Raw genomic sequence first — 70,913 nt, 5'->3', positions numbered from 1 at the left:
GCCAAGAACAACTCCAGATGTTGGGTTTCTGCTCAGTGTTGGCTGAGAATGGTTCTCACACTTCCTTTTTACCCTTCTCTCCTTTTCCTTGGCCTGGGCTTGGCCGTAGTGGCACCAACCTACAGCCCCAGCCAGGCTGGGCACCAAGCCCTCCTCAGGCCCAGCACAGGACCCATGGCCACTCAGTCCTTCTAACAATGTGGTCCAACACCAGAGCCAGGGGCTCCCAAAATTTCCCAAAGGGGCCTTTCAGGGCACTTACTGACTCGTCCAGGCTCCGGCTGCCCCAGCTCCAGGCTCCTGGCCAGCCTTCTCCCGAGGGTTTTCATTAGCCATGAAAGGGCCTTTCAGTGCTGCAGTCCAGCGCAGGGCCTTCTCTCTCCCTTCCTCCCTGCTGTTCTCGCCCCCCAGCCCAGCTGTCACACAGCACTCGGCTCCCGAGCAGGGCCTGCTGGGTGGGAAGGGGGCTCATAATTACACTCATGATACATAGGACATGTATGTTATGCTTCATATTTTTGCTTCTTCCAATGTAATTCATCATTTGTCAGTTTTTCCCTTCTAGTTTGTGAAGTTTTATAAGACCATTTAGGCTCAACTACTTTATTCACAGTTCTTCCTTTCAAACATTATATAAGACACATTCACAATATAGAGGCACAACAGGCACTTCTACTAAAAGAGGAGCTATGTCTATGACCCCGCCTCTACCTTCCCACCCGCACCCCAAAAGTTGTTGGAGTACAGATTATAATAGCGGTTCTTATTCCCCTAGCAAATTTTCAGTTGAAATGTTCCCAAGTCTTCACAGCGAGTGCTTGGAGCATGCTCATACGGTGCTGGGTGTCTAACTGGAGAGGGCCAACGACTGCCCTTGGCAAAGCTCCTCCATGGATAGGTGGATGCCGCACAGGCCCAGACCTGTCCAGGCACCATGGGCTCATTTCAGAAGCCAGTTCCACTCCCTGGCAGGCTCATAGACATGCCTTACCCATTTGTTCATATAATTCTCCGAGCAGTTGTACCACCCAGGCCTCGTTTCAGGCCCCAAACATCCTAGCAGGACCCACAGACAGGCAAGGATTCCATCTTTTCACTTTGAGTGCTTGAAAGAAGAACCAGGAGCAGAAGGAAGCCCCTTCACCGAGCCACAATGGTAGCCTGCAATGTGCGAGTGTGGGAGGGCGGAGACAGCTGATCACGGGACCCTGGCCTCTGGGGGTTTCCAGAGCTGAGGATTTTGAGGTTTGACAAATTCTGAAACTTTCTTCTATCTCTTGGGGAAGGGCTGTACCCACAGCACAATGCCTCCACTTGTGTTAAAATGAAATGTGTTCATCAATAATGCACTAATTTTGTTGAGAGGGTTGAACTCATTCTTACTGCAATAAAATTTGAAAGAGAAAATGATTTAGTACTTAACCATAACAAATACATTATGAAGGATGTTTAGCATTCTCAGGACATTTTGTCAAAAAGCCCCTGTGCTCACCACCTACCCTAAGAAGTCGTACAGTGAGAGGTCCTCGTCCCGACACTGTCAGTGTGACCTCTGGGGGTGAAGTTCCACGGTGGGGTCTTCCTGTTCTCAGTCTGCAGTCTGGGATCTGGGTGGATGCGTTCCTTCCCTTGCTGGATGGGAATCTACAAGGTGCTGTGCAGCCTGGGAGCGTGGCAGCTTTGCTTGATGGAGAAGTCAGTGGCATCTTGTTTAAGGCTCGTCAAGAGGAGTAAGTGGAATCCACCTCTCCACCTCCACAGGTCCATGTGCTGCTGGCACAAGCTTCTCTGGTCTCAACAGATACTCAAAACAATCACTTCACATTTTTCTTTTATTTGAAAGGCAGACATATCTTCCAACTGCTGGTTCCCTCCTCAAATGCCTGTAACATTCAGGGAAGGCCAGGCACCTGGAACTTAGTCCAGGTCTCCTACATGGGTGGCAGCAATCCAAGTACTTGAGCCATCATCTACCACCTTCCAGGGCACATTAGCAGGAAGCTGGAATCAGGAGCAGAATCAAGGACTGAGATACAGGATATGGGAATCTCAAGTGGTGATTTAACCACTGTGCCACACACTGTCCCTATATTTTATTTGAAACAGAGAAAGATTTTTCATCCACTGGTTTACTCCCCAAATGGCCCCAACAGCCGGGGAAGGCTGAAGACAGGAGCCTGGAACTCCATCCGGGTCTCCCACAGGGGTGGAAGGGCCCAAGTACTTAGACTATCCTCTGTGGCTTTCCCAGATGCAATAGTTAAGGATCTAGATTGGAGGCAGAGCAGTCGGGACTCAAATGGGTGCTCAGACACAGCACATCGGTGTCAGTGTTGTAGCTGGTGGCTTAACCCAGCGTGCCATAACGCTGGTTCCCACCTTGGTTTTTTAAAGCCTCATAGGAATGAGGCAGGCTACAGATGAAAGGGCACATCCTCCCCAGGCAGGGAGACAAGGACCCTGGAGAGAGAAGACCTGGGAGAGGAGGGGACACGGCAGCGACTGAGGCCTGTGCACCCCCCTGCACACCCTAGGGAGGCTGCCTGTGGGTCAAGGCAGCAGGCGGTGTGGAGCAGCTGCACCACTGCCTGCTCCCTTGGATCAAGGATGAGTGAGGATGAGCTTCCTCACAGCTCCCTGGTATCTTGTAAACTCCATGACCCCCATCCGGCCCCCAGAGACGGGCCAGCTCAGTCATAGCTACACCAGGCTGCCCATCAGTCGGCAGGTGTGTGTTGAATCCATTTGGCTTTGGCTCTTTAACAAAAAAGGAAATTGATAGCTGTCAGAGTGGCTGTGGATCACCCAGCGATCTCCGGTCAAGTGCCCTGGAGCTAAGTGCCACAGGGAAAGCCTGGGCAGGACCAGAGAACAAAGCCCTTTGTGGGAGGCAAAGAGACTCAAAAATGAAAACAGGGAGACACGTAGGACAAAGGCAAAATGGCAAGGGTTCCCTTAACTACTGGGAAGTCAGCCAGTTCCTTGTGGGGCCTGTGGGATTCAGAGAAAGTGGAGCAAGTACTCAGGGCTGCGGGCCAAGGCCTTCCCCAGCACTTGGTGGTCAAGCACAGAGCATCTACTGTGCTCCCCTCAGAGCCGGAGCCACAGCACTACCAGCAGGAGACCCACACCTCCAGCTGGGGTGTGCAATGCAGAACTTGGCCATGCAGAGAGGAACTTGGCCCCAACTCGTCTGCCAACCACCTAGTTCACCTAACGGAATATCCTCTTGTGTTTGCTATACTTGAGAGAAGACCAACCTGGTCTAGCTGGGTGGCTGCTCCTGGATTTTAAGGCACCATTTGCTACATACACATAGGCTCTTCTCTTAGAATCGACCATGTTTTACTACTGTTGGCTGGGGCTGATTGGACCAGGGGGAGTCACCTTCCCCTTCCTGGGAATATGGAATTGGGAGTGAGACTGCAGCTGCTCTACAACAGGGGAGTGAAACCAGTCAAGGAAACTTGGGAGCCAGGGAAAGGAGGCGGCAGCAAGTGTGGGCCACCCAGTGGACCAGAGAGGCAGAGAAACCAGGCTGCAGAGAGAGCTGCAATGGAGCGGAAACAGAGGCAAGGAAGCATGCACACAACCTTCCAGTTCCTGGTCCTAGTCCTCTGAGACTTCCTGGCACACCTGTTATCCCTCAAAGTTCCCTTTTTCCCCTCACACTAGCTCTCAGGGTTCTGAGACTGACCAGGAGTGTTAATTAAACCACCAGGAGTAACAAATGGCACCCCAACAGAGCAGATGACTCACCATGCCTTTTCTTCATTGTGGTAAAGTAAGAGGATACTCTAAAAGGTTATTAGAAAACCAAGTTGAAAGACTCAGTTTGACACAAAAACATTTTGGAAACCATGCGTAGTTTTGGTACAAAAACTTCTTGGAGGGATTGGGGGGCAGCGCTGTGGTGCAGCGGGTTAACACCCTGGCATGAAGCGTTGGCATCCCATATGGGCGCTGGTTCTAGTCCTGACTGCTCCTCTTCAATCCAGCTCTCAGCTATGGCCTGGGAAAGCAGTGGAGAATGGCCCAAGTCCTTGGGCCCCTGCACCCGCATGGAAGACCCGGAAGAAGCTCCTGGCTTCGGATCAGCACAGCTCCATCCGTTGTGGCCATCTGGGGAGTGAACCAGTGGATGGAAGACCTCTCTCTGCCTTTCTTCTCTCTGTGTAACTCTTTCAAATAAAATAAATCTTTAAAGATAATTTAGAAGTCCACAGATTCTTTGCATTTGCCAGGAACTTTTTGAAGACACCTTGCATACATAACACATTTTAACCAGGCCTTCGTGTACGGTTCTGTGGCACTGTGGACACTGACATCATTGGGAATTATCACCACCATCCACCTCCAGAGCTTCTCATAGTTACTGTAACAGGAGCCATTCACAATGCCCTCAGGGTTTCCAAGAGTGAGCTGGGATGGAGATACACACCAGCACTGGGTGATGCCTCCAGGGTTTAGGTATAGTCCAAATTTGAGTGGACTATTGGGTGATCAGCTTCATTATATTACAGTTCAGGGAAAAGTTCAGGTTAAAACAATGTTCATTATAAAATGCTGGCTGCTGTTTGATGAACTTCATTGACAACTACTTTAATATTCCTTTTTGCTAAACGCCAAATAGCTGTACACCTGGCTCTGTACCCACGATTCCCATTTTACAGTTAAGACGAAGAGCTTCCCATCTTCTCCAAGGGCCGTACCCGCCCCCCACTGCCCACCCCGAATCCTAGTGTGAAGATCACAGTCAGGGTCAGGCTCCAGCCCTGTGTTCCCCTCCCCTCACGACAAGAGTCTGTTTCACACTCGCACCACCTGTTCATCCTGCGGCAGCACAGCTCTGCTGCACATCCCATTAGCCCAGAACTTGAGATGGAGCAGCCGCCATCGGCACACTGCCAATCACAAGGCAGAGGAAAGAGCACGAGGATGCGTGGGCCAACTTTTCATGACACCCGTCTCTTCCCTTAACAGTTCATGGACCACAGCCAGTCACATGGCCACAAGTCACTGCAACAAAAGGCACACAGTTGGGGGACGTTCCCACAGGAGATACAAAAATGTTTAGCAGCGAGAAATCAAACCTGGGTCTCCAGTCCGATGGCCTTCATGCTTTAACTGCAGATTTGGGACTTGCTGCGATCCCTAATCCAATGAGGTAACCTCTTAAAATCCATCTTTCCTGCTCTCTGTATACATACATCCTGTTGGTTCTGCTCACTTGGAGAACGCCAACACTCCATGTTATACATTTCTCTTCATTGTGCTCTTTCTGCACAGTCAGACATGAAAACCAACCACCATAAATAAAGCATCTAAACCAAGACTAAGCGTCCCTAGTATTCAGCAGGCTTAATGATTGCCACCTATACCTCAACTGCACCAAGTTTAGGACATCCTCATTTTTGTCATCACTAGGATGAGCATTTGTTCCCCTGTATATTCTGGAAAATTGCCGCAAATTAAATAATTGCCCCCCAAACTGCCCCACTGATCCAGGAGACGGAAGTGCAGCAGAGAGCAGTGGGTCGGCCTCTGCCATGGGTAGCTGGAAGGGCTCGTGCTTGTTAGCAGGGAACACTCAGTTTCTGAGAGCCAGTGTAGGATGTAAGAAAGTTGAGACTGTTTAAGGCCCGGCTACTACTGTGCAGCAGTGAGGAAAGAGCAGCTCATCAGGAACTCAAAAGCCAAGTCCAACAAGGGACAGCGAAGCAGACAAGGACAGACCTGCCGCTGCAGGGAGGACAGCTCATGTCTGCTTGCAGGATTGCAGATGGCCCTTACAACATGGGGGACGGAAATCTGGGCGGGGCAGGGCGGGCTTAGGAAATCAAAGAAGTTGTATATTTTCCCTCCACTGAGTTTTGAACTATCAGAGACACATACACAATAGTTGGTCAGGTGGAATTAATTCAAACACATTTATTGCCTATAGAACACGTAGGGTAAGGTCTATAGGCAAGTGGGCCCAGCAAGGCGTCGCTTCTCAATTCTACTTTGGGCTGTACAGCAGAGACCCCGTGGTGACAGGAACACAGCCCAGCCCGAGGAGAGGAAGGGGTGGGGCCAGTAGGCCCAGATGGTTCTCTAGACTCACCTGCCAAACACCACTTCTGAGAGGAGGACTGAGAGGAAGGCCAGGAGACGGCCTCTCTCCAGGTTTGTGTTTCCACAGCAAGCAAGAGTCCCCAAAGCAGTGTCCAGCTATCTGTTCCATCCGTGCACCGAGTTTCTGTACCATGTGTGTGGCCAGCCAGACCACACAATAGGGTAATTGGCAAACAAACCACATGGGGTGGCCGCCACCTGCTGACATGGGTGGGCCCAAGGAGCCACCCAGGAACTGCTGCCAGCAGCTATATTCCACCCCAAGATGGAGCAAAACGACCCAAGCCCCAGCAAGCATCACTCTGCTTTCTCTGAGTTGATCGCTCCAAGCACCTCCTGAGAACATGGAGATCACATAATGTTTATCCTTTTGTGTCTGCTTTATTGCACTGTGGGATCATTTTTGTAAAATGCAGTATGCCACATGCACTGTGGTCAAGTTGTAGCAAAGCTCATTCTGTTTCCCATCTAAAGTTATAGCTATAGTACTGCCCATCATTGGTTCTGCGATGGGTTAAACAAGAAAATGATGCTTCAAAAAAACTAACAAATAAAAAGGGCCCAAATTTGAATACTTCTTCCATTATCAAATTCTCAAGAGGAAATTTAAATCCTAAAAATTCATTTAATTCAATCCAATGAACTCAAAGTTCAAAACTTCAGTTAACATCTAAAGGAATTAAAGTCCAAAAATCAAATTTTTTATAAAAACCATATCTTGTTCTGTGTAAACAGAAGTGTAAAGAGATCATTGCTCAATTTTAAGGATCCTGAGTCACCCATAGAGGCCCTCATGCACCTGGATTTACCTGTTTCCCAGTAACTCCAGGCTCAGACCTCTCACAAGCACGAGGAGCATGGTTCTTTCCCTCACCCCCAAAGTCAATAGGGCACAGATGAGAACAGCATTACCTGTTAACACTGTGGGCTTTGAAAAATGTTTCCAGGAAAAACGGTCTCCCCAGAAGCCCATGCTTGGTGCCGTCTACACTCAGAGGCTTTCTCAAAGTCTAGAGAAATGCAAGGTGTCCTTAGGGAAGTAGGATAGACAACAGGGTGGTCCTCTTGGATCAGCCCTGCCAGGACAGCACTCTGCACTGGGTGTCAGGAGCCTGCTAGCCTTGAATTTAAACTCAACGGGAGACCTCTCCTACTGAAAGGCCAGTTGTGGCACATGTAAGAAATTGCTACTCAGAGTGCTTACTGAGGAGCAGAATCTTGAAGAGGATTTCTTTTTGATTTGGTTGTGGCTTATCTAGAATGGGTTTCCAATCTGCTTATATCTAAAGGTAAGAGTGACCCTGGTTCCAGAGGGTTCTGATACTCCATGGCCCACTGTGGCAAGAAAAGTCATGTAAAATTATTGCCTTTCTACAGCCATAATCAAGTGTCTCTAGAAGGCTAGGTTCTGGGTGTCCTAAGCATTTGATGCTGAGTGTTTTAATGAAAACAAGGGGCACATGCTTCTCATCAGGCTAGGGAACAGAGAAAGGAAACAATGAGCTTGGGACTTCAAATTGCCAGCTCAAGTCCACATTAAAGACCCAGAAGCTCCAATGACGACACTGGAAGAAGCCCTAATTTCCATAGGGAAATAAAACCCAAAGTCCAATCCTTTTGGTTGAGGGCAGCTGAGTGACTATGCAAAACATTAGCAGCCACATAGGACCTCTTTTGTTAAAGGAAAGCTACTGATTGGGAAGCAGTTGGGTCCTCGGAATTGGGGTGGGGACATAAGACCAGATTGCAAGGAGGCTGAGGACCTTACACCTCAAGTTCTTTCAAAGCTTCTCTGCCCATAGAAGCAACCCTTCCATCACCCCAGGAGTATATCCCCCTTGTCTGAAGATCCTGTAACGCTCATCTCAAGGATCACTGCACCTTCCCCTTCCGAGATCTCTTACTACACTCAAGTCCCCAAAAGCCCCAGGGGGGAGAAACAAATTGATTCATGAGAAGGTGTGATACACACTAAGAAAAATATGAGATTTTGCCCATTGTTATCAACAGAAACCTGGGATACAGGTGGGGAAGGACCTTTAGGGTATGGGACCTGGTTCAGCTTACTGATGTGGAGTCAATATACGGATTCCAGAAGCAGTGCTCACGAGGAACCGGGAACAGCTTTAACAAATTCACTTGGTTGGTTGACCAAAACCTGGATCAAAATGTGGCCTATATTCAGTGACACAGAAATGCCAGAACTTTGGTGGTATATGGTCGAGCAAGAATAGGTGAACTTTTAAGACCAGATGGTAGGCCGGTGCCGCGGCTCAATAGGCTAATCCTCTGCCTTGCGGCGCCGGCACACCGGGTTCTAGTCCGGGTCGGGGCACCGGATTCTGTCCCGGTTGCCCCTCTTCCAGGCCAGCTCTCTGCTGTGGCCCGGGAGTGCAGTGGAGGATGGCCCAAGTCCTTGGGCCCTACACCCCCACGGGAGACCAGGAGAAGCACCTGGCTCCTAGCTTCGGATCAGCATAGTGCACCGGCCGCAGTGTGCCCGCTGCAGCGGCCATTGGAGGGTGAACCAATGGCAAAGGAAGACCTTTCTCTCTGTCTCTCTCACTGTCCACTCTGCCTGTCAAAAAAAAAAGAAAAAAAAAAAAGACCAGATGGTAAATAATTGAGCCTTTAACCAAGAGGCATAATTGAGGATGTCACACAGGTACCTATATAACAAGGGGAAATTCTTGTCTCACTCCTCCCTCAGCCTGCCAAAGGGGCCCCTCCCGGATGGCAAGCAGCTTTGGGAGGAAGAAATGCTGGCCCACCTCCAGGTGTAGCCAGGGTTCTCCAGAGAGAATCAATAGGATAAAGATAGATATAGGAGGGGACTTACTAGGGGAATCACTTCATGTGATTATGGCAGCTGAGAAGTTCCACCACAGGCCAGCTGCAAGCTGGAAGCCCTGGGATGCCAGTCCCATGGGCTGGTCCAAGTCTGTGAATTTAAGAACCAGGATATAGCTTTCAGCCTGAGGCTGAAGGCCTGAGAAACTGGGGGTCTGCTGATGCAAGTCCTACAGGCCAAAGGCCAGAGTCGAGTTCTGATGCCCAGGACAGGAGAGAGGAAATCAATGTTTTGTTCTGTTCAGGCCCCACTCAGTCCAGATTCAGATACTCATCTCCTCTGGACCCTCCCAGACACACCCAGATAATCCTTCACCAGTTTCCCAGTAACCCTTAAACCAGTCAAGCTGATACCCAAGACCAACCATCGCTAAGCCTGGCAGCAGGAAAGCTATGGGGGCAGTTGCCTTCTCAATGTTACTCACACCCAGATTCCTACCTCTCAGAGAGCCTGGCATTGTCACCTAGGGAACCTCCTTTTGTCACCAACTGCCAGACCAAGACCCTACCTGTCAGTGCCCAGCAACAGCCACCAGTTGAGTCCCCAGTATGTAGGTGGTGGTCGGCAAGGTGTGGCTGCTGGCCAGGGAGGCACACTCCGAGCGCCGGGAACATAGGCAAAGGAAGTGCAATGGCAGCCGGCTCCAGCAGTCTGTTCTGGACATGGTAGGGCAGGAGCCAGCCCACAGGCTGTAGTCTGCAGGTGTTCAGAAGCTCCCAGATAAGGACTCCACACAAGGAGGGGTGGTGAAGAGCTCGGGTGGGGAGTCAGGTGGGCGAGGTGTGAATTCCCACTCCACCACCTCCTAGTACAAGCTGTGCAATTTGATCAGGTTAATTTGTCTCTCCAAGGCTCGGGTTTCTCCCTTGTAAAACGATCTTCAGGTGCCTGATAGTGTTAAGCAAAGTAAATCGTATAAAACTTGGTGCCTTGGGCATCATAGGGCCCCAGGGAAAGGTGGAAATTATTAGCTTGATATATGGGTCACACTGGAAATTGGTTAAGGATTTGCTTATCTGGGGACTCCACAAATGTCACTATGAACTAATGTGTGCTAAGACAACTGAATTAAGGTTAAAATGGACCTTTATCCAAACCCTCTTAATTATTATGGATAATGGGTTAATGGTAGATAAAAGTTTAAAAGAGATTTGCTAAGAGTTCCTCAGAGGAGCTAAGAACCAAAATAGACACAGAATGTTGAAACTTACTAACAGCATCTTGGCATTTTGCTATTAAAAAATCTAAGACCCAGTGCACATAGTGCTCCACCTGGAATCACATCCTACCACTGAAGAAGTCTGATGTTATATATAACTATACTTGAAAGGACCAAAATACAAGGACTTCTCTCTACTCCCGCACCAAGTCCCCAGTGCCGCCGGGCAGCCACCGCTTGCTCGAGTCAAGCAGCCACAGGAGTGTTTATGTGGAAGACACACACAGTGCTGAGATTAAGGAAGGACTCGGCTGAGCACGAGACTAGACAGAACAGATACAGGAACCAGGAACCCAAGCCTACACCGCCATGCCCCATTTGCTGCTCACTGGGCAAGAGAATGCAACGTGACCCAGATGAAAGCACCTCAGGAAGTTCACAGAACTACAAATACAAGTTCATGTTGGTAGGAAAAGGTTTTTTCCCATATGTGGAAAATGCATATGAGAAAGTCATGCATGGATTTCAAGGCTTTTTTTGCACCAATTTAAAACTACTTTTAATTCCATTTTTTCATGAGCCTTTAAGTACACTCATAATCTGGAAAATTGACCTTTACTCCTTTTGAAGCTATCAAGCTTAAAAAGAAGCAGTTGGGAGTTTGGTCTAGTGATTAAAACATTCATTCATCAGAGTGCCTGGGTGTGGGTCCCGGCTCTGGCTGCCGATTCCAGCTTTCGGCTAACGCACAGCCATGGAAGAAGCCGGCAGGTTGGGTCGCTGTTACCCACGTGGGAGCCCTGGATTGAGTTCCTGGCTCCCAGCGTTGGCCAGGCCTCCTGGCTTTAGCTGGGCTCAGCCCTGGTTGTGTGGGTATCAGGGGAATGAACCAGCAGATGAGAGCACCCTCATGCTCTGTCTCAAATAACGGAATCCGTAAGTCAACTCTGGAAATGTGCTTCCTGTTTTCTTTCCACCTTAAGCATACTGTAAGGGGCCTAGTCAACCCCTCCTGATGCAGGTGTTACCATCACCTTGAACATCCAGGCCATAAATACAGCAAGTGAGATACTAAGGAGACTTCCCTTCAATTAAATGGTTCCAAAAGCATGAGTTCAGACATCCTTGTCCTCTATCCATGCTTTCCAATCTATTGTTTTCTTGTTGGTGCCCACTAACTAGTTTCTGCTTCCTGTAAGCAACCTGGCCAATACCACCGGCTTTTATGCCATTCCCATGTCCATAGTTCAGTGACATCCTGCTCGGGGGTTGTTTTGCTTTTTGTTGCAAACAGCTTCCTTTCCATTGGGTCCAAAGCTTGGAAGAGGGCTCCGGGTGGTTAAAATCTGCCTACTGGCTGGGCGACAGGCTCAGGCGGAGACCCTGAGCCCCTAGGGATGCAGAGGCTCACGGGCTCCTAGAGGGCCCTCAGGGGGTCGCCTGCCTTCTAGGACAGGACTCCTCAGGAAGTCAGACGAGTGTCTGCGCGGGCAGAATCCAAGGCGAGGAGATCCGCAAGGGCCAGATTCGGGTTCTTCCTCAAGGCCAGACAGCTCCCACGGTGCCTCCGGGGTCTACAGCGCTCACCTGCGGATGGCTCCGGCGCCACCTGGGGAGTGCGCGGCCCAGCGCCGGCCTGTGTCTGCGGGAACCGCTCGGCGCCCTCACGCCTCTCCTGAGCCAACCCGGGGAGAGGCCGTGCGCCGAGTGGTGATAGTGGCGAGTCTGGCAGGCTGAGGTCGGCGGCCAGAGGACCCTCCCAGAACACCGTGCTGGCCAGGACGCAGGCGGCGGCCTCGCAGGGAGTGAGACAGCGCCGGGTCTGTGCTATCCAAACACCACGGCGGCGAGGGGGCCGTGACGTCCTGGAGTTCCTGGTCACCGTGGAGGCCTTGACCCCAGCCCAAGCCCGACAGCTGGCCCGCAGTGTCCTAGCTGTCGCCGGGCCCTTTGCTGCCAGGTCCGACAGGAAAGGGCATTCCGGCTCCTCAGTGAAGCGGTTTGAGATTACATTCATTCTCCGTGCGGGCTTGCCCAGGGCTGCTGCAACCAAGGGTCACTCACTCAGTGCCTGGAACAACTCACAAGGATTGTCTTACAGCTCTGCAGCTCGGCAAAACAGCCACTCTTACTCTCGCAGCTTCAGGGGGTGCCTGCATGTCCAAGTTCCACGCCAGAGCCACGACCATTCGCGGGGGTCTTGCACCCTGACGCCGAGCCCCGGCTTCCCTCCTCCGCACTGCGCAGACCTACCTCAGCCTCTAGGCCCTCCCTCTTTTAAAGTGAGCTCGTCAGCAACCTGATTTCATTCATCTGCAACCTTAATTCCACTTTTTGCCATACAAGGTCACATTTACTCACAGGTGCTGGGGATTAGGGCTCAGACATATTTGGAGGACCCTTACTCAGCCCACTATAGTCCCATTTTATGATGAGCATCTTAAAGCAAATCTTGGGGCCGGCTTTGTGGTGGAGCAAGTAAAGCCTCCGCCTGGGACTCTGACACCCCAATGGGCCCTGGTCCAGTTCCAGCTGCTCCACTCCCATCCAGCTCCCTGCTAATGCACCTGGGAAAGCAGCAGAAGATAGTAAAAGTGCTTGGGCCTCTGCACCCATGTGGGAGACCTGGATGAAGATCCTGGCTCCTGGCTTCAGCCTGGCCCAGCTCTGATCTTGAGGCCATCTGGGAGTTGAACCAGGGGATGGAAGACCTCTGTCTCTCCCTCTCTCTCTGTAGCTCTAACTTTCAAATAAATAAATCAGTCTTAAAAAACAAATCTTATACTAGAAGGCACAGTGACAGCAAAGTGGAGGGGAACCGTAACCACCCCACCCCAGTGGCATCCACACGTTCGGGCAACTGTGAAATGGCTTGAGTCCATGAAGTGTCTTGTCAGCCATCTTTCTTTCCTTTTTTTTTTTTTTTTAAGATTTTATTCATTTATTTGAAAGGCATAGGCAAAGAGAGAGAGAGGTCTTCCATTCCCTGGTTCACTCCCCAAATGGCCACAATGGCTAGAGCAGGGCCAATTTGTAGCCAGGAGCCTGGTGCTTCCTCCAGGTCTCCCACTGTGGAAGTAGGGGCCCAAGGACTTGGGCCATCTTCCACTGCTTTCCCAGGCCACAGCAGAGAGCTGGCTCTGAAGTGGAGCAGCGGGGACTTGAACCGGTGCCCATATGGGATGCCAGCACTGCAGGCCACGGCTTTACCTGCTATGCCAAAGCGCCAGCCCCCAGCCATTTTTTAAGAATGAATTTAAACCAACAAGATGCCTGTGAGCTATTATATGCTTTTTTTTTTTTTTTTTTTTTTTTTTTTTTTTTTTTGACAGGCAGAGTTAGAAAGAGAGACAGAGAGAAAGGTCTTCCTTCTGTTTGTTCACCCACCAATTAGCCACTAGGGCCGGCGCGCTATGCCAATCCAAAGCCAGGAGCCAGGTGCTTCTCCTGGTCTCCCATGCAGGTGCAGGGCCCAAGCACTAGGGCCATCCTCCACTGCACTCCCAGGCCACAGCAGAGAGCTGGACTGGAAGAGGAGAAACTGGGACAGAATTTGGTGCCCCGACCGGCACTAGAACCCAGGGTGCCGGCGCCACAGGCGGAGGATTAGCCTAGTGAGCCATGGCGCCGGCCCCATTATATGCTTTCTAACTTGCTATTTTTATCTAATTTGGTGCAGGTTAGGAAACCAGATAATTTATTTTGGAATTGTATCAAAAATTAGTGTGATAAATATTTACATGATGCTGAGTGCCAGGAATGGTTCTGTGTGTATTTGTGCACCACTGCGAGTCTTTCCAGAACCCTTAGTTTACTAGACCCATTTTACAGACAAGGAAATGGAGGTTTGGAGAAGTGCTGCTAATTAGCATCTCTTGAATCAACGATCCAAAATGATTTTTCAAAAAAAAAAAAACTTCCTAGTAATTCCACTTCAACCAAAACCATAGTAGACTGAAACAGGAGGTGAGAGAGTGCCCAGTTCCCTGAGTGCAACCTGGTGAGGGGTGCAGAGCCACCGTTCCCTTGGCCACACTACCGGGTACGCACCCCCCTTCACCCCGCCCCCCTCCCTGCTGTGTGAGTTTGTCTGCTCCTGCCAGTGGCCATGTTCTGATGCTCTGTGGGGGCGGCTCTTGGTTGGTGTGAGCCAGTCACAGTGGCTCATTCCTGGGATTCTGAGTGAGTGTTTACACAAAGACCTGGCTGTGAGTGGGGCACATGAGAGAAGAGAGGAGTCCACCAGGGTATTTCTGAGACATTTCCCCGCTTTGAAAAAGGAACGCATGAGAGGCACACTTCCTTCTTCTATCGCGAGATACCATTCTATGAGGATGTGATACCATGGCCGGCCGTGCTGTAACCAGGAGGGAGGCCGGGTGGGTGTTTGGCCTGGTGATTAAGATGCTGATCGGCATGCCTGCATCCCACATCAAAGGACCTGGGTTTTGAATCCCAGCTCTTCCTTCTGACTCCGGCTTCCTGCTAATGTGCACACTGGGAAGCAGCAGGTGATGGCTCAAGTAGCTGAGTTCCTGCCGACCACACAGGAGCCTGGTCAGCCCCCGGGTTCAGCCTGGCCCAACCCTGGTCATCGCAGGCATTTGGGGAAGGAACCAGTGAATGGGAATTCTCTCTCTCTCTCTCTCTCTCTCCCTCTCCCTCTCCCTCTCCCTCTCCCTCTCCGCCTTCCTCCCTCCCTCCCCCTCTCCCACTCAAATAAATAAGTAAATATTTTTTAAAAGAGCTAACCAGAGCATAAAGATGGAAAGAACCCAGATCCTTGATAGTGTCACTGACCTTCTAAGCTAAGCCCTCCCCTCCAGCCTTCTTATTTTGAGAGATAATAAAAACCTTTATCTTAAAGCCAATTGCAATGGGCTTCCCATTTCCTATGGTAAAAATAACTATAACTGATATATCATCCAACTTCCCGAAACAAAGATGTCCATCAACCATGATTTAGAAAATTTCCTTACAGAGAACCAAATGTTCTGATCTAATCATTCCCCCAGAAAATTAATTCATTTTACTACCTTATGCTTCAAAGTTAGGTAAAACCTAGATTCCAGCAAATGTCAAGTTTGTAAGTCCAGCAATGTTTGTTTGGAGTTGGGATGCAGGACTGGAGACCTTTTATGAGGACATCAGAAAATTCTCCTTTCAAACCCAGCATCCATGAAGATAGAACCAGTGAGAGAAAAAGTGATAGATGGGAGTAAGAGGGAAAGCCCCACTGGGGCTAGTACTGTGGCGTAGTAGGCTAAGCTTCTGTCTGAAGCACCGGCATCACATATGGGTGCCGGTTCATGTCCCAGCTGCTCCACTTCCCATCCAGGTCCCTCAGAAAGCAGTGGAAAGTGGCCCAAGTGCATGGGCCTCTGCCCGAGTGTGGGAGGCCTTGAAGAAGCTCCTGGCTTCAGATCAGCCCAGCTCTGGTAGTTTGTGGCTATCTGGGGAGTGAGCCAGCAATGGAAGGCCTTTCTCTCTGTCTGTAACTCTGCCCCTCAAATAAATAAGTAAAATCTTAAAAAAAAAAAAAAAAAAAAAAAAGGGAAGACACAACCACACAAAGCACCTCTGGGTGCTTTTTATGTGTTCTATGGATGTGTTTCCCTACTCAAAAACAACTTTATTATAAAATCTTAAAAGCAAAGGAAAAAAACTTAAGTGTTTATATAACTCTTAAAACCAATAGGAAGGGGCCGGTGCTGTGGTGCAGCCAGTTAAAGCTCCGGCCCACAGTGCTGGCATCCCATATGGGCACCAGTTTGAGTCCTGACTGCTCCACTTCCGACCCAGCTCTCTGCTATGGCCTGGGAAAACAGTAGAAGATAGCCCAAGTGCTTGGGCCCCTGCGCCTGTGTGGGAGACCCAGAAGAAGCTCCTAGCTCCTAGATTCAAATCAGCTAAGTTCTGGCTGTTGCGGTCATTTGGGGAGTATACCAGTAGGTCATCTGGGGAGTGAACCAGCGGATGGAAGTCTTCTCTCTCTCTCTCTCTGTGGATCTACCTCTCTCTGAACTCTGTCTTTCAAACAAATAAAATTAAAAATCTTAAAAAAAAAAAAAAACAGCAGGGAACAATATAACTACCAAAGAAAATAGGCTAGGTTAATTAAAAAATGTATTAGTGAAATGACTCAGCCAAAGTTATTCTACGCAGTCACCAAATTAATCAGATAGGTGTAATATGGAAAGATATGCAAGATATAGTCAGTGGGAAAAGATAGTACCTAACATAGAGAGTCCAGGGTTTCCAAGGACTGAAGGGGTTCCTGGTATATGAGGCATTCAGTTTTAAAACCTGGCAAGCCTCATGCAAAAGAGAACAAACTAGGGGGCTGGCATTTGGCACAGCAGGCGAGGTGCTGTTTGGGACAGTCACATCCCACGTTGGAGTGCCTGGGTCTGAGCCCCAACCCTGCTCCCCATTCCAGCTTCCTGAGGCTTCCTGGGAGCAGCAGGTGTCGGGTTCCTGCTACCTACACGGGGGACCAGATTGATCCTGGTTTCAGTCTAGCCCAGCCTGGCTGTTGCAGGCATTTGAGAAATGAACCATGAATGGGAAATCTTGTTCTCTGTCTCTCTCTCTGTGTGCCTTTCAAATAAATAATTTTTTTAAAAAGGAGAAAGGACAAAGTGATCAATTTCGGTAATACGATTACATTGCTACGATAACAAAAACCTATGATCTTTCCATTAGGATGTCTTCAGCTACAAAGCACAGAAAATGCTGGCTTATTTGACTTCCACCATGATGCTGCCCTTGTGAGAGATCCACACTTAACAAGTCAGCTGGGTTCTCTGGCTCACTTCCTCACAGGTGCAGATGGCTGCACAGTTCTGGGCATCCTGTTCAGACAGGGCAACACCCCGTGCAGGAAGAGAGGCTGCCTCTATTTGGTGATGTGAAGCCCTTCCCAGAAGCCCCAGCTGGCGTATTCTTGAGTCTCATTGGCCAGAACCACATCACATGCCCTTTCTTAAGCCAGCCCATAGCACGGGAAATAGCTTGAATTTCCTGAACAAAGGGCGTGCCTAGAAAAGAATAGGTGGGTTCTGTGTTGATAGCCAACTTCTTCCATGTAGACATTTTTACATATTAAAAATAGATAGTGGCCGGCGCCGCGGCTCACTAGGCTAATCCTCCACCTTGCGGCACCGGCACACCAGGTTCTAGTCCTGGTCGGGGCGCCAGATTCTGTCCCGGTTGCCCCTCTTCCAGGCCAGCTCTCTGCTGTGGCCAGGGAGTGCAGTGGAGGACGGCCCAGGTGCTTGGGCCCTGCACCCCACGGGAGACCAGGATAAGTACCTGGCTCCTGCCATCGGATCAGTGCGGTGCGCCGGCCGCGGCGGCCATTGGAGGGTGAACCAATGGCAAAAGAAAGACCTTTCTGTCTCTCTCTCTCTCACTGTCCACTCTGCCTGTCAAAAAATAAAAAATAAATAAATAAATAAAAATAGACAGCTTTGAAAAAGTCCACAAGAATATAAATATACGTTAATGGTTATCTATAAGACTTGGGCCAGTTAAGATGTAAATGTTTGTGATGTTCGGATTCTTTTAGCATGAGTTTGTGCTATTTTTGTAAGTAATGGGCATTATTTTCGTATTGAAGAATGAAGTGCAGGAAAGGAGGATTAGTTTCACTCAGGCTGTGGACCAGTGTCAATAAAATGAGTAAAAACTTTGTAACCGTGGCAGGGAGGCACCTCAGCTGTAAGCTGATGTAAAGAAACACTTTCCAAGACACCATTTTTGTTCTCAAAGTCACCGTACGCTGAAAACGATGTGAGGATGCCGAAACGGTGAGGCAGAACCTAAAGTGACTCAGATGAACAAGTTCTCATGCGTATTTTTAGAAGAGTGATCCAGGAAGTGTACACCGGGTTACTATTTATCCTGTTGAAGCTTGATTGAAGTGCCAGCCTTGCAGCGGGCAGGTGCAGCAGGTTAAGCTGCTGTCTGCTGCAACACCGGTGTCCCATATTGAAGCGGCCATAGTGGTCTTTTGGAACCGTGAATGGAAAATCCAAATCTCTCTCTCTCTCCCCTTCCCCTCTCCCTTCCTCTCCCCTCTCCCCCTCCCCTCCTGTCTCCTCTCCCCCTCCTTCTCCTCCCTCTCCCTCTCTCTATATAACTCTGCCTTTCTAATAAATAAATCTTTTAAACATTCAGAGATCTAAATAAGAAAATAGGTTTCACAGTGAGCTGTATTTTACACTTGAAATTGCATTTTTAATCTAGGAAAATATTTAAAGAAAGCTTGAAGTAAGTTTGGGGTTTTCATTTGGAAGAGAGTATTTCAAATAAACCATGCTCTGAAGGAACTTACTGTTTGTCCCATGAAAATAATCGACGCCAATGCGGTGTTTTTCTACCAAAATTCATTCTAGGAAAGCACATATGTAAAAGTAAACCCATCAACTATCATCATAATTACACAGCCATCTTCCTGGGATGGAAAGGGCGGGAATGATCCCCGGAGCACACTTGCCTTGTGCTCTGGGGCAGGGGTGACCTTCACCAGCTGCTTACAGCCGAGGCACCGCCCACTCTCCCCGCCTTCCTCACAGCAGAACGGTGCTGGTGCTCAGGTTGCCCAGGGACCCCGCCACGAGACCGGCTTTTTCTCAGCTCCTCCGCAGCTAAGGGCGGCCAAGTTACAGAGTTTCTGGTTAGTGAGATGTGCAGGGCCACCTACTAAATTGGTTTTCAGAAAGATGTTCCCTGCTAAAAGGGAAAGGCACAGCCGGTTTTCACCTTTGCCTTCACCCTTCTCCCCCTTCCCCTTCCTGGGACAGACTTGATACCTGGATGTACAGCAGCCAACTTGTGACCATGAGGACCAAAGCCATATCCTAAGGATGGTGAGCCAGGGATTCAGGTGAACCTGGGCTGCTTGACGACATCATAGTTACCATATCAGCCCTGAGCTGCTCGCCTCTAAATGTTGTGTTGTAGGAAAACAAACATCCCTATTTAGTTAAGCCATTGTCACATTTCTGATACATGTGGCTTAATGCAATCCCAGTGAGCACCCATGTACGTCTATTAATTTATTACCATAAATGTCACCTAGTTGTCACTTGCAGCTGTGTTCGTGATATTAAACAATTTCTGTTGGATATTAAACAATTATACAACACTAACTTGCTCTCCTTAGATCCATTCTAAAATAAGAAATCTTTCCATGAAAAGAAAAGTCATGGGGTTCTCAGTGGGTACCTGAATCAAACACAAGCTTAGAATAACATGAAGATGAGCAATCCAAGCTTTCATATTCTGACAGGGAGAAAAAAATGTAGGTATAAGCTGCCCCAGATGAAACAATGTGCACTACCTGGAGCAGCCTAGTGGACGAGGACACAAATATCCCACAGCATGCAGCTTCGTTCTTCTGGCCTTTGCCCCAGTGTGTCTGGGCAGGACGGACCTTTCACAGCACGGAGCACACACAGCATAGACTAACCGAGGCTGCAGGGCTGCCCCCGACAGACCTGTTCACCTTGGTGATGCTGTTTCCAGAGAGACAGAAGAGAACAAATGAGTGAACCAGCTCCTGCTACCAGGATGATGATGTTCCTGGTTCCTGGCTTTGGCCCAGCCCAGTCCCAGCCATTGTGGCTATTCAGGAAGTGAACCAGTGGATGGAAGATTCATATTCTCTCTCTCTCTCTCTCTCTCTCTCTCTCTCTCTCTCTCTCTTTCAAATAAATCTTAGAGAAGAATTTAAGGCAAATGCAGTATATGAAAGATAAAATATATTTTTAAAAATGTAGAATGTATAAGAAACCATTTTCTAAGGATTTATTTATTTGAAAGGCAGAGTTACAGAGAGAGGGATAGGCAGAGAAAATCTTCCACCCACTGGTTCATTCTCCAGATGGCACAACAGCTAGGGTTGGTTCAGGTCAAAGCCAGGAGCCAAGAGCTTCATCCAGTCTCCCACATGGGTGCAGGTGCTCAAGTACTTGAGCCATCTTCCATTGCTTTCCCAGGCACATCAGCAGGGAGCAGATCAGAAGTGGAGCAGCCAGGACTCAAACCAGCACTCATATGGGATGTTGGCATTGCAGGTGGCAGTTTAACCCACTGCACCACATGCTGGCCCCTAAGAAGCCATTTTTAAAGTGTTACAAGAATGTGTGAACTAAAAGATGTCTTCTTTTAATTTTTTCCTTAAGGACATTCATTTGTGTGACCTTCTCTGACCTCCTCTAATACAAGCCGGATTATAGCATGTACCTGTCTGCTGATGTTCTGTTAATATTTGAGCACTTCTAGCATATTCCATGGTCAAAGCTTGGTAATGGGGGGAGACATCATCCTAAACTGCTAGATCTCTGATCTAGCTTTAAAAAACATTTTATGTTTGTTAAGATTTATTTATTTATTTGAGAGGCAGAGTTTACAGAGAGAGAGAGAGAGAGAGAGAGTTTCACTCCCCAAATGGCCGCAGTGGCCAGAGCTGGGCCAATCTAAAGCCAGCAGCTAGAAGTTTTTTCTGGGTCTTCCACATGAGTGCAGGGACCCAAGCACTTGGGCCATCTTCCACTGCTTTCCCAGGCCATCAGTTAAGAGCTGGATTGGAAGTTGAGCAGCCAGGACTCAAAGCAGTACCCATATAGGATGCCAGCACCACAGGTGGAGGCTTAGCCTACTACATCACAGTGCTGGCCCCCCCAAAATTTTTAAAATCCAAGAATAGGTTCTGATGTGTCCTAGGAAATCAAAGTTAGCATTCATAAAGGAGAACCTATTTCCAGTCATTTTAATTTGGCTCTCTGTGTGTTTATTCATAAAAAAATCAAGTTAGGAAAAATGCAAACAATGTAGAAGTATCTAAAGCCCTTTCCTGCTGGATTATAACCTCTTCAAGGGCAAGCTGTGCCCATTTTATCTACCTCCAGTCCCTATCCCTGCACCCAGCTGGAGCTCAGGCTATGCCCATCTCATGCACCGCAGCCCCTCCCATCCTTAGCACTGCATATGCAGGGCCCAAGCCATGCCCATTGTGTCCATCTCAGTCTCACCATGCCCTAGCCTGTGCACAGCAGGGCTCAGAGTGTCAGCCCCTACCCTGTGCCCTCTCCAATTCCAGGAGACCACAGTGAGCAATGCTAACATCACATTGCAGGTCTGCTGCACAGAGATTTTTTTTAAACAAACCTTTATATTTTAGAATAGTTGCAATTTATACAAAAATTATGGAGATGTGAAGCCGGCGCCGTGTCTCAATAGGCTAATCCTCCACCTTGCGGCGCCGGCACACCGGGTTCTAGTCCCGGTCGGGGCGCCGGATTCTGTCCCGGTTGCCCCTCTTCCAGGCCAGCTCTCTGCTATGGCCAGGGAGTGCAGTGGAGGATGGCCCAGGTGCTTGGGCCCTGCACCCCATGGGAGACCAGGAAAAGCACCTGGATCCTGGCTCCTGCCATCGGATCAGCACGGTGCGCCGGCTGCAGCGGCGGCCATTGGAGGGTGAACCAACGGCAAAGGAAGACCTTTCTCTCTGTCTCTCTCACTGTCCACTCTGCCTCTCAAAAAAAAAAAAAAAATTATGGAGATGTGGAGATAAAATGCCCCTACTCACTCTCCTCTATTTTTTTTATTTCAAGGCAAGAGTACATGCATTTGGAAACATTGCTTAAATATCTAACACAAGTGTAACTTGTTTGACCAGCAAACCCAAGCATAAACATGTTAATGACTTAAACATTTTTAGTTTCTTTCTACCAACAAAATTAAAACATTTGATAGAGAGATTTGTTTAGATCACGTGAATCAAAAAAGGTATCTTTAGTTAAATTAGCAGTTTAAATTCATGAGTAATCTTTTATCTATTTTCTCTATCTTCAACAGCTTCATTAGTAAGGTACATTTGTTGCAATTAATGAACTGTTACTGTTATGCTATTGTTGTTGTTGTTGTTGTTATAAAGTCCACACTTCATGCGATTTCCTTAGTTTTTACGTAATGTGCTCTTCTATCCCAGGATCCCATCCAGGATACCCTATACTGAGTCATTGTGTCTCCCCAGGTTTCTCTTGAGTGTGGCAGTTTCTCGGACTTTCCTTGCTTTTGATGACCTTGACTGTTTTGAGAAGTACTGGTCATGTATTTTGCAGGCTATCTCTCTGTTGGGACTATCTGCTATTTTTCTCAGGATTCAAGGGTTATAGATTTGGGAGAGGAAAATCAAGAAAACAAAATGTCATTGTCCTCGCATCATAGCAAAGGTCTGTATGATCATCATGACTCATCACTTTGGATGCCTTCTGTGCAGAGCTAACTATTCCTTATGTACAGCTAGGTGGGGTCCCTCTGCCTTCCTTGTCAAGCTGCGGATCTGCTTCCCGCTCAAAGCAGTCAATGTCCCCAGTAAACTAGGACTTGGGGCAGCCTAAACGAGAGAGCTGATTCAAAAGAGAGACAGGTGACCTTCACACTGGCCCTGGGCGTGGGAGGAGGGTGTGGGGTAGAGAGGAAGCAGGATGACCTGCCCACTTCTGCTGCATGCCAACCCTGCAGGGGATAATTGCCAAGGGCCAAGGTCAGCTGCCAAGCAGGGCCAGGTGCCCGGTCCTCTTCCTGTAGACTAGCAATGACCTTTCATGACACAGTGTGCATTTTTCAACCCCCTGCCCTGAGCAAGTGCCTCCCTGTAGATGGTGACTCACTCCCCAGAACTCAGCCGTCGCGAGAGTCCAGGAAAGCCGGGAAGGAAGAAAGAAAACAGGGAATCAGATCTGCCAAATTCACCAGAAAATGTCAAATTTTCCCCACATTACACAGCGCTGTTTTGTTTGGATTCTTCCTTGCATTTATAAAAACATGTCATGAACAAGAACTCAAATGTTTTTCTCCTTGGATGAAATTTTTAGAATTTAGAGGTTCCTCCCTCTCCCCATTCTGACTCATTAACCAGTTCTACAAACTGAGCTAGACAAGACCATGGAAAATAATAGTAAAAGTTTTTACATGCTTATTTTTTCAGTTAACATTTATTAAGTAATTTATGATGATCAGGACGGTGCTAATTACTTAATGTGCATAAACTTGCTTGATTTTTTGGGATCACCAAAAGGTTGTTAACCCCATTTTATAGAAGATAAAGGGCTGCACAGAAAGGTTGAGTAACCCGCCCACAATCACATTGTTAGCCAGTGCTGGAGAAGGATGTTAACCGTGCCTGACTCCTCACTCTGTATTGTTGCACCATTCAATCAACTGCTATTCTGTATTGCCACACCATTCCGCAAACCATGACACTACCGCTGCATCAATCACACTAGTCCTTTCAGCTATGACGTTCAACAAACCACCACAGACACGGGACTGTCATTGGGCACAGCTGTGAGGATGCCGCTTAGGATGGCTACATCCCATATTGGAGAGTCTAGGTTCAATTCCAGCTTTCTGCTGATTTGCACCCTGGGAGACAGCAGGTGATGACTCAAGCACCAGGATCCCTGACACCCACATAGGAAACCTGGATTGAGTTCCTGAGTCTCTGCTTCTGCCTGGCCTGGCCTCGGCTGCTAGAGGCATTTTGGGAATGAAACAGCATTTGGGAGATCTCTCTCTATCTGCCTTTCCAGACAAAGAAACAATTAAACCAAAAACCATTCCACCACAGCTATACCCATCACACTAATCCATACTGTGACACCATTCAACAAACAACCACACCAGTGCTACATTGTTCAATAAACTATTAGATTGACAGCTACACTCATCAGCATAGTTCAATAAACCACCACACCATACTGCAACATCGTTCAACAAACCTCTGTATCAGACCTTAGTGCAAAGCTCCTAGCAATTTATAAATTGCTAAGAATTGGAGGATGAATGAAACAGGGTCCCAGCTAACAGGTTCCCTGTTGACTCACTTATTCCCAGAAGTGCAGGGAATCCAGACATTGCTACAGGCGCTTGTGAAGACTTCGGGGTTTGGGGAGAGGTGCCATCAAGAGGAGACCGCAAGTCAGGACAACAAACTTCAGCCTGTGGGGACTTTGAGACCAAAGACAATGGCATGGAACAAACCGTGATCTAAAATAACCAACAATATTCAGAATTTTTGATAATCAGTGCAATGCCAGTCCGTCAGAAGACATCTATCCATGAGGATGGAGTTAGGCCAATCAGAACAAAACTAATAATTTTCCGTGTTAAAATAAAAAAATACTATTGTTTTCAGTTTGATTCATTCTCATATGCATATGTATTTGATAGATTAATTTCTCCCTAAACATTTAGCATATTTAGAAATTTGATTAATTAAATTCCTGTAGACTTCAAGCCACAGTCATGAATATAACATATCTGAATTCTCCCAAGAACTACAAACACCAGACAGCAGACTTACACATCTAACAAATAAAATCTTCCTAATTATCAAGTGACTCATAAATCTAGCAAAGCAGATTTATAAGTTTAATAAATAACAAATAAATATAATTATTTTAATCACTTAGAGGATCATAAAGAAAAAACATGCGAGCAGCACAAAAAATTTAAAACTTATGTACTCATATAAGCACAGTTTGCGATAGGTAACAATGCTTTCAATTCATTACTTCATCCTGGAGTCACAAATTACTCATGTAGCCAAGAGGAACAGAACTGCCATCTTAGGCTTGTTACATCAACTGAGTTTATGAGATCCAGATAGTGAAGGTCCCTAGGGTTCAGCCCTTGAACTTCCCATTTTCTCTAACTACGTCTCTATCTCATTTCCAAGTCATCTTGCTACCAACCCGTTTCTTAGACTTTCTTGCAAATAGAAATTGACAAGAAGCCAGTGTGCAACCAGAAAAGGTATTTTAGGGGCCTGTGCTTGAATGTAAGGTAGACAGCCTTTCAAGAGGCGTTTCCACCAACTGGCTCTCCCAAGGGATCTGAACAGGTGCTTTTATCAAGGTGGGGAGGTGTGGTGCTTTCCCGTTAGCAAACAGCACTCCCATCTGCGCTGGTGGCAGCTCTGGCTCATCCTCCTTGGACCATGAACTTTGCTGCAGTAGGATTAGTGTTCTGCACGAGCACGGCTGGTATTTTGCATACAACACACCAAAATTCGCAGTGTCACTCACTGTGCCTCCCCAGGAAGGTCACGTATTGGTCATACTGGACTGTTCTGGGCATGCGTGCAGGTTGGGAAAGTCCCTGACAGGGCAGTAGGCAGTCTTTTGTGGTTACCGTTCAGGAGTTTCTGCTCCTGTTTGTTCTGGAGCTGGAAATGGGCACATAGGTCAGGAGATGGCTTGATTTAGTGAGTCTGGCTTCCACCCTGCTTCAATCTTATCCATCTTATGGTTTTAACTACCATCTTTGAGCCAACAATTCCCTATTGTGTATCTCCAGCTCTAGCAAGCAGTAGTGCTGTTCACCTGTAGTCCTGGTCTTCCCTTTCCAGGTGCATGGGAAAATTGTACTTCCTCTTTCCATTGAGGTTAATTGTGGCCATAGAACTTACTTTGGCCAAGGAAATATAAGTAGATTTTGTGACTACTTTAAAGTGAAAGTATTTCATTGTGGGTGCGAGGCTCTAGCTCCTTTCTGCCTCTCACTTTAGCAATAGTCCCAGTAGTAGGACTACGCAGAGGGGAATGACATGGAACAGAATCCTACATGTGAAAAAATCAACTTGTTTAATCCAGGGAGATTGTGTAGTTGTTTGTTATTGTATCCTAGCCTTGCCTATTCTGACTAATATTTATCAGCTCAGATGCCTCTCCCCTCAACTCTGGACACAGATCTCAAATGCTGCCTCAACATCTCTGCTCAGATGGTGAGACGGACATTTCAAACCAAACAGATCCACAACTGAGTTTTTCAGATTTCTTTTTATTTTTTTAAAGATTTTTTTTGACAGGCAGAGTGGACAGTGAGAGAGAGAGACAGAGAGAAAGGTCTTCCTTTGCCATTGGTTCACCCCCCAATGGCCGCTGCAGCTGGCGCGATGCAGCCGGCACACCACGCTGATCCAAAGCCAGGAGCCAGGTGCTTCTCCTGGTCTCCCATGCAGGTGCAGGGCCCAAGCACTTGGGCCATCCTCCACTGCACTCCCTGGCCACAGCAGAGAGCTGGCCTGGAAGAGGGGCAACCGGGACAGAATCTGGTGCCCCGACCAGGACTAGAACACGGTGTGCTGGCGCCACAGGCGGAGGATTAGCCTATTGAGCCGTGGCACCGGCCAAAGATTTATTTATTTATTTGAAAGAGAGCAAGAGTGAGAGAAAAAGAGAGAAGTCTTCCATCCATTGGTTCACTCCCTAAATGGCCACAACAGCCAGAGCTGAGCCAGGCTAAAGCCAGGAGCTTCTTCTGGGTCTCCCATGTGGCTGCAAGAGTCCAAGGACTTGGGCCATCCTCTGCTGCTTTCCTCAGGAGCATTAGCAGGGAGGTGGACCACAAGTGGAGCAGCTGAGACCCGAACCAGCACCCATTTGGGACGCCAGTGCTGCAGGCGGCAACTTTACCTGCTACACCACAGCACCAGCCTCTGAATTTTTCATCTTTCCTCACCTCCCACAGCCCTTGCTGTGCCCAACCTCACCCGTCTCAGCTGCATGTCATTTCTATCACAAATCGCTCAGGCCCAAAACCACATGGTCATCCTTGTCTCTAGTCTGTCTCACATCCCACGTCCAGCCCTTCAGCAAATCTCTTGGGCTCTACCTTCAAATTAAATGGAAAAGTGAACCATTTCTCACCATCTTCTGTCAATGACCCTAAGTCACTGTCATCTCGCACTTAGATAATAGATTCTTACCAGGTCTCTCTGCTTCCATCCCCTACACTCCCACTCTGTATAAGGTGCCCAAGCAAACCCCAAATCCTACGGCAGCACTCTGCTTCACCCAGGGTGAAAACCAAGGTCCTTACAAGACCTGTGTGGTCCCCTCAGCACCTCTCTGACCACAATGCCTATTGCTCTGCCCCTTGTTCACTTCCCCCACTCACATTAGCCTCCTTGCTATTCCCTGTGCATAGCACACATGCCTCCAAGTTAGGGATTCCAATTCAGCTCTTCCCTGTGCGACACTCCTCTGGGGACTCTCCTCACCTCCTTCAAGTTTTCACTCAAATCTCACATTCACAATGAAGCCTACCCTGAGTTTCAATTTAATACTGCAAACTTCCCATCTCTGGATCTTCTCTCTGACTTCCTTTTTTCCATAGTGTTTATCACCCTCTGAGCTATTGGATCAACTACTTCCTTATTAGGCATATTGCATGCTGATCTCTCTTAGCTAAAACATAAGCTCCATGGAATGCATATTTTTGTGTATTTTTCCATTGTTGTATTCCAGATGTCTAAAAAGCACACATACTAGATATTCAATAAGCATTTATTAAAATTATCTGCTAAATTAATAAATATATGAGTAACTATTTGGGGCTGGGGCACAGGATCAGAGCTCTCTCTCCAGGATGCTCTTATTCCAAGAAAAGCATTGGTTGGCTAAGCTGAACTCTTACTGCCTCTTCTGGGAATGGTTATGTACTCATGTTTTTGCACAGATTATTTTTCCTTGTTCAAAGCTGAAGTTGTCACAATTTGGTCAATGGGAGTCCCAGAGAATTTTGCTTTGTTACAATGAGATTCTTTGACCCATTTCTACTGTCTTTGCCCCAAACATGGAGTCAGAAACTCTCCAAAGAGTCCTGGTTCTTGTTAGTAGAAATTAACTGTAGAGACTGAAATCCATCTGTGCTATGGATCCATACCAGATTGGTCCCTGAGGACAGGTGACAGCAATATCACACTGGACCAGTTTATTGACCAGGAGAGATAAGGTTCCATTAAAAAATAGAAATCATACTAGGAATCACCAACAGAAAAGACATAAGACTGTTGCTGTGGATCCATTCTGAGAGGAGGAGTATGGTGGGGGCAAGCACACAGACTCCGGAAGCCAGGTGAAAGCAGGCCAGAGGCGGGCAGCCTGCAGACTCATTTATTTCAGTTGCTACAGCAGCTTATATAGCCAAGGCAGCCAATCTGGTCAAGGGGTGGTCTATGCCCTAACCAATCACACCCTGTTGCCAGGCAGTTTCTGAAGCCATCCAATCACAGCCTGTTGTCAGTCAGGCTCTGTTGTCGTGTGGTTTCCAAAGCCATCCAATCACGGCCTGTTGCCAGTGGCCATCTTGGCATGGCCTTCTCATTCCACCACATTTCCTCCTTTTCGTTTATTTTTGAGCAACGGGAGGCATGATTCTTGGCCATACCATTGTTGACCCCGTTTCCATGTGGTCTCCGTATGCGGCTGTGCCTGGCTTAGGTTGTCCCCCAGGGGATCTTACCCGTCATTGACTAACCAGCACTCAAAATAGGAGACCACAGGAGTGCTTGCTCAGATGGGGGTAGGAATGAGGAACAATGGTAATCAGGAATGGCATGACCACACGCAGGCTGTGGGCCATTTGAGTGGCTGACCAGAGCTAAGTGGAGTATAAAACAGTAACAGATGTGGCTATGGGCAGTTTCTCAGGGTAGGATGAAAGGACAGGTGTGTCTGCTAACAAGGTGGGCTCTCAGTCTGTTCAGCTGGTTCTGGTTGGCTGTCAGTTGGAGGCTTGATGTTTCTGGATGTGCCCAAATGGGCTGTCCTGCATTCTCTGGAAAGACACAAGCATATCCTTGGCCCTTGATTAGCAGAAGCCTTTTTATGGGCATTGGAATCCAGGGCCTGAATTTTGTGTCCACTTAGAGATTAAAGGCAAACATGCAGGTGGGCTGGGGTCTAGTGGCTGCCCTGAGAGCCTGGGGTGCCTGGGGACTGCCACAAAGGTGGGGATCCTCACTGGGTATGGATGGGATGACCTTGTGTGGGTTATTGCCTCGAGGTCATCTAAGTTTATCCCACGGGTATTTGGGGGGTGGCTAACTAGGCATTGCTGCGTTGTCTGCTGTCATGTCATTTTCGCTGTCGGAGCTCTCTCCCCCTAAGTCATCCACTGTTTCCTGTGAGGCAGACGCCTGGAGTGACAGGCTCTTATCACTCACAGATTCTTTATGTTTGGTAATCTGTGTGGGTTTCTGAGAGGGGGGTATCTTTCCCATGTTTGAGTGTTTAAGAGCAGCACGCCATGCCAACTTTAAGGAAAGACACGCACAGCACTGTTGATATAACAAGGCAAACTCCTAGCACCTCAGCAGCTGATGGCATTTTGCAGGGGGTTGCCTACATTAGACAGACAGACAGACAGTGGTGTATCAGATCTAAGTACGTCCTGTGCTTAGCGGGGGACTTCCTTGATTCGTTAGGTCGAGGCTGTATGCCCACACGCTGTCTCCGGAGCGTCACCTCTCTTGAGTGCAGGAAGATGACTTGGTTCCGAATTCTGGGATGATCAGTCCCTTATGTGAATTCGCCGGGTGAACCAAAAGTAAAAGGAGGAGCCGAGAAGCGGCCTTACACTTCTGGGTGGTGCATGCCTAACCTGGGGTCACTTAGACCGAGGACAAGGACAAGGAAAGGGGTGTAGGAGGGGGTTCTGTGCTCACCCTCACAGAACTGAACAGCACACAAAACACCGAGGGGCCTACTTGCCGAAATCCAGGGGGGACCTCGCCGAGTCTGACACGCTTTCTCTCAGTCACATTGGCGCGCCAGATGTAGAGGTTGATTTGTTCTGAGGGGAGGAGCGTGGTGGGAGCAAGAGGCATGGAGTCACCACACAGACTCCGGGAGCCCGGTCTACTTCAAAAAACTCATGAGAAATAGAATTCAAAGAAAGGTTTATTTTGGTACAAAAATTTGAAATCTATGCAATTTTTTCATGCTTTGCATTTTCATGAACTTTTATTTTAAATTTTAAATTATGGGGCTGGCACTGTGGTACAGCGGGTTAAAGCCCTGGCCTAAAATGCCGGCATCCCATTTGGGCACCAGTTCTAGTCCCGGCTGCTCCTCTTCCGATCCAGCTCTCTGCTGTGGCCTGGGATAGCAGGAGAAGATGGCCCAAGTCCTTGGGCCCCTGCACTCACGTGGGAGACCTGGAGAAAGCTCCTGGCTCCTGGGTTCAGATCGGCACAGCTCCAGCCATTGTGGCCAAATGGGGAGTGAGCCAGTGGATGGAAGAAACTCTCTCTCTCTCTCTCTCTCTCTCTCTGTCTCTACCTCTCTCTGTAACTCTTTCAAATAAATAAAATAAATATTAAAAAATGAATTTTTAATTATTTGAGAGTCAGAGACAGACACATAGAGAGTTCCCATCCTCTGATTCATTTCCCAAATGCCTTCAATGGCCAGGGCTGGGTCAGGCTGAAGCTGGGAGCCAGGAACTCAATGCAGTCTTCCATGGCTGCCTCCCACAGTGTTAGGAGGAAGCTGGAACCAGGATAGCAGCCGGGACTGAAACACAGGCACCACAGCGTGGGGTGGGTGTCTCAGCCTGCGTCTTAACCACTAGGCAAAACGCCCGCCCCCAGAAGCTTTATGCAGACCCCTTACATGTATGGGTTTCAATGCTTTTTTGTACATAATTAACTTGCCTTTTAGTTCCATTATTTCCATACAGTTTCTCAAGTACCCCCATATATTCAGCTGTCCCTTCATGGTGGAGGTGAATTGGTTTCAAAACCCCTTGATGATAACAAAATCCATGGATGCTGAAGTCTCTTACACAAAATGGTGTAGTATTTTCATATATCCTATATGCATCCTCCAACATACTTTAAATCTCTGGATTACTTATAATACTAACACAGTGTAAATGGTTATTATACTATACCATTTGGAGATTAACGACAAGGAGAAAAGGTCTGTGCAAGTTACGTACAGGTGTGACTTCTTTTCCTCCTGAATATTTTCAGGAGTTGGTTGACTCTGCGGATCAAAGCCCGTAGATCCAGTGAGCAAGCTGGACCGCATTGTGTTCCTCCACACATCTGTCACTGGACCCAGGTTGCTTCCACTTCTTGGTTATTGTGAGTCATGCTGATATGGGTGTGTACATTTGGGTGTACTTGTGTACATGTGTACCTGTGGGTAACATTTCTCTTATAACACTTAGCTAGTTTTTTGACACTCTATCTACAGAAGTGGTCCTTCAACAGGTCAGACCTGGTACTTTCTTTACCCTGAAATGAAACTCCTAAGTCATAAAGACTACCTACTACATAATATTTTTAAAAATCAGTTAAGGGGCCAGCACTGTGACATAGTGGGTAAAGCTGCCCATATGGGCATCTGTTCGAGTCCCAGCTACTCCACTTCCAATCCAGCTCTCCACTATGGCCTGGGAAAGCAGTAGAAGATGGCCCAAGCCCTTAGGCTCCTGCACCCACATGGAAGACCCAGACGAAGTTACTGGCTCCTGGCTTCAAATCTGCCCAGCTCTGGCCGTGGCTGCCATTTGGGGAGTGAACTAGTAGATGGAAGACCTCTCTTTCTCTGTCTGCCTCTGAATCTCTAGAACCCTGCCTTTCAAATAAATGAAAAAATATTTTAAAAATAAAATTAAAAAATCACTTAATAAAATGATGTGTGTTTCACTGCAATCATATAGGAACGATCACCGGGGGAAGGGAGGAAGTCAGAACTTTGTCCACTGCACAGGGCAATGACTGCCACAGATGCAGTCCTAGGAGTGCTGTACTGGTGAATTAGACACCAAACAGTGTTGCCTGTTGGCATGAGTCCAAAAAAGGGCAACCAACACTTAGTACAGCCTGAAATAAGCAAAGAAAAACCTCTCTCCTATGTCCATAGCAATTACGATCTTGGAAAATCGGTGCCTATTCAGATTGAGCAAACAATTTGTGAAGTTTCCAGGTAAAACAGAATTGGGTTCTCAGCCTGGATGGTTTAAAAGAGAATCCCCTTGTGGACTTCATGTATGGCGTCAGAAGTCGTGAAGGACGGGGGAAGGTCTGCTGTGCAGGATGGTTCTAGACACTACAAGACTTCCAGCATCTCTGGCCCAGGCCCAATAAACGCCAGTCATTGCAGCAGCCAAGAAATACCAAGTAGCCCTCAACATATATTTCCCAAATGTGCCCTAGGAGGCAGGACCGTCCATACGAAGGGTCGCTGTTCTCTAGTGAGCAGCTTCCGTGCCTGTCTCAGGTAGGTCCCAAGCACAGTAACGTCTGTGGCTGCGACAGCCATAAGAAAGCAGCAGGCAGATTTGTTAGTCTAACTGACCAATTAGTGTGAAGTCTGCTGCCCTGCTTGTGCGAGGCCATGCTTCCCACAGGTTGCTCCCAGCCAGCTGCTGAGCACAATGGAGATGCTAATGTATACCGGTCGGTCCCTAGGAGGCTCCAGACTCTTCTGACAGCTGGTTTTGCCTCGAGGTTCCCCAGTGGTGCTTTGCTGCACCTTCATTCCATTGCATGACCGTCTAGGGCCTTTCCACTCAGCCTTGCTTCTCTTTCCTTCACTAAGGGTCAGACCTGCATTGCCTTCGGACAGCTCTCCTATCCCACAACTCCCTCCAGATGACGTCTCATAAGGATTTCCCCTAACACAATCCTTTACATTTTAACGCCATCTTGGCATCTGCTTCTTGGAGGACTTGGACCAACATAGTACCAAAGAACCACAAGACTCTATGGCCTACGACAATAACTGCTTGTTGCTCATGCTGGGGTGGGGGAGTGGAAGGTAGACAGCTCTGCCCACCCCTATATCTGGGGGTAGACTGGCTGGTACTCAATGCAAGATGCGCGCCACTGTGATGACTGGGGACTGTGCCCTATGCTTCTCTGCTTCTCCAGCAGCAAGCCCAGGCATAGCCTCCTGGCAACAGTTCAGATGTGAAAGAACAGCCCAAGGCGTAAGCCATTTTCAAACCTTTGTTTGCAAGGGCAGCTGCATGCAGGGCCCAGGAGAATCATGCCACTGAGCCACACTCAGCGATGGAAGGCCTTGAAAAGTACTGGGGGGGTAGCACACAGGCAGCAGCGAAGAATTGCCCTTGCAATCTGCCACAGTCTACATGCTTTCTTATAAGTGAAGTATTGTAACCAGAGAAATTGGAGGGTTCTTGTCTTCGCGCAAGAAAGAATTCAGGCGTGAGACAGAGAGTAGTGGGAGGTAAAATAGCAAGGTTTATTAGGGAGGGGACATCTGTAAGGATGGATGGGCACCTCTCCAGACAGGACCTGGGAAAGAGTGCAGTTGCTCGGACTGGGAGGGCGGGGGGAGCAGGAAGGAGCGAGGTTACATGGTTGAGCGGAGTACACCTGGCCAGACCAGGCGGGTGGCTCAGCAGAGAGGCAGAGGGCTGAGCGCGCAGTCCGGTTGAGGCCACCGGGGATTTTTAATGAGATGGGTCTTTGTCTTCACACATCTCCTCCTGAAACAAAGGATTTTATGGCTGTAAATATTAAGAAGCTCCTATCTGAGTTTTCCCCTGAAGGTATCAGACAGGAGGAAGCCTAGCTGATGCCATCCTGGGTTCAGAGGAAGGGTGAGCAGGACCCCCTAGAGAATGGGGATCCCGAGCAGGGTGTTTGAAATGCAGATACTGGGCTGCATCTGGGAGATTGTGGAAGATTTGTCAGAGAGAAGGGGTGGGAACCTCCACCTGGCAGGTTATCAGGTAGAAGGGGGCAGGGCAGGATGCAAACACTGGGCTGCCCCTGAAGCATTATCGGGATGACTTTGAGATGTAGATGCATATGCTGGACATAGATGTCTTCTCTTTAGGCCTTTATGTCACACACACGTAAGCTCATAACTGACTTCCTACCTAACAGTACCACTCTCAATTTTTAAAAAATTGTAGCTTCCCTTACAGTTTTCTACAATCATATCATGTTATAGTCACATTTTGACGGAGAGGAAGTGTGAGATGCTGACTATTTACCAGAAGCCTGAGTTAACCATGTGAGGCATTTCGACTGGAAAGGATTCCATTATTTTCTCTGGTGAGGTAAGGTCCATTTTCTCCTCGTGTAGTGACCCAGAGGAGACAAAGCTTAGATCAGTTTCAGATGGTGAAGAATCTGTATATTCTGTGTGTATCAGAATGACTGAGTGAATTTTCAAGTCCCTTCTACACAAAAGTACAGAAGTTAGGACATTATTGTTTTAAAGATAAATTAGAGGGGCTGGCACTATGGCATAGCAAGTAAAGCTGCTGTCTGCAGTGCCAGCATCCCATATGGGCACCAGTTCATGTCCCAGCTGTTCCACTTCCGATCCAGCTCTCTGCTATGGCCTGGGAAAACAGTAGAAGATGGCCCAAGTCCTTGGGCCCCTGCACCCGTGTGGGAGACCTGGAAGAAGCTCCTAGCTCCTGACTTTGGATCAGCCCAGCCCTGGCTGGTGCAGCCATTTGGGGAGTGAACCAGCAAATGGAAGACCTCTCTCTCTCTCTCTCTCTCTCTGCCTCTGCCTCTCCATAACTTTGCCTTTCAAATCAATAAATACATCTTTTAAAAATTAAATAAAAAATAAATAAATTAGAATGAATTCAAAGTTACCTCTGTGATGACACCACTTACTGCCATGCCAACATTGTTTCCTGAGTGTAAGGAAAATCTGTCGCATTCCAAGTCACTAGCCAGGAATTACATCTACACCCAGGCCTACCCATGGCTGTGGGCACTGTGAATGAGGGCTGTTTATCCTGTCTGTCCCAATGGAAAATGATGGAGAGCCACAGCTCTAAGCCACACGCCCTCTCCCAGCTCTAAGCTTCTGTAACACATGCCTTTTCCCTAAGGTTGCTCAACTGCTGTGCAGAAAAATCAAACATGGGACCTTTCCCCCCATCATTTATTCTATCTGGTAATTTTAAACATATGGAAAAGTTCAAGAACAGCAAACACCTACATGCTCATCTAGTTTCAGCAGGAGTTAACATCTTACCTCTTCCACTGCATCCTTCGGCTGCCCCAAGGGATGGCCCAAGTCCTTGGGCTCTGCACACCATGGGAGACCAGGAGAAGCACCTGGCTCCTACCTTCGGATCAGCGTGGTGTGCTGGCCGCAGCGGCCATTGTGGGGTGAACCAACGATAAAGGAAGACCTTTCTCTCCCTCCTCTCTCTCTCTCACTGTCCACTCTGCCTGTCAAAAAAAAAAAAAAAAAAAAAAAGATTAAATGATTCCAAAGTAAAAATAAAAAGTGTGTATATTTATGGTGTTCTATGGTGTTCAACAGGATGTCCTGATATATGTGCGCCATGTGGCAAGGTTAAATTAATGTATCTTTAATAGGTATAACCTCGCATCATCATTTTTTTGGTAGTGAGAAAACCGTAAATCAGTGGGGAAACTTTTTGTTGACAGGGGCCACGTGGATATTTACAACATCCTTCTCAGGCCACACAAAATTTTCACCTGCAAAATTAGTCTGCTATAAATTTGCTGAATTTTGAGTCCTGCCTGCGATTGCCTTGGCAGGGTCGGACCACGTGATTTTGTGGGCCTTGTACAGCCTGCAGGCCAGACGTTCCCCGGCCCTGCCTCAAATGTGCTCTTCTGGCCATTTTCAAGTATATGATATGTTGTCGTGAACTATATCACCAAGATACACAATTGCTCTCTAGCATTCTTCCTCTGGTCTAACTGAAATCTTGTGCCCTTTGGCCCACATCTCCCCAGTCTTCCCACCCTCAGCCTCTGGTAACCACATTTCACTCCATTTTTTTCTTAAAAATATTTTATTTTATTTATTTGAAGGGTAGAGTGACAGAAAGAGATTTTCTAACCATTGGTTCACTCCCTAAATGGCCACAACAGCCAGGTCTTGGGCCAGGCTGAAGACAGGAGGTAGGGTCCCCCACATGGGTGGCAGGGGCCCCAGTAGTTGAGCCATGTTCTGGTCCCAGGCGCATTAGCAGGGAGCTGGATCTGAAGCAGAGCAGCCAGGGCTAGATCTTGCACTCTGATAATGGGATGATGGCATCATGTGGTGCCTTAGCCCACCATACTCTAACATTGGCCCCTATTTTACTCTATTTCCGTGATTTTCACTGTTTTAGATTCCACATATAGGCAAGATCATATCCTATTTGTCTTTCCATGATTTCATTTAACAATGTTCTCCAGGGCTGGCAGTGTGGCTTAGCGGGTAAAGCCGCTGCCTGCACTGCCAGCATCCACATGGGTGCCAGTTCAAGTCTTGGCTGCTCCATTTCTAATCCAGCTCCCTGAAAATGAGCCAGAAGTGGAACAGCCAGGACTCGAACTGGGGCCTATATGGGATGCCAGCACTGTAGGCAGCAGCTTTACCCACTACACCACAGTGCCAGCCCCCAAGCCATGTGGCAGTTAGTGACATTGGACGTCTTTTTCATAAACCTGTTATTTCCATCTTTTGAGAAATGCCTATTCAATTCCTTTGCTCATTTTTAAATTGGATTATTCTGTTATTATTGAGTTCCTTACATATTTTAAATATTAACCCCTGATGTGACGGATGGTTTGCAAATATATTCTCCTACTCCACAGACGGTCTCCTCACTCTGCTGCTTCCTTTGCTGTGCAGAAATTTTCCAGTTTGATGTAACTGCATTTGTCTGTATTTGCTTTCATTGCCTGTGCTGTTGGGATCACGTTTGAAAAAAAATCATTGCCTAGCCAAAGCCATGGAACTCTCCCCTGTGTTTTATTCTAGGAGTTTCACAATTCCAGATCTTTTTTTTTTTTTTTTGACAGGCAGAGTTAGACTGAGAGAGAGAGAGAGACAGAGAGAAAGGTCTTCCTTTCGTTGGTTCACCCCCCAAAATGGCCGCTATGGCTGGCAGAGAAGCAACTGAGACTAGAACCTGGGTTGCTAGTGCCACAGGCAGAGGATTAGCCAAGTGAGCCATGGCACCGGCCAATTCCAGGTCTTATATCAAAGCTTTTAACCCATTTTCACTTGGTTTTGTATATGGTGTGAAATGAGGGTGTAATTTCATTTTTCAGCATGTGGACATGTGGCAATCCAGTTTTCCCAGCACCATTTATTAAGGAGACTGTCCAGAGGAGCTTTCTAATAGAATTGTGCAGTCACCAGAGCTTTGGCCCTTCTGGAATTAGTGATTTATGTATTCTGCTCTGGCCCACACCGCGTGAGCATTTAGGCAGGGATACCACCATGAGTCAAACACAGCTGAGAGTTCGTGATACACCTTCCACTGCAGGGGGTGTCTAATTCCTCTCCTTTGATTTGGGGCTGGGCTTAGTCATTTCTTTTCTCTTTTTTAAAGATTGATTTTATTTATTTGAAAGCCAGATTTACACAGGGAGAAAGAGAGTGAGAGAGAGAAAGAGAAAGAGAGAGACAGACAGACGTCTTCCATCTGCTGGTTCACTCCTCAAATGGCCACAGTGGCCAGGACTAAGCCAGGCCAAAGCCAGGAACCAGGAGTTTCTTCTGGATCTCCCACGTGGGTGCAGGGGCCCAAGGGCTTGGGCCATCTTCTACTGCTTTCCCAGGTGCTTTGGCAGGGATCTGGGTCAGAAGTGGAGCAGCTAAGACTCGAATATGGGATGCTGGCATTGTAGGTGGCAGCTTAACCCATTACGCCACAATGCAGTCCCCATTAGTGATTTTCTTGACTATCAGAATGTAAAAGAAGTGATGTTCTGGGACTTCTGAGACTAGGTCAGAAGTCCTGCAGCCTCTCCTATTCCTTAAGATATTCACTCTGGGGGATGTCAACCTCTATGTAAAAAGTTTGACCTCCTTGAAATTGCTATGGGTGAGTAAGCCCAACCTAGACACACACACACATACACATGCACACACACACATGCACAGAGAGGCCTAGCCAGTCCCAGCTGTTGCAGCCACACTAGCCCAGGGACCAGTCACATGAATGAAAGATTGACATGATGTGGGTTTACTAGAACAAGAGTTCTAGTAGAAAGCTATAGCCAAGGCCACAGGCGTGTGATACCCACTAAGCAGGTCCCAGCCATCCCCAGCCCCAGGTGGGACTTGAGTCATCATGGGGCAGATGCAAAGACCGTGGGGTGAACTTGTGGTCTACATAACCACAAACATCAGACGGTGGTTGTTGTCTTATGCCAGCCTATCTGATGGTGGCGTGTTACTCAGGAAGAGGTCATTGGAGCAGATGGGGGAGAGAGTATTTGCATTACTCAGCTGTGCCACAATAATGCAGCCTAATGCATGACTCTAAACTCTGTGAGTTTCCTACAAGCACTTATGAGGGTATGTCAACAAATTTGTCAAAAATGGAATTAAGGACTGGCATTATAGTAATGGGTTAAGCCACTGCCTGTGACACCGGCATTCCACATGAGCACTGGTTTGACGCTGGGCCCCTGGACCCACATGGGAGACTGGAGGAAGCTCCTGGCTCCTGGCTTCTGCCTGGCCCAGCCCTGGCCCTTCTGGCCATTTGGGGAGTGAACCAGCTGATGGAAGATCTCTCACTCTGTCTCACCTTCTCTTTCTGTAACTCTGCCTTTCAAATAAAATAAAGAAAATCTTTTTTAAAAATTGAATTAAAAGAGAAGTTTATTTTGAAGAAAAATTTTAAATGCATGCATAGTTTTTAATGATACATATTTTTCCATGACCTTTTTGAAGACCTCTCTGTTTTTCTCACTTGTCCATGAGTTGAGGGGATGCTCTTCTTCAGGCTGTGAGGCAGTAAGGTGTGGTCAAGATTTTTCTGCTACAGGCCTGAAGGGGCAGCATCTACCCAAGGCATGCTGTATTGTAGGTATGCAGAAGTCCAAGGGCAGGACTGGCATTGTTAAACTGCTGCCTGCAGTACTGGCACCCCATATGGACACTGGTTCAAGTCCCAGCTGCTCCACTTCTGATCCAGCTCCCTGCTAATGGCCTGGGAAAACAGCAGCAGATGGCCCAATTGCTTGGGCCCCTGCACCCATGTGGGAGACCGTGAATAAGCTCCTGGTTCCTGGCCTCAGTGTGGCCCAACCCTAGCTTATGCAAGTGGGAGGAAGAATGGAGGAAGCACCTGCTGAATGGTATTCCAATCTGTGACAAGAATCAAGCATTTGATGGAGGCGGTGATTATGGGGAGTGATGTCAGATTAAATCACTTTTAATGCATTTCTGTGACTTGGTATGCATGCATCTAGAACCCAGCAAGAACACATAGGTCATATTTTGGAGGTGGGGGCACCAAATATCTAAAAGCAGGAAACATGTAAAATTATGCAAGACAAAAAAAAAATGAAAAAATGTAATAGTGAAAGGAGAGTAATTAAGAAAAAAGGGATAAAGTGGGAGCCTTTCACGAAGGTATGGTAGCATCATCACTGTCCCAACAGGCTAGGAGAGGATGCCTGTTTCATGGTTTGCCTCACACAGCAGCTATAGGCAGCCAGGTCCTGAAAGAGGCCCCCAGAGACCAACTCTTTCCTAAGCAGAGGTTTTTGCTACTTCAATGTCAGTTACGCCGGGCATGGAATAGAGCGTCCTCAAACACTGCTGTCCACTCAGCATCACAATCATATCTAGGGAAAGTGTTAGTCATCCAGGGAGTTCCCCGCTCCCAACAGAGGGCTAACTCTCAACACAGCTCTGGGGTGCACAGGAATGGCGCAAAAAGCTATGGGTAGCAAGTGATTCACAAAGGCAATGGGAGGGAAATGGTATCTGAAATGCAACTGGATGGAGAGGCCAGAAAAAAATATATATACAACGTGGGAGCAGTACAGTCCTATTTTTGCTTCATGTCTGGGGGGCACGAGCTGGAGAATGAGCGGAGGTCAGCTCACGGTGGGGCCTGAATGTCAGGATGAGAAACATGCTCTTAAGCCCATGAAAGCTTCTGAGCAAGACGAGACACGAAGGAGGTACTCTTTGATAGCATTCTTCTGTGCTCCATTAGTAACATTAAGCCCCATTTTTAACTGGGTGCATGCCTATGCAAAATGAAGCAGCCAGGTGTGGTCATTGCACTGAATTCTCAGAAAACAGAAGCAAAATAATGTGCTTGAGTTTTAGGCAGTGTTCTTTTGTTTTGTTTTTAAAATTTATTTATTTGAAAGGCATAGTTAGAGCGAGAGCGAGAGCGAGAGAGAGGTCTTCCATCCGCTGGTCCTCTCCCCAAATGGCCACAACAGCTGGGTGGGGTTGGGCATATCTGAAGCCAGGAGCTTCTTCTGGGTCTCCCACATGGGTACAGGAGCCCAAGCCCTTTGGCCATCTTCTGCTGCTTTTGCAGGCCATTAGCAGGGAGCTGGATTAGGAATGGGGAAGCTGGAATACAACCAGGGATCTTGGCGCCATAAGCCACTGCTTAACCCACTATGCCACAACAGCAGCCCTAGGCGGTGTTCTTTAAGGGAGAAGGCATGCCCTCCTTTCTCCTTTATTCCTGCTGAGTGCAAGCTGAACGTAGTCCTAACATGTAAACTACTCATTTGGAAGTTTGACCTGGGGGCTGGAGGAATACAGGATGCTTGGAACAAGAGGCGCTCTGGAGGTGGGAAGACTAATTAGGAGAACATTTCGATAGCCCAGATAAGAAGAGAAATGAGTACTGGGCCAATGTGGTAGCAGCAGGAATGGCACGGAGGCATGGATGTGGCAAAGATTGCAAAAGCAGAGCCCGTGGAACTTGGCGGCTGATCAAATGCGACACCAGAGAGGAAGAATCAAAGGTCACTCTGAAGTCTCCCAGATGTGACTGGGCCAGCAGTGCTGCTGCTACCAGAAGCAGGGGTCAGAAGGAGGGGCAGGCTGGGGAGCAATCAGGAGCTTGGCCTTGGCCATGCTGAGTGGGGATGCCTGCTGGTTACCCAGGTGCGGGGGTGAGGCAGGAGCTGGACAGTCCTTTCTGGGGGCATAACTGGATCATCTTTTGCACGACGGTGGCTGTAAAAGCAAAGGGAAGGGCTGACTGGCAAACCAGAGCCTGCATCTACAGGAACTCACTCTTTCTCCAGTGCACACAGAAACACACTGCGTTCTGGAAAATCCGATTAAAAAAAAATACCAGGAGCTCAACTGTCAAGATCTCCTCACTCTCCAAAAAGCCCTAAAACAAGCTCCAGCCAGTAAGTGACTGGATTCAAGTGATAAAACCCTCCCCGTCTCAAATTCCGGACAGCTTCTCAGGGTTCCTATGTATCTGCTGTGACCCGTTTTGAGAGGGCTTTTTCAGCGAGAAATCTCCCAGGAAGCCGCGGCTCCTTCAGGGGTCCATCCCAGAGAACTCTTCTTAGAAGACCCTTCCACTCAAAAGTAGAATGAGAAAAAGAGAACAATCAACTAAATGGGACACCGTCACACAACTCTGCAGAAGTTTCCCTCGAATCTGGCGAGTTCAGGACACATGTTCGACAAAAAAACGACACAAAATGAGCCAGGAGCCATGTTTCAGGGCGGCCCAACTGTGCCAGGGCTGGGCCGGGGATCTAAGAGGTTAAAACGCAGAGGCTGGTGCGTTTCTGTTGCGGCCAGGCGGCAGAGAAGCGACTGGAGTGGCAGCAGTGGCTTGAGAGCAGCACCTCCCTCGGGTGTCTTCCTACCGCACCCCACAGGCGACCCAGGACCGGGCCGGGCGAGCGCCCCGGGGCACGCTGCGGAGGCCCGGGCTCCGGGTTTGGTGCCATGGAGAGTCCCCTCTCACTTATGGGAAAACCTAGAACCCTAAACGGGCGGGTGCGGTCCCCCCAACCCTCCGTCAGTCCTTGCGTGCACCCGCCACGCTTTGTTCCAAGGCCCGGGCCTACGCTGGTTACCACGCGTCCAGGAAAGGATTTCGGGTAGCAGGGGGAGGGCCCCCGGCGTCCTCGCCGGAGAGCCCAGCAAAAGCGCTCGCAGGACCCCGCAGGGGGACCCTCTTGCTCGCCCAGTCCCCCGGAGAAGGGCCTCTGCGACCTTCCGCATTCTCTAGGCCTTCCACCACGGAAGTCCGAAACCCCGGCCGGCTGGAAGAGGCCCGGCGAGCGCCAACGACTCTGGGTTGTTCTCCCAGTGCCCGCAAGGCAGCCGAACGCGCGGGTATCGCGTAGCCCTGCTCGCGCCCCCGCGGGCCGCCCCTCCCCCGCGGCGACGGGCAGCGGCCAGGCTCTGATTGGCCGACGGGCCGGGGGGCGGGGCTGGCCGGCCGCGCCCCGAGCCCTCCCTCGCCGGCGGTCTGCGTCCTCGCTCGCGCCTCGCGCGTTGCATCATCTCCAGCCCGCGGCTGCCCTGGGGAGGCTGGGCGCGGCGCGATCCGCTCTTACCGGAGCAACTGCCCGCTGTCTCACACCTCTCCTCGCTCTTCCGCACCTGCGCCCGCCCTAGCCCGGAGACACCCACCCACCCACCCACCCCGCCCCGGGGCTGGCTCCCAGAACCTGCGGGGCACAGCCGGCAGACCCTGCCAAGCTCCGCCGGATCCATTCATTGGGAACCGCGTCTTCTCCCAGAGCCCCAGTTCCCTGCCGCCGCCGGCCCGGACGCCGGGCAGCGCCATGGAGAAGGGCAGAGAGACCAACGGCTACCTCGACAGCGCCCAGAGGGGGCCTGCGGCGGAGCCCGGCGCGCAGGAAACGGTGGTGGGGCGCTCCGGGGGCCGCGCCGGCTTCCTGCGGCGCCATGCGCTGGTGCTGCTCACCGTGTCCGGGGTGCTGGCGGGCGCGGGGCTGGGCGCGGCGCTACGCGGGGTGCAGCTGACCCGCACGCAGATCATCTACCTGGCCTTCCCCGGCGAGATGCTGCTCCGCATGCTGCGCATGATCATCCTGCCCTTGGTGGTCTGCAGCCTGGTGTCGGGCGCCGCCTCGCTCGACGCCAGCTCGCTCGGGCGTCTGGGCGGTATCGCCATAGCCTACTTTGGCCTCACCACGCTGGGTGCCTCGGCGCTCGCCGTCGCCTTGGCGTTCATCATCAAGCCCGGAGCCGGTGCGCAAACCCTGCAGACCAGCGACCTGGGGCTGGAGGACTCGGGTCCTCCACCGGTCCCCAAAGAGACGGTGGACTCTTTCCTCGACCTGGCCAGGTAATGCTCTCCTCGCGGGGGGTGCAGTGGGAGGGAGGCACCAGCTCTCCAACGACCTCCAGTCCCCCCCCCCCCCACACACACTCATACTCTCCTATTCTCCTAAGAATTAGCCCTTAATCGGCTACTGGTGGCCTTTAAGGCTGTTAAAAACATCCAGATACCGCCCGAAGTCTGCCTTCTGCCTGCGCCCGTACGGACTGCCGAGGCGCGCGGGGCGATCCTGCAGCGGGCTACATCTTCTAACAAGAACCAGGCCTGCCGTTCGGTGTGTGTGTGAGGCACGGCAGCTCCCGCCTTAACTTCAGTCCTTATACTTACTCTCAGGCTGCGTGCGCCGGTAGAAATGTCTCCACCACGCTCCGTGTCTTCATCCCAATTACCTCTCTCCACCGTGGCCCAAAGTCTCTAGGAACACTGGTTAAATTTTACCTGTTGGGCCATCCCACTTGCAACCCATGGCCTGCTGCTGCAGCGCCAAAGATCTGCATCTCCTGAGCTGTCAGTGGACCCAAGGTGAGGGTGGGAAGCCGTTACCTCTCCTGGGACCTTGGAGCAGGTTGCTGTCCACCCCAGTCAGGACCCCTGGCAGAGGATTGCGGCTTTCAAAGGATTTGCTTTGTGGAAAGGCGTGAGAGCTAGAGGAGAGGGAGAGACGCATCTTCACTTGGTTTGCCTGCTTTTTGTGACTTTTAGAAGTTTCCTCTCAGCCCTTGAGCTGATGATGTGTAGTTGCCAGGAGCTCAGCCTCTCCTGGCTTCTCCATTAGCCTGAGGTTCTCAGATGGGGGAGTCCTCCCTTGGCTGATGCAACCCCTTCAGCTGAGTGAGGCGTCCAGCTGGCTCCTCCTCCAGGTTTCTGCTAACTGTGGATTCCGGGCCTCCGAGGTATGTTTTGTCTTGAGTCACTGAGGCAAAGCTCCTCATTGCTGAGGCTGTGAAAAGCGGCTAACCTTGGGCAAAGTGATTGCTTTCCTGCTGTTTGCATTTCTCCCTTTGGAAAATGTGATGCCTGTCTGTCTCTTAAGGGAGAGACTGTTTGCTTAAAGCAATAGCAGCAGCAGTAACAATCCAGGCCACTTATAAGGGGGAAAACACTGATGAGGACTAAAAGTTCTTGAATGTGATGGCACTGCAGCTTTTGTTCCCTGTCTGGCAGCTTGATAGTTGGAGTTTAGGGAGTTGGTTGTTTTTTTTTTTTTTTTTTTTTTTTTTTTTTTTTTTTGACAGGCAGAGTGGACAGTGAGAGAGAGAGACAGAGAGAAAGGTCTTCCTTTTGCCGTTGGTTCACCCTCCAATGGCCACCGCCGGCGCGCTGCGGCCAGCACACCGCGCTGATCTGATGGCAGGAGCCAGGTGCTTCTCCTGGTCTCCCATGGGGAGACTTTTAAAGTTCAACTACTGGTTCACTCCCCAAATGCTGGCAGTGACCGGGACTGGACTGGGCCGGGCTAGGCAGAAGCTGGGAACTCAATCCAAGTCTCCCACATGGGTGGCAGGGAGCCATCACCGCTGCCTCCCAGGGTCCGCAGGGGCAGGAAGCTGGAGTCAGGAGCCAGAGGCAGGCGCTCTGGTGGGAAGGAGATGCCAGCATCTGAACTGCAGGCCAGACGCCGCCTCTGGAGAGTGACCTTTAGATGTATGCTGACAGGGGTGTGCTAACACTGAGAGCACCTTTGGCTTATTCCCTCTGGCATATCCGTCAGCTTTTGCAGGGAAGGAAGGCAATTATGGGGTTAAAGGATTTTTTTTTTTTTTTTTTTTTTTTTGGCTGGGATCTGTGGCCCTGGGAGAAAGGGTACATATTAAGCTCTGTGCTGCTGGTGATACCCCATAAGGAAAGTCACTAATATTGCATCTCCAAAAGAAGGTCAAAACCCAGGGGAGCAGGTGCTGAGGTGGGTGGCTTCCTTGTTACCAGCAGCCCAGCTGGGACTTCTCGGTTCCTGATCAGCTTTTAGATGCAAGCCCCTGCAGCTCCTGCTTCCGCAGGGGGTGATCCAGCGTCACCACTTAGTGTTGAGCATAGGGCCCACTTTTCAGTGACTTGGCCTGCGCACCTGCCTGGGAAGGCTAAGAAAACCTTTGTGGTGGCTTGTTGAGGGTAGGTAGTGTTTCTTAACACTTCCCGCAGCCAACCTCAGCTCCGCAGCTCATAGATAAAGGTGTAGCAGGTGGTATGATCCTATTTTATGATTGAGCAAACTGACATGTGGAGAGATTAAGTGATTTGCTCAAGGTCATGGAGTGACTCAGAAGAACTGAGGGTCTCCTCCCGCAAGGTTCAAGGCTCGGTTTCTCCTACTCTGTCTTCCCAAGTCAGTGTGTCCTAGTGATGATGTCACAGTACTGGGCTGGTGTGGCTGTCTCAGAACTATTTGCTCTGGACCCAAAGGGGCGCTAGGCACGAGACTGGGTTAGGGCAGTTGCCCACTTCTCTAACCAGGGGCTGTGACTGAGCCCCTTAAGGAAAGTGTGCGTGTCCCTGTTCAGGGTAGGCCTCCTGCAGAGCAGCTTGCGAGAGGAAACGGTGCAGAGCAGCCTGGCAAGGTTCCCCGGGTCTGAGGAGTCTCAGGGACAACAGTTATAAATCGCTTCCTTCAATAAAACCTCACAGATGCCAACTTCCTGCGACTCTAGTCGTGCTTTTTGGCTAAGGCAATGCCCGGCCCTTTATGCCTGTGAGCAGGTACATGAAATGACACTGTGCCAGTAAACACCTCAGGTGTCCAGCAGGCCCTGGGAACTGCCCAGGGCTCAAACACCTGAAAGAACGGGAAACGTTTGTACTGAGTCAGCATAGCTGCCGCCAAGGCCATTAGCTGGAGTCCATGCCCTTTGCTGGCGGCAGAGTGCCCCAGAACTGCCTCCCCATCCCTGCCACGATTTCCCAGGTTTTAAATTTTTTTTAAATTTGTTTTCATTGTATTTGAAAGGCAGAGAGACAGAGGGAAAAGGTCTTCTGTCTGTTCCCTGGTTTACTTCCCAAAGGCCCTTAGTGGCTGGGGCTGGGCTGAACCAAAGCCAGGAGCCTGGGACTCCATCTGTACCATTCAGAGGGGTACAGGAGTTCCAGAACTCTGTGTGACCCAAAGTCAGAAGGTGGACTTTTGATATATTTTATTGGAGTGAAATGGCGTGGGCACCAGTGAGGATAGACAGGTTATCAAGAACATGGCCGTGCTGACCCTCTCCGTGCTTACACGGCATGGCCATAGCTACTCTGTACCTTGGCTTCCTCATCTTTGTAGCGGGGATCATGGTAGCACCTGCCTCCTGGGATGATCCTGAACTTTAGATGAGTTATGTCCACAAAGCCCTTAGGACAGGGTTAGCAGCAGTATCACGGGGCAATTGGGTTTTTTCCAGTTCAAGTAAGCACATGGGGGTAGCCCTCCTTTCATAGCCTGAGAGAAATGAGAATAAATGGGAAGAAAAGGGATGGTTAGGGGAACACGAGATAACTTGAAGCTTGTGTCGCCTAGGGGTGTGGGGAGCCGCACGGCGTCTGGAGAAATGTGACTGTTCTGAGTCTTCAGAAAGCTTGTGGAAAGTGTGTGTTATAGAAAAACTATCCATGGCTTTCAAAATGTTTTTTCACCAAAATAAACTTACAGCTCCTTTTTCCATGAGCCTTTTGAAGTCCCCTCATAGACTGGTACTAAGGGTGTTTTGGAACAAGGACAGACATCAAAGCAACACAGCACAGCCTGCCTTTCCAACACGGGGCAGAATTCCTCCCCGACATTCCAGTTCCAGTGCTTGTGGTCTCCAGAGTCGACTTCAGTCACCATCAGCTGTACACGGAAGGGACTGGGGCGCCTGACTTAGAATGTTCCTCAAAGGCTGCAGTTTTCCACTGGGCAGCCAGAGGCTTACTGCAGAGGAGGCAGGTAGGACTGTGCTTGGGCCACTGTCTTGCAGGTGCCTGGCAGGGTGCTGCCATGTGTATGAGCAACATAATTAGGATTTTGTCTGTCATCTGGGTTTCTAGATGCTTCTCTTTTCCTGATGAACTTTCTTTTCTCAAGGACTGGTCTGAGTCTGTTTGATGCCCCTTAGCTGCAAAGGGCCCATTTCTTTCATAGATGCGAAGACAACTAACTCTCAGAGTCTGGAACCTAATGTTAGCCCTCAGGATTGCAAAGTCGAGGAAGTGACTTGTACGTAACTGCTGTGAAATATTGACCATGGCCATCTGCACATCGTCTCTCTTCTACAGGCAAGGGACAGACGGCACACAGAACAAGGATCCAGATCTACAGAGGTTTCTCAGCTTAACTAGTCACTAAGGGAAATAAACAGCAGCTTGCAGTATTTTTTTCGAAAAAGTTTTAACTTTTGAGCGTTCCTTCTACTGCCTGGAAAATACCTGAAGTTTAGTTTAGAGACTGCCAAGGGCATAGGAAGGCCGGTAGTGAGTGAGGGTAGACACTAACTCGCCGGCTGGGTGTAGACAACTTGATTAGCCTCTCTGTGCCTCAGTTTCCTTCTCTGCACAATGAGACGAATAATAATAAATGCCTACTGCCTGAAATTGTCTTGAAGACTGAATGAGTTGATACGTGAGTGCCTTGCTGATATTCTAGCACGTTCTAGCCTCTCAGAGACAGCTAAGAGCGACTCCATACAGAGCATCAGTGCCATCCTTAGCTTTATTTCCCAAAAAGCCTCCCCAGGGGTCCAGCCCCAGTCTTTCCTCCTGAATCTAAAATTGGATGTCGGCCTCAAAAGGGCCTTGTCAGAGTGGGAGCCCACTCCCCAGCCCTTCCTTGGCTTCCAACCCAGTAGGGGGTCGTGAGATCTAAAGGGGCACCTCCCTGTTAACGGGCCCCATAGCAATCAGCACCAGGGACAATAGCTGCTTACCCTGTGTTCATACCATGCCACATCCTGTTCTGCAGAGTCTGACATTCCCATAGATGCAGTCAAGTACTTTTTTTTTTAACCTAAATAAAAGGAAACGCTTTGGGAACCAAAAATATACATATAGCTAAGCAAACAGACTGGCCGACGCTCTTCTCACAGGACAGGGAAATGCGTACCGTCCTTGATGATAGGGCCAGCCCAACAGCAGTACCAGATGTGTAAAGATGGCTGTTCAGGCCGGTGGCGCCGGCACCCCAGGTTCTAGTCCTGGTTGGGGTGCTGGTTCTAGTCCCGCTTGCTCCTCTTCCAGTCCAGCTCTCTGCTGTGGCCTGGGAAGGCAGTGGAGGATGGCCCAGGTCCTTGGGTCCCTGCACCCACATGGGAGACTAGGAGGAAGCACCTGGTTCCTGGCTTCGGATTGGCATAGCACACTGGCTGTAGCGGCCATTTGGGGATGAACCAATGGAAAAAGAAGACCTTTCTCTCTGTCTCTCTCACTGTCTAACTCTGCCTGTCAAAAAAAAAAAAAAAAAAAAAGCTGTTCTGAAGTCGCTCAGGTGGAGCTGCCTATGTGAGCACAGCCCCTCCAACAGCAGATCTGCACTGGCCAGGTCAGCCTCGGCTCACAGCAGCTTTTCTGGCTTTTCACCCTAAGTAACAGGTCCAGAGATTGTTATGGCACTGGAAGGCTTGCCCTTTCATCCCCTCCCAATGTGACCCTGCCCTGGGTCCCTGGATGTAGTGGTACAGCCTTGGCATTGTCACACGTTTCTGACTTAGACACACAATAATAAACACATTTTACCTTACCGTATGCATGCACGGAAGCCCTCCACTTCAAACCCTCCCCAACACACACACCAGAACACAAGTTCCACCAAGCAATATTTTACGTGTGTTACATACTGATGTTTTCCATTCTGTCCGAGGTGTTTCATCTTTGATAAAACGCTGGTTAAAGCCAAGAAACAGACGTTGAGGCCTCCTCACCTTTGAGAAATGTTGGTCTAACTGCATAGATGGTATTATGTAATTCAAAGTAAACTACTTGGGAACCTGAGTCAGATAAAGAGCCCTGTGGTTAGCACCACCCTGTGTTGAGGGAGACAGAGCCATGTCAGAGCAAGCATAGGAAGACGGTCTGGGCCTGGCCCCCAGGCTGCAGGTTGCACAGCTCCACGTCCATGCTGTCCAAGGCGACAGACGCCGGCCGCGTGCAGCTATTTAAACTCAGTTTAACTGTGATCATAACAAGAGTTTCAGCTCTTCAGTAGCTCCAGCCCCATTTCAAGTGCTCCAAAGCCACGTGACTGCCATCGGAGGACACAAGCATAGATGTTTCCATTGGACAGTGCTGGTCTCGGTGGAGCGGAAGCAGATGTGTCACCATCACAGCCCTGGGCTCCGGGGTCTCCACACGGTGAATGATGGGTTGGATTAAACTGGATCACCTCTAAAATCCCTTCCGGCTCATTCTGAAAGCCCGTGAACTCACTGTGTGAATGGGAGAAGCTGGAAAAGCGCCCAAAAGTTGCAGGGCACAGCAGAGTCACAAAGACCGAGCACAGGGCAGCAGCCAGAGGAGGGAGGGCGAGCAGTGGGCAGAGAACCTCGGGGCCGGCAGGAGGCGCTGCTCCTGTGCCTGGGCTGTGGCCACCACGGGACCAGGTGGATGTCTGTGGATGCCTGGGCCTCAGCCGCGCGCCCCCCCCCCCCAGGCCACTCCTTCCTAGGGATTGATACCTGAGAACTGAGCTACATCATATAAAGAGTTCAGACATCCACTGAAGGTGATTTTTGGTTGTAGGATCTTCTCTGCAGTTAGCACTGTTATCTGTTGTGTTTTTGTTTTTGTTTTTTCACTTTTTCAGCAACTTTGAGGTGTGGGAAAGGCTGCGCTCGCAGCCCCCGAGGAAACAGCTCGGCCCTGAAGGACAAAACTTACTTGCAGGGGAGGTTGTTCCCGTGGGGAATTGGAGGTTTTCTAACCCCGCTCTTTCCTTAACTTCTGTGTCCTGTGTCCCGAGAGCCCTGTGGCCAGCCTGGACTGGGAACTCCCGAGGGTTGTCATGTGGTGGATGTGGAATGGGGAAACACTGGCTCAAAGCCCCTCCTGCTTCTGAGATGGCATAGCAAGCGGAAGTGAGATGCTAGCCCTAGCCTGCAAGATTGGAATCAGTTGCTTTGTAATGGAAATAACAGGCAAGCCTGAATGGCTATCTGTACACTAAAGACTAGCCAGTACAAGTGCTGGTCTATTCCTACCTTTTATTTAAAAAAAAGTAAATATATGTGTGCTAAAAATCAAATTTATAATCGCAAGTTTGCAACAGTTAATTCAGCTAAAGGTCACTTTCTTCTGCTTAAAAGCCAGCCTGTGCCTGCTGCTATTGCTTAAGGGTGCTGAAAGCAATGTAGGTTCACAGACAGAGTGGGAAATGCATGGGGACTGATTCTGCATGCTGGCGACCCTGCGACAGCACCGAAGGAGGCACCCAATGGGCTGGTTGCCTGCCACTGGGTGTCTTATAATACCCCTTGTGCTAAAGTGAAATCCATAAATAGAATTACCTGCATACATAATTTCAACATCAGTGTGGCTCAGCTGGAATAGAAAAGACAGAAGGAAAATGGTTATACTGAAAACAGCGAGTTCCAAAACGGAAATGCTCTCAAAGTGCCTGGATGCTGGGAAGCTCCAGTAGTGAGACCTGCCTGGGGAACAGACTGACGCTTGACTCTGGAGTACGGAACTGAGGACGCAGAGCCTGCAACTTGTCATCAGTGGGGTGATTCTCCAAGAAGATGAACAGTTCTTGGAAATGTTCTGAACAAACCGAAAGAAAAATCATCCCATAATTTATGCAATAGTTACACTTCTAGAAATTTCAATGCATGTTCAAATTGTGCAACAACATCTTTTAGAGTTTGTCTATGGTCAGATGATTATCAAAAAGGTTTTTATCTATAAGTATGTCACATAGGGCGCTGGAATCCACCAGGGCCTTGAGATGATTGCTTTTGAAGACTTTGTTAAACTTAGCAGGATGAAGCCCCTCCTCACACATACTCACCACTCAAGAAACACCTCTGCATCATGGAAATGCCTCTGGATTTCACAGTGGGCACACCGCTTGACATTGAAAGTCACTGCAGGGGCTGCCATCAGTGCACAGTGGGTTCAGCCACTGCCTGCAACACCGGCATCCCATGTGGGTGCTGACTGCTCCACTTCCGATCCAGCTCCCTGCCAATGCACCTGGGAAACCAGCAGAACATAGCCCAGGCTCTTGGCTCCAGCCTGGCCCATCCCTGACCACTGAGGCCATTTGGGGAATGAACCAGCAGATGAAAGATCTCTCTGTCTCTCCCTCCCTTTCAAATACATAAATAAACCTTAAAAAAGTAAACCAAGAAAAACTTACACCCTAGCTGGAAGGCCAGCAGTGCAGTGATCTTGGTGTAGTGGGACACAGCCAACCCTAAAAAGCACAGGAGAGAGGAGAACCAACTGGGGCCCAGCCACGGAGGCGCAGTTGGGGTGCTTAGGCCAAATGGAAGATCCCAGCACTGGCCGGGGGTGAGGGGAGAGAGAACAGCCTGTCAGGTGGGTAGGAGGGGACATCTCAAAGCAGACACGTGGTACTCCAAATTATACAAATCCTGATGAAATGCTTTCTTTTCCCACAGAAACCTGATTCCCTCCAACCTTGTGGTTGCAGCATTCCGCACGGTAAGGCTGGGCGATTTGCTGAAAACACCAGGTGTGGCCATTCTGCACACAGAGAAAGGGTGTGAAAGTCTGCATCCGCTGGGCTGATCCCACTGCTCTTAGGAGCAAAGACGGTTTTCATTTCAACTTCACAACCTTTCGTATTCTGTTTGTGTTTTTGAATCTGCATGTAAGCACTGGAGTGATTTGTACACCTGTAATGTGAGGCTTTCAGTGCCCGTCACACAGGAGTGGAGTGTGGGGGTTTTGTCTCCCTGCTGCCCTTGGCCACGGCACAGCTGAACATCTCTGCCTTGGTAAATCAAAGCTGAGGGGAGCCAGAGCTCTTCACAGGCGGGCACAAGCAGGCTTCCGGCTCTGTACCTCCTCACAGGCTCCTCCTGAAGAGGGGTGGGAAGCACTGTGCTCCAGCAGATTCCACTCGATCCCTCTGGCTGCCATGGGCAGACCTCTGTGTGCGCCATGCGTGCGACAGCGCAGTCAGCCCTGGGAGCCATGACTGCCCTCTAGTAAGCGAGTCTCCCAGGTGACACAGCAAGAAAGTGCCATCTTGCCTCACATCCCTGCTCTGCAGAGCGGTGGCTCAAGCCAGGGTAGAAACAGATGCTAACGGGCAGCCGCACTCACACAAGCTGTGGGACACAGTGGAGCGTAATCGGCATGTGGAAACACGATCTCTGGCATTGTGGTGCAGCAGGTGGAGCTAGCAGCTCTCACCAGGAAGTTGTACAGACCTTTCTCCTACCCACTGCCCAAGGAAAATAAGGAAATTCTTATTTCCCTAGATAAGCCAGAAGCCTCTCGAGGGGCGTGCTGCCTGTAACTTGAAGTAACTTTTGTGCCGTCCCCAAAGGCCCTTGTCAGGCTAAGTGAGCGAGGCGTGTCCAGAACATTCGGCGGGAGTAATGAGGAGGCAGTGACAGGTGCCCCTATGCTGTCCATCCCTCTGGGTCAGTCTTCCCCTGGGCATTAATGGTGTTTCCTCCCTCTTGATTGCAGTACGCAACCGACTACAACGTGGTGACCTACAACACCAGCTCTGGAAACATCACCTATGAAAAGGTAAAGTCATTTGTGAAAAATATTTACAGGGCAAATCAAGCTTCTGGAGGCACACGCATGCACGAAGTGTCTTCTCAGCAGAGCTGGGAGCCCTGGCTGTGAATGGACCATATGAAGCACACGGCTGGGGTTTGCTCCTTTGGTTCTGTACCAACATGGCCACATGCACTTCTCAGAGCCCTGGAGTCCTCCAGAGATCCATACAAGTTTTAAAACGGCAGAAAGAGAAGGAGTTCCTATCTTCTGGTTCACTTTCCAGTTGCCCACAACAGCCAGGACTGGACTGGGCTGGGCTGAAGCCAGGAGCTGGGAACTCCATCCAGGTCTCCCACAGAGATGACAGAAACCCAATTACTTGACCCATCACTGCTGCTTCCCTGGGTCTGCATTAGCAGGAAGCTGGAATCAGAAGCCGGGGCCAGGACTCAACCTCAGACACACTGATTGGGGATGCAGCCATCTTAACCGGTGTCTTAGTGGCTAGCCAGACGCCCACACCCGCCCTTCATGTAGTGTCTGATGATGCCTCTTCTGTCCTGAAACATAATTCACAGCGGACTTAACCTGCCCCACCCATGTAGCTTTAAAAAAATCAACATAAGGGAAAAACAGAAATGATTTATAATGAAACAACCTATATTTCACCACAAAAATGCACACCTCTACTGGAAGGCATGATGGAGCTTTTAGATATTCACACGTGCTTAGAATGAATTCATCTGGATTTGAAAGCAGTGAGACAGGATTTGACTAATTTTGTAAAAACAAGTGCCAAGTAAGTGTGTGTGTGTGTATGCACATGGACTTACCCTGAATGCCACAGCTCACCTGCACTGCTGGCCTGGACATCATCGGCACTTTGGCTGGTGGTGGTGCAGTTTCCAAAAAAGGCAAATAACAGTTGGTAAAGTCCAGAACGAAATAGTCTTCCTTCTCTTCCTGTCAGCTTGGTATTCTTGGGAAATCCAGCATACGTGAAAACTAGGCAGATAAAAACTGCAGAATGGAGTCCACTCCAGCTCAACTCACTAGAAACAGGGTGTTCCTCCTGTGTGAACTGCGGAAGCCTGTGTGGTGTAGGAAAGTTTAGCTTCTGTTGCCTGTCACGAGGCTTCCCAAAAAGACACCATATCATTGTGAGAACCAAAGCGCCTCCCCGCGTGCACAGACCACCCCTTATCAGTGGTCCTTGATTAAGGAAGATGGTGTCACCCCCGCCCTCTAGCCAGAAGCCCCCACCTGACCATCCCTGTCCTCCGCAGCTGGCTAACGGGTGTGTGGGGTCAGCCAGGCCCACTCTCCAGTCAGAGGCCCCTGCGTGCCACCTTCATGGCACAGTCGTGTCACGTCTGAACCGTGGGACAGCCTGATCACGTGGGGTTATTATCCCACTACAGTCTGAGCGGTGGCCTTCCAAAGCTGATCAAGGCGATCTGAAAGGAAGAGTGAGGAGTAAGTCCTAAACTCTAATTGTCCCTGTAGCGCCTTCAGTTTTGACAAACGTGGCATTGATCGGTTGCTCTGATTTCCCTGCTGGAAATGCTGGTGATCTGTGAGCATGCATGCAGCTGACGGCCCCGGCACCTACTGTGAATTAACCCAGGGATGCAAGGAGTCAGGCTTGAAGACAGAGAGGCACAGTGTGTCCACGCTGGTTCCAGGCTTTCATAAACCTTGTGGCTGTAAGATTGTGTCCAGACAACCGTCCAAAGAGGGAGGGGCGTTGGAGAGGGAGGGACATGTGGTTGTCTTCTTGGAGCTGAATCTGTGGAATGCATAGAATCTGTTTTCACTTTATTTAAAAAAAAAAAAAAAAAAACCTAACAGTCCTTGTCCCCAAGTGTGGGATGTTGGTGACAGAGAGAGAACAAGGGCCCCAAGGACACCCACAGAGCCCCTGCCCTGACCCCTGGCTCTAGCTTCCTTTCCTGCTTCAAGCCCATGTAAGATACTCACTTGTTAGGCTTTGCTGGAATCATTAATGCATTGGCCAGTGATTTATTGCCAGCCACCACGTGCCCTTGGTGAGTGCTGGACTGTTGTAGTGCTCACTACGGACCAAGCCCTGCTCACGCAAAGCTCGGATTCTAGGGGTAGAAATCAGATAATAAATGTATGTCAGCCTGTGATGGGTGCCAGGATGAAAAATAAAGCAGAGTAGACTGTGTGTGTGTGTGTGCGTACGCGCGCACACCGGGTGATGGTGATAAGAACCATTTTAGGAGCGGCGCCTTGGCTCAACAGGCTAATCCTCCGCCTGCGGGGCCAGCACACCGGGTTCTAGTCCCGGTCGGGGCGCCGGATTCTGTCCCGGTTGCCCCTCTTCCAGGCCAGCTCTCTGCTGTGGCCAGGAGTGCAGTGGAGGATGGCCCAAGTGCTTGGGCCCTGCACCCCATGGGAGACCAGGATAAGTACCTGGCTCCTGCCATCGGATCAGCGCAGTGCGCCGGCCACGGTGGCCATTGGAGGGTGAACCAACGGCTAAAAGAAAGACCTCTCTCTCTGTCTCCCTCTCTCACTGTCCACTCTGCCTGTCAAAAATATAAAAAATAAATTAATATTAAAAAAAGAACCATTTTAGGCAGGGTGGTGAGGGAGGAGCTGTGGGAAAGCCCAGGGGAAGTGATTAGGCAGTGGGGAAACAAGCAGAGGCACAGCTCACACGCAGCTTGATCGTGTCTGTAGTCTCCTAAACCACCCAGGGCCAGGTTTGCCAAGGTGGTTATATCCCGGCACACCTTACTCTAAACCCGCGTTGTGACAGTGTCCTCACAGAAAGATTATTGTTACTGCCCTCGAGTCAGAGAGTCACTTCTTTATTTGGGATCACGTGGCCTCCAACAACATATGAACTCCAGACCTGCTAAACTGAACTTGTGAATAGTAGTCGAATTCCCTGGTTGCACTAAGTCTGGGCCTTGAATTCCAGTTAGGACTTGGGCCATGGACAAAAATGTATAAGCTGGGACTGGTGTTGTGCCACAGCAGGTTAACTTGTGGCCTACAGTGCCAGCGTCCCATATAGGTGCTGGCTCAAGTCCCAGCTGCTCCACTTCCAACCCAGCTCCCTACTTACACACCTGGCAAAGCAGCCGGGGGTGGCTGAAGTCCCTGGGCTCCTGCGCCCATGCAGGAGACCCAGAAGAGGCTCTTGGCATCACCCTGACCCAGTCCTGGCTGTTGTGGTCATTTGTGGAAGGAACCAGCAGATGCAAAATCTCTTTCTCTTTCTCTCTGTAACTCTTTCAAATATATAAACAAATCTTGTAAAAAACGTGTAAGTTGACAGCCATAAGATCACAGCAGGTGTTAGCTCTGTTCTTGTAGAATTATAGTACTGACTTCCACAGTCTACCTGCGAGCTAGAGCAGCACCAGGATCCACACAGCCCTTTAGACGGTGCCCAGCAAAGTGAGCCTAGGCTGGCCTCCAACAAAATACCCCAGTAAAATAACTAATTCTTGTTGATGTAACGAAGGCCACTTTGTGTTTGTTAACCTATCTAATCTTCATAACCACCTTACATTTTAGCTACTACTTTAGCCCCATTTTATAGATGGGGATCGGAGGCACAGAAGGGTTGAGTAGCTCATCTAAACTTGCACAGCCCGTAGTTACATGTAACTACTGTATCCCCATGTTGTATGTTGCAGTCATTGTCTGGTATTTCAGCTTTCTTGATCATATTCGAACATTTTCATGATGAATCGTTATAAGAAAAGGAAAAGCCACCCCATCAGTTTTTATGATGTGTATAAACACATGGTTCTTGGTACATTTCTTGTGAATCAGACCTGTCACCTATGTGTCTCTAGTTGATTTGGAACTTTCTTAGAGAAGTCTTTAGAAAGCCGTATTTGGGGTAATTTTGAGTACCTGTTGTTTGTGACACTGGACGAGGTCCCAGCTCTTGTGACAGTGCTGGAAGGAAGTGGGGGCCTTGGGGCTTGGTCAGGGCAGTGATCTTCACGCTCGTCCCAGAGGAGAGGAGGGCTCTGAGTTCTGCCAGCCTCTCTCTGATGGTCTCTGCTCTGAGTCAGGGGGAAAAAAAAAAGGCCAAGCTACTGATTTCGGCCATGTGACTTCATCTGGTAGATGAAGAACCGCAAGTGCAGAGAGGTGAGCAGACAGCACAGCACAGCCAGAACTCAGAGCTGCGGCCTGAGCACTCTCTCTGTTTTCACCAAGCTGCCTCGTGCCTCCCCGTCACGCGGCTGATGGCATGAAGGGTGTGTCTGCTGCAGGCGTCCATCGTGAGAGTCAGTGGGGCCGGGAAGAGTAAAGAACACAGGATGTTGGTTTGAAGTGATTGATTGAGGAAACAGTCTCCGGGACAGCCTTTGTGAAACTCGTCAGCTGGGAATTCACTGGCAGAGCCCAGTGCCAGAAACAGGCAGGCAGGCCTTGGCTCTTGACCTGAAGAAGCTCTTTACCAACCAGCTCTTTTAACAGCATCCCTCTGAAGCGACTGTCCAACTCCCCATTGACTCTACACAGCGACGGGAACGCACTGCTTTCCACATCAAGCTGTGCCATTTTACCAGTTTTGGGGGCTCACAAGATGAAGTTTTCACTTGTTGACTTTCCATATCCTCAGATTCCATCCCCCTTAAGTTTTCTGTCCTCTTATTTGTGGAACTGCTAAAGGTCAAAGAAAATATGGGTCTACTGTATTCCTGGGTGTAGTGTCTGGTGAAGATAACAAGCAAATATGAAGGAGGAGGCTTCAAAAGGTTCCTGGAAAATGGAATTCAAATATAAGTTGATTTTGATTTTAAAAATGAAATCCATTCATAATTTTTTATAAATATGCATTTCCCATGAAGTTTTTGGAGACTCCTCATATGCATAGATCTCACATTTTTTTTGTATCAAAATTAACTTTCTTTTAAGATTTATTTTATTGGGGCCAGTGCTGTTATGTAGCAGGTTAAGCTGCCGCCTGCAGCACTGGCATCCCAGAAGGGTGCTGGTTCAATTCCCGGCTGCTCCACTTCTGGTCCAGCTCCATGCTAATGCGCCTGGGAAAGCAGCAGAAGATGGTCCAAGTGCTTGGACCCTTAAACCCACATGGGAGACCCAGAAGAAGCTCCTGGATCCTGGCTTCAGCCTGGCCCAGCCCTGGCCATCGAGGCCATTTGGGGAGTGAATCAAAGGATAGAAGATTTCTCTCTCTCTCTCTCTCTCTCTCTCTCTCTCTGTAACTCTGCCTCTCAAATAACATAAATCTTAAAACAAACCAAAAAAAGATTTACTTATTTGAAAGGCAGAGTTACAAAAAGAGAGAGAGCGAGATCTTCCATCTACTGGTTCACTCCTCAAATGGCCACAGTGGCCAGGGCTGGGCCAGACTGAAGCCAGGACCCAGGAACTCCCAACAGTTTTCCCACACAGGTGGCAGGGGCCCAAGCTCTTGGGCCATCTTCCGCTGCTTTCCTGGGTGCATTAGCAGGGACCTGGAGCAGAAGTGGAGCAGCCAATATAGGATGCCAGCATTGCAGGCAGCAGCTTTACCAACTGCACCACAGCGCCAGCCCCTCAACTTACCTTTTAATTCCATTTAGACAGACATTTTGAAGTGCCCTCCTGGGTCATCATTCTCACTTGTTTGTCGTAAATGTGGCCTGTGCTCTCTCCTCTGCTGGTGTAGATCCCCGTTGGCACCGAGATTGAAGGGATGAACATTCTGGGATTGGTCCTCTTTGCCTTGGTGTTGGGAGTGGCCCTAAAGAAGCTGGGCTCTGAAGGAGAAGAGCTCATCCGTTTCTTCAATTCCCTCAACGAGGCCACGATGGTGCTGGTGTCGTGGATTATGTGGTGAGTGTCACTCCGCACCTCTTCTCCCTCTCACTTCCAGGCCAAGCAGAAAAGAACCCAGCTGCACCATCCCAGGCCACGGCCACGTGGCCCAGTGCTGTGTGTGTGGTTCACACACCATTGGCCAGTGCAGGGGCTGATGGGGGTGGAGACTGTGCCTCCCCTTGTCCATGGTCTCAGGATCCCAGGCACACACATGGTCATCTCCTTGGTGCTCGCCCTGACCTGACCCCTTGGTGGCTCTGTCACAGTGATCTATTTATAGGTTCCCACCATCAGCCCATATCATCTTGAGGGGCATTGAATTCCATCAGTTTGCTCTCTGCAGCATAAAGTAAAGCTCATTTATCTTACAATGATTTCAGGCTTCAAAGAGATAGCTTGGAGACAAGTCCATCTTCATCCCATGCATATATAAACTTGAGAAGTCTTCAGTTGTATAGGCTTAAATTTGTAAATGTTTTTCTGTATAATATCATATATATAATATAAAATCAAATATATTTAAGCAATCATGTATGTAAATAAAGAGTTCTGATTGCTGAAAAGGTTTCTCTAAACTGTTAGAAAATAGACAAAGTATGGATGCAGACAATTTACAGAGGCAGGAACCTGAATGACCAGTAAACATTTTAAGAGATGCCCAACCTAACTAGAATTGAGGGAAATATTTGGTCTGGGAATCACTAAGGGTCAAGGAAGGCTTTCCCAGCCATGGCTCTTTTAGCATCTGGGGCTGGTCATCCTTTGGCGGTGGGAGGAGGTGGTTCTGGGGCACGGTGGGGAGTTGAGCAGCATCCTGGCCTGCACCTGCTGGAGGACAGAAGCATGCAGTCCTAAGGCTCTGACGACCAAAACTGTCTTCCAGGCCAAAACTCCCCTGAGGGCAAACTCACACCTTACCTCTGGCTGGGCCTGTGCGTTGGAACAGCCACACTGGAGAACAGTTTGACAGCCGCCGGAACTCGGCAGCTCCACCGCCGCAGGTCCCTGCCTAGAGACACAGGCGTGTGGGCACCGAGCTGCATGTCTGCGTGGTGTTTGTAATGCTTGAAACCTGGCAGCAGGTTGAAGGTCCACAAGCAGAACCATGTCATTTCCATTCTGAAGAAATGCTTGGAACTAACAAGGTTAAGGTGGAAATAACCCATTCAGCATTTGCAGGAACAGACCTTAGTACATACACATGATGGAAGGTCAGTCTGTCTTTAACAAGGACGAAGTTCCAACACATGCTGCAATGTGGATGAACCTTGGGGACCCTGTGCTGAGCGGAGTCACCCAGACACAGGGGTCAAATATTGTATGATCGCACTTTGTGTACCGAGAATAGTCAGATTCCGAGACAGAGGTGGAACAGTGGTTCCCGGGAGCTGGGGGAAGGGGAAAGGGGGAGATGTTGTGTTGGCTGAGCAGAGTTTTAATCAGGGATGACAGTGTGGATGTACTTAATACCACCGAGCTGTATACTTAACACTGGTTAAAATGATGACTTTTATGCATATTGTGCCGCAATGAGAAAAAAATGGGGTGGGTTTCTATATGCTGATATGAAAAGATCTCAAAGATAATGTGGGGGCCGCTGCCTGCGATACTGGCATCCCATATGGACACCGCGTCTACTCCTAGTTGCTCCACTTCCGATCCGGCTCCCTGCTAATGTGCTTAGGAAAGCAGCGGAGGATGGTCCAAATGCTTGGGCCCCTGCCACCCAGGTGGAGGATCTGGAGGGAATTCCTGGATCCTGGCTTCGGCCTGGCCCAGCCCTGACTGTTGCAGCCATCTGGGGAATGGACCAGCGAATGAAAGATCTCTGTCTCTCTGTGGGCAACTCTGATTTTAAAATAAATAAGTAAATCTTAAAAAAAAAAAAGACATAACCTTAGGTGAAAAAGATATCAACACCCAGGTTTCAATTCATATGTATGTATGTAAACGCATGGTTGACAGAGTGGTATTCTGCCCTTGGGATGGCAACTAAGGAGGGTTTTGACCCAATCTACAGGATTTTTGTTTTTTTAAAGGGTAATGTATTCAGGTATTACTTTGGGACTTAAAAATCAATACCTCCCTTTAGACTATTTTTAGAAAATTCTAGAAGTCAGTGACATTGACTGGTTTTTGAGGAGGGCAAAACCCTGTGTTTAGGAGACAGATTTGAGAGACTTCACACTGTTCACCCTTTTGTATCCCTTGAAATTAGAACTCTGTAACATTAATGCCTTTATAATTATATTTACAGATAAAGTCAACTGTTAAAACGTTCTTCCTTAATTTCTATCAGTTCAATAACAGCTGACTTTTGTTCTTTGTAGCTCCCGTAATTCATTCCTTCCCATCGTGTCTTTAAAAAAACAAACACACCTTCACGCTCCTGGAGTGCTCCCAGAGTGTCATTGTTAATGAACTTTTCCCACAGGATCATGTTTTCCAAACCACGAAGAGCGTACACCTTGACAGAAGTCCCATCGTTGGGTCAGTTTTGTACCACAGCAATCCTTGGAAGAGGTGTTAGTCTGTTGTGGTTTTTTAAAGACTCAGGAGAAGCCTGAGTCAAGGTCACGGTCCCAGGGGCTTTGGTCCCTTGCCTTTCCACCTGGGGTCTTGTGATTGGTGGTATCCATCCCTAAAGAACATAATCTTTCCAAGAGGAAGCAAGTCGGCCTTGGGGTCCTGCCTGCATCGCCCATGGGGAGTGTTACCCCATTTTCCTCTGTCTTGGGGCCTGTGAAATGGGGATGGTATGCCTTATCCCTCTTTTTTTTTTTTTTTTTTTTTAATTTCTCAGAGTTATCCTGGGGAGAGATGAAGATGGCCCACCTGAGAGGCCTTGTGTTCTGTGTCAGGAACACCTGTGCCTCCCAGTGCCACTCCCCCTGCCACCCTAATGGATTCCCTGTGCTTCTGCCCCAGGTACGTGCCGGTGGGCATCATGTTCCTGGTAGGAAGCAAGATTGTGGAGATGAAGGACATCATCACGCTGGTGACCAGCCTCGGGAAGTACATCTTCGCGTCCATCCTGGGCCACATCATTCACGGAGGACTCGTGCTGCCGCTCGTGTATTTTGTCATCACGCGGAAGAACCCCTACACGTTCCTGCTGGGCCTCCTCACACCGTTTGCGACAGCGTTTGCGACCTGCTCCAGGTGAGCGGGTGTGGGGTGAGGCTGGCCGCTCCGAGTCGTGTGGATCCAGGTGAGCCCGGTGACAGATGCACACACAGTTCTTGGTCCTCTTGGGAAGATTTTGCACCCAAAGGCACCATGCAAGTCTCGAGAAATTTGAAAGAGGTGAATCCAAATAAATAATATGACAGGTAAATCCAGGAGGCCGTATTTTTGACTATTTGGGGAGTTGACAAGGTCTCGTGCTGTGCCAGAAACTTTGAAACTGTTCTGAGCTTTCCCCTCTTGTTTCAAGTGATGAGAGCCAGAAACCAGGATGGTGCTCATCTCACTCTTCCGGGGCCTGAACTATGTCACGTATTTGCCTGGCTGGAAGGGACCGTCCTCACGTTCCATTGGTGATTTCTCCATTTCCAGCTCTGCAACGCTTCCCTCCATGATCAAGTGCATCGAAGAAAACAACGGTGTCGATAAGAGGATCAGCAGGTTCATCCTGCCCATCGGGGCCACCGTGAACATGGACGGCGCCGCCATCTTCCAGTGCGTGGCCGCCGTGTTCATCGCCCAGCTCAACAACGTGGACCTGAACGCAGGACAGATCTTCACCATCCTGTAAGTTCCCTGTTCTCGCCCTCATCTCTGGGCCTGCCTCAAAGCTTGAGGGTTTGCTTGTGAATTTCTTTGAAGAACCAGTCTTGCCACCACTCAGCATCTCGTTTGTAAACGGAGGGCGGTGTGAATTCATTACCCTCCTCCCTCAGTATCTTTAGGGTTGGGTCTAGGATCCCCCCACCCCCACCCCAGGATACCAAAACCTTGGAAGCTGACACACAGCAGTACAGGGTGTGCATAGAACTTGGACACACATAATGCCCACTACAGGGTTTGTGTAACGTACACCGTCATTATGCCGTGTTCTTCAGGCAATAATGATACAGGAAAGAGTCTCCACGTGTTCGGTACAGTTTTTTTCTTTACCAGTTTTCATCCATGATTGGTTGAATCTGTAAATACAAAGCCCAAGGGTGAAGAGGGCCGACCATCCTTGCTGGGAGTAGACCACTTCATCATATGCACGGTAGATGGTGGCGTGGTTTTTGGTTTCCAAGCCGCGGTAGCGACCAGGTCCTGCGTCTCTCTGTGCCAACACCATGCACCGTGTTTGGAGCTGACCTTGCTTTACCTCCCCCCTCCCAGAGTGACCGCCACAGCATCCAGTGTAGGAGCAGCGGGCGTGCCAGCTGGTGGGGTCCTCACCATCGCCATTATTCTGGAAGCCATCGGGCTGCCCACGCGTGACCTCTCCCTGATCCTGGCTGTGGACTGGATTGTGTAAGTAGCAGTCGCAAGTCCTAAGGGCACCAAAAAAAAAAAAAAAAGAGAGAGAGAGAGAGAAGTCTATGCTGAGTTCCCTAAGACCTTGCCACTCTGCCAGCACATGGGGCAGGCAGACACTGAGAGCACACTCCCTGCCTCATGGGGGAGCCTGCCATTGAGCTGGCAAGGCGAGATGGAGAGCTAGGAAAAATGCCACGGACACCCATGAACGATTGTGAGCTGTCATTACCAGGAACCCCCCAGAGTGCCCAGTGAAGTGGGGGCGGAAGGCTGGGGCAGTGCAGGCCCAGGGCACACAGGTCCATGGGGGCTGCTGGCTGAGGGGAAGTCAGAAGCAGTGAGGGGCAGAGATGCTCCCTGGCCTGGGAACAGCTAGTGACTTCTGTGAGGATAGAAGCGTGGGCAGAGTGGAGGAGGAGGCAGGCAAGGATCACAGCCGCGGCTGTCGCCGGGGCACCCGTAAAGACACACAGCAGCGTCAGTGTTGACTCTTGGAGTTGTGACACCACTTGCAGGTGTGAATAATGTTTGTTTTATAGGGAAGGTCAGTTGAGGTCCTAATGTTGGGTCCACAGAGCTTATGGGTAAGAAAGTGAGCTCTGGAGCCCAAGTGCCTGGGTTCAAATCCTGGCATTGTCATTTAGTAGTCGTGTGATGTGAACTATTCTGTGCTCTGGTTGCTCACCATATAAGGTGCTCCCTGGTTGTGAAGATGAAATGAGTTGGCACTCACACAGCACACAGTAGGGCACTGGGCACGTGGGATCATTCCGTGGAGAAAGACCTCTGGGCAGGTGCAGGATAGAGCAGCTAAGAGGTGTGTTTGAGAGGCCCGCACCCGCATCCCGCATCAGAGTGCTTGGGTTTCATCTCCACTCCACTTCTCATTCCCTACTAACATGCATGTGAGAGGTAGCAGGTCATGGCTCAAGTAGGTAGGTCCCTGCCATTGCTGGAGGAGACTCAGATTAAGTTCCCAGCTCCCAGCTTCAGATGGGCCCAGCCCCACTGTTGTGGGCATTTGGGGAGTGAACCAGCAGATGGAAGATTTCTGTCTTTACCCTTCAAATAACCTGAAAATTAATAAAAAAAAAAAAAAAAAAAAAAGAAAAAGAAAAAAAAAGGACACTCCTGCCAGGCCACTTAGAGCCTGGCAGTGGGCTCACAAGTCTACCTGTTGTGGGTGGGCAGGTGGATTCTTCTCACAAGCTGCAGGGCTCCTCCTTAAGGAAGGGATGTCTCACGGAGACCCACGGGTCCTGACACCTCATCGGAGGGAACTCGGCCCCTGAGCTGGTGAGTGGCCTGGAGCAATGACTGAGCAATGACCGAGGCCCTGTGGCCTTCCTCACCCAGCTCCTTCCTGTGCAACTGAGAGATGCTTAGCCAAGGAGGGTGACATAGGGCTCCAGGTTGGTGGCCCAGCAGAGACCTGGAGTCACCCACCACTGCTGGCCCTGATTCCATAGCCAGGCCACCCAGTGGGGGGCTCTAGCCCTTCAGAGCCCTCTCTCCACACGATGCCTCCGCTACTGCAAGGGACAGGGGACAGTTATCAGGCCCATGTGTGGTGGGACGAGGGCCGAGCCAGTGTTTGCCAACAGCATGGCTGTGTAGAGGTGGAAACAGGAAGGGAAACTGAGTGGGAGAAAATCTCGACATAGAACCATGCCTACACTGTGACCCCAACTCTTTTTTTTTTTTTTTTTTTTTTTTTTTTTTTTTTTTTTTTTTTCCTTTTTTGACAGGCAGAGTGGACAGTGAGAGAGAGAGACAGAGAGAAAGGTCTTCCCCCGCCGCTGGTTCACCCTCCAATGGCCGCCGCGGCCGGCGCGCTGCGGCCGGCGCACCGCGCTGATCCGATGGCAGGAGCCAGGAGCCAGGTGCTTTTCCTGGTCTCCCATGGGGTGCAGGGCCCAAGCACCTGGGCCATCCTCCACTGCACTCCCTGGCCACAGCAGAGGGCTGGCCTGGAAGAGGGGCAACCGGGACAGAATCCGGCGCCCCGACCGGGACTAGAACCCGGTGTGCCGGCGCCGCTAGGCGGAGGATTAGCCCAGTGAGCCGCGGCGCCGGCCTGTGACCCCAACTCTAAGTCATCTCTGCATGGCTGGGTCTGCTCCATGTAAGATACAGGCATAGGAAGAGGACTAAAGGAAGCAGATCAAAATATGAATTCTTTAAAAAAAAAAAAATTTATTTATTTGAAAGTCAGAGTTACACAGAGAGAAGAGGCAAAGAGAGAGAGAGAATCTTCCATCTGCTGGTTCACTCCCCAATTGGCTGCAACGGCCAGAGCTGTGCTGATCCGAAGCCAGGAGACAGAAGTTTCTTCCAGGTCTCCTACATGGATGTAGGGGCCCAAGGACTTGGGGCATTCTCCACTGCTTTCCCAGGCCATTGCAGAGAGCTCAGTTGGAAGTGGAACAGCCAGGACTCGAACTGGAGCCCATATGGGATGCCGGCACTGCCGGCTTTACCCACTACGCCACAGCGCCAGCCCCAAAATATGAATTCTGATGCACCCAGAGTTGTGGAATACGGGTGAACTGTTTACTTTGTTGTACTTGTCCATATTTTCTACAGTGAAAGTCTATTACTTTTATCAGGATAAACAATTTCAAAGAAAATCAATTTAGAGTAAGGCAGAGGCAGGTATTTGGCCTAGCAGATAAGACGCCAGTTACGATGTCCACCTTCCATATCAGAGTGCCTGGGTTTCAGCCCTGCTCTGTTCCTGACTCCGGCCTTCCTGCTATCATGCACCCCGGGAGGCAGCAGTGATGGCTCAAGTGTTTGGGTCCCTGCCACCTCAGGGGAGACCTGGGTTGAGTTCTAGGCTCCTGGCTTCAGACTTGCCCAGCCTCAGCCACTGGAGGCATTTGGAGAGTGAGCCAGTGGGTGGAAGCGTGCCTTCTCTCTGCCTCTTGGATAACAAGAAACTTAAAAAGTAGAGCAAGGTAAGGCCTGCTGCCCTGAGTAGCATGCTGTCTGAGAAGCAGCACAGCTCCTCCCAGACCCAGTGTCCCCGAGGCGTCCAGGCTGCCCACGCCAGGGCTCTTCCTCTGGTGGCCCCCAGAGGGTTTGATGTCACCCCCACCTTTTTCTTTCTCCCCCAGGGACCGGACCACCACTGTGGTGAACGTGGAAGGGGATGCCCTAGGGGCCGGCATTCTCCATCACCTCAATCAGAAGACGAGCAAGAAAGGCGGGCAGGAGCTGAATGAGGTGAAAGTGGAGGCCGTCCCCAATTCCAAGTCCGAGGAGGAGACCTCGCCCCTGGTGACACACCAGAACCCCGCCGGCCCTGTGGCCAGGGCCCCGGAACTGGAATCCAAGGAGTCGGTGCTGTGAAGGGGCTGGGCCTCGGGCTCACCTGCCGGCGAGGGGTGCCCTGTCCCATGAGCCCAGCCCCAGTAGCCACAGGCCACGCCCCCACCAACTTTTAGCCTCCCGAACTCCACTCGAACCCGCCAGTGGTTTGAAGATGACCTCTGGGCACACGCATCAGGCTCCTCAGCAAACTGGCTGCCTTGGACCAGGGCCTTCTGACGCTTGGTCTGATCCATGTCCAGGAATAGCCATGTATGCACCCAGGCTCTGTCTGGAAACCTCCCGAGAACCGCCAGGTTCCAGGACTCATGGGCTCATGGGGCCTGTGGCTAAAGCTTGGAAAAATGCAGGTGTGTCTGTCCTTGCATCGGGCACTTCCTGGGCAAACCAAGGCTGTTTGCAGGCACCTGTCGCATCACCTCGTCAACAGTAGGCATTGGAAGAATTCCCACATTCTTAGCCTTGGCTGGAATTTGCTGAGCTGGGACTCAGGTGTTTAAAAAGTTTGTGCCCCAGCTTGGTGTGGGTGCCTCTGCCGCACTGGTGGCTGGGGGACCGGAGGCACTGCCCAGTGTCAAGTTAAAACTACTCCAGGTGGTGTTGGCACAGCTGGGGGCTCTGGTCAGTAGCACTAAGTAATCCATTTATATTCTGAGGTCTAGAAGAGGAGAGCTGGGGTAGGGAGGGGGCACCCTCGTCAGACCCGGATGCAGCGGGGCACACACACACAGTTGCCCCAGTTCCAACCCAGTCTAGGGCACTTCTGTTTCCAAGGCGTGGGCCTCTGCCAACCCTGCAGCTTTGTCTGCATCCACTCTGATTTGACAGCAGGCCTGAGAGGGGCCGCCTCCTCCCGGGGGAGTGATGTGGTCCCCGCAGTCACAATCCTTGCTGGTTTATCCACTCTAATTCAACTCGATCCTTCCCTAACAGTGCCACCCACCCCACCTCCCAACCCACAAGCCCGGGTACTAATTGGGGTGGGGGCCCCCATTCCCAGGTTCCCAGTCCCCTGGCTCTGGCTGATTGCCACAGACAGGATTCCTCTCCCGCCAGGACTGGAGGTTTAAAATTACCGACGGGGCAGTGCGCCAGCCTGCGGAGAACCCTGGGGCAGGGCTTGCCGCTGCCTGCTGTGGCGGTTCTGAGTGACCCCTGCACGCAGAGCCCTGGGGCCTCACTCTAGCCCATTGGTTAAATGGGACTAACGTCACCACCTCTTACCTACCTCAGAGGGATTTGGTGAGGCAAACTCAAGCCCGTGGAAATGACCATTCCACTTGCTGACATCGAGTGCTAGCACGGGTGTTTCGCCATGGGGCCTCCTCCCCGGGCCAGGTCGGCTTTTGTGAGCAAGGCTTTGTTCCCTGTGTTTTCATATGCCACCTGTTCTCTGTTGTGATCTGATAGCCCCAGACGCAGCCTCTTCCTGGTGTCGAGTTTTTGTGAACCACCTGCTCCACTTCCACCACATTTCACTGTGGCTCTCAGATCTGGCGTTGCTTCGGCCACCCCACAACAGGCCTTTAAAGCCCCCCTCCTCCTGCGGTGTTCAGCTGTGGCTGGGTGTCACCTGGGCCCTCCAGCGGAGGCACAGACCTTCGTGATGAACTATTGCCGTGCAGCTGGGACCGACACAGTCAGGTGCCCCCTCCATTGTAAAGCTGGGGGCGTGAGCGGCAGGCGTGAGAAAGAGCCATGGGCATGAGAGCCGACCTGGCCGGCGGGAAGGCCCAGGTCTGTCTCCCATGTTGCCCAGAGCGACCGGGGATCGAGCAGAGGGGCCTGGGAACGTTTCCCAGCCGGCTAGAGCTCGCCGCCAACACTTTGCTGTTTGCAAAGCGGGAAAGATCTCATTGTTCAATTCTGAACCGCAAGTGAACATTCACTGTTTTTCAGGCTTCAGTCAAGCCTGTTTCTTTGTTTCTTCTTCCATGTGTGTATATAGTTTTAGCTCCATTCCAAGCGAGTTTGAGTTTGGATAGAGGTGCACTCAGCTACAAGTTGTACGTGTTTGGCATCCTGGTTCTCCCATTTCTAAGGATGAATGTCAACGTGTTGAAGTTAGAGCTGGACAAGACGATCCACTGGCTGATGTTGTGTGTGACGTGCGTGCGGCAATCCCCTGGGGGTGCAGGGAGAAGGCACCGCACCGAGTGGGTAACCTAGGCAGGTTCCACTTCTTTGTCCAAAAAGTTTCCCCCAGCTGTTCTCTAACATGTTGTCGTAAATCCTGCCCAGATCCTGTTCTCTGTTTTGTATGTGTGACACTTGCCTTAAAACCTAGCACAGTCCTTAAAAGTGAATACAGTATTTCTACTGGGATCTGCCTGGCCCTCTGTTCCTTTCTCGTGTTGGAAGCAGCCCTTGGAGATATCCAGAGTTTATTGTTCCTCTTGGGGATGACCTGCAGGGGAACTGGATGGGCTTTTGTTATTTTATTCCCCAAGCCGGGGTGAGTCCTTGCTGTGGAGTGGGCAGAGCTGCCATGGGGCTGGTGTGGCACAGCCTGGTATGGCCGCCAGCTCGCAGCTGCTGAGCACAAACTGCACACGGACCTCCCGCTGCACACTAGCAGGGCTCGTGCAAAAAGAGTGCTTTTGCCACGCACTCCCACAAAGTTAAGCTTCATCAGACTGCCCAGTCAACAGGTCTTCATGAAGCATGGAGTAGCAGGGAGACAGCATCACCGGAAAAGTCCCCGTAAGCGTGGTCCCCACCACACCAGCCCGCTCTTGTATAGAACCGCAGGTGACACCACATCCCAGCACACCCAGAAACCTGGATGCCTCTTAACAAGGATTATCCTGCAAGCTTACACTGGAAGTCTTGGTTTTCAGACTCTGGGGCCACTTAAGGCACAGATCCCTGTTCTGGTCTGGATGTTTCCAGCTTTGCATGTCATGTAAAAGCCGGTTTTCATTTCCAGGCCAGGCCAGATGGTGAGCAGGGAGTTCAGGCGTCACGTCAGGGGCCTGATGGGGCTTATTACAAACAACAGCCTGGATTCCTCTTGCAGAGTGTCTGCCCTGACTCTCTGTGGTACACAGTATTTGGGAGGTTGGGATTAGTACCCAGCGAGTCCACTTTTCAACACAGCCAGAGCAAGAGGAGCAGTTCCCTTGCTCAGGGTGCCTAGCCGTCTCCCTCCGTCCACCTTGGGGACTGGAAAGAACACTGGGCTGTTGGGTCTCTTCAGGTTGTTCAAAGAAGCTGTCAATTACATATGCTGGGAGCGAATGGCACAGTGATTAAGACGTCGCTCGGGGATGCTCGCATCCCATATCATCCTGCCATAGGCTGTAGCCTCCACTCTGCCAGAGACCCTAGCCACAGCTCCGTGGGAGGCCCTAACCTTGGCCTTGTCAGAGGCTCCAGCGTCAGCCCTGCTGAAGGCCCTGGCCTTGGCCCTGCTGTATGCTCCAGCAGAGGACCAGGCTTTAGCACTACCACCCTGTGATCAAAGATCAGCTAGGACTCTGCTTCGCCTGAGTCACATCCAAAGTGGGGCCTCTCATACAGGAAAAGTGACAACAGTCCACCCACTTAGGGACACAGCACCTGTTGATTCACTTAGGGGGCAGGGCTGAAGCAGCATCAGATTACAAGCCCCATTTTCTGTTACAGCTGCCCAACAATGTTAATGAAGGCTAGGCAGGTCTTCTGAGGACCCTGAAAATGTCACTGATGGGTTCCAAGTTCTGACATTAGGCTTTGACCTGTCCTGGAAGGACATTCAATTTATTTGGTAACTTGCTGCACTTCTGATGCAAAACAATTTTGGACGAAGCCAGGAAACACGCAGATACCCTCTTTTGCAACTCAGCCTGGTGCCAACAACCTGCAGAGACAGTCATAGCCTCCTGAGAGCCTGCTGGGGTTCTAATACCCCAGGGGGAGAGACCTGCAGAGCTACAATAGGTGCCTTGATGATCAGGGTAGAGAGTAGCAAAAGAAGCCTGTAAACCATGGAAGAACCAGATAACTCAGGGAAAAGGAGAAGCCCCTGCTGTCTTTTGTAGACAACTGAAAGCCTTTAGAAAATAGTCTGATCTTGATCCCTCTTCTGTTGAGGGAAAGACACTTCTCGGGCTCCATCTCATTGGGCAGTCAGTCCCAGACATCTAGAAGACTCCAAAAGCTTCGGGTGGGCTCTCAGACTCCATCAGACCAGTTACTAGACCCTTCCTTTCCCATTTACAGTAAAGACTCAGAGGAGGAATGAAAGGAGAGGGAAAGAGATGAACGGCAAATTGAAATCATGGCTTGTATGACAACTGACAAAACTCAGTAGAGCCCAAGGGTTCCCAAGACAACAAGGCAGGACTAGGCAGGCTTGCTTTAAGTGCAAGGGTCAGGGACGCTGGGCATGAGACTGCTGCTCTAAGCTGCCCCCAGAGCCTGAGTGCAGAGGAGCTTGATATAGACCCCTAGCACTGGAAAATGGACTGTGCCCCACCCTGCCCCCAGAAAGGGACTCAGTCCCTGATAAATGCTATGACTATCAGAGAGGAAGAGGACTGAAGGGGTCCAGGGTAAAAGCTGCCCCCACCTGAACACACCCCCGTTGTCTCTGAGGAACCCTGAGTGGCCCTTGATGGTACA

General features: G+C 49.8%; 1 protein-coding gene and 1 long non-coding RNA gene across 2 annotated transcripts; one reads left to right on the top strand and one right to left on the bottom strand.

Moving 5' to 3' along the window:
• Positions 1 to 33,181: 33,181 nt before the first annotated feature.
• On the bottom strand, positions 33,182 to 44,035 carry LOC127488483 (uncharacterized). The gene is made up of 3 exons (XR_007916203.3): positions 43,353 to 44,035; positions 34,973 to 35,172; positions 33,182 to 33,452 (listed from the first exon to the last, which is right to left on the bottom strand). It is a non-coding gene; the product is annotated as an uncharacterized LOC127488483 (long non-coding RNA).
• SLC1A4 (solute carrier family 1 member 4) lies at positions 42,179 to 68,633 on the top strand. The gene is made up of 8 exons (XM_051837940.3): positions 42,179 to 43,031; positions 51,590 to 51,632; positions 52,632 to 52,694; positions 58,345 to 58,511; positions 61,425 to 61,658; positions 62,055 to 62,249; positions 62,835 to 62,969; positions 66,095 to 68,633. Exons 1-8 carry the CDS (start codon positions 42,505 to 42,507, stop codon positions 66,327 to 66,329), a joined length of 1,599 nt encoding a protein of 532 aa, XP_051693900.3. The 5' UTR covers positions 42,179 to 42,504; the 3' UTR covers positions 66,330 to 68,633.
• The last annotated feature ends 2,280 nt before the right edge of the window (positions 68,634 to 70,913 follow it).

This window comes from Oryctolagus cuniculus, chromosome 2 (assembly GCF_051225735.1).
Source record: "Oryctolagus cuniculus isolate XC-2025 breed Fujian yellow rabbit chromosome 2, ASM5122573v1, whole genome shotgun sequence".
NCBI classification, from domain to species: domain Eukaryota; kingdom Metazoa; phylum Chordata; class Mammalia; order Lagomorpha; family Leporidae; genus Oryctolagus; species Oryctolagus cuniculus.
This window is presented reverse-complemented; position numbering and strand designations above follow the sequence as displayed.

Coding starts and splice junctions, on each gene's coding strand:
- SLC1A4 (XM_051837940.3), top strand. CDS start 42,505: ATGGAGAAGGGCAGAGAGACCAACGGCTACCTCGACAGCGCCCAGAGG. Junction 43,032..51,589: donor TCTTTCCTCGACCTGGCCAG/GTAATGCTCTCC, acceptor CTTTTCCCACAG/AAACCTGATTCCCTCCAACC. Junction 62,250..62,834: donor GGACAGATCTTCACCATCCT/GTAAGTTCCCTG, acceptor CCCCCCTCCCAG/AGTGACCGCCACAGCATCCA.